This window comes from Phyllobates terribilis, unplaced genomic scaffold (assembly GCF_046119375.1).
Source record: "Phyllobates terribilis strain yellow unplaced genomic scaffold, ASM4611937v1 Scaffold_9__5_contigs__length_417890890, whole genome shotgun sequence".
Classification (NCBI taxonomy): Eukaryota; Metazoa; Chordata; class Amphibia; order Anura; family Dendrobatidae; genus Phyllobates; species Phyllobates terribilis.
Genome location: NW_027362769.1, coordinates 183289530 through 183361618, shown reverse-complemented (window position 1 = coordinate 183361618; position 72089 = coordinate 183289530). Strand labels below are relative to the sequence as shown.

The window sequence follows — 72089 nt, the reverse complement described above, 5'->3', positions numbered from 1 at the left end:
ATGTACAAGAATATAACTACTATAATACTGCTCCTATGTACAAGAATATAACTACTATAATACTGCCCCTATGTACAAGAATATAACTACTATAATACTGCTCCTATGTACAGGAATATAACTACTATAATACTGCTCCTATGTACAAGAATATAACTAATATAATGCTGCTCCTATGTACAGGAATATAACTACTATAGTACTGCTCCTATGTACAAGAATATAACTACTATAATACTGCTCCCTATGTACAAGAATATAACTACTATAATACTGCTCCTATGTACAAGAATATAACTACTATAATACTGCTCCTATGTACAAGAATATAACTACTATAATACTGCTCCCTATGTACAAGAATATAACTACTATAATACTGCTCCTATATACAAGAATATATCTACTATAATACTGCCCCTATGTACAAGAATATAACTACTATAATACTGCTCCCTATGTACAAGAATATAACTACTATAATACTGCTCCTATGTACAAGAATATAACTACTATAATACTGCTCCTATGTACAAGAATATAACTACTATAATACTGCTCCTATGTACAAGAATATAACTACTATAATACTGCTCCTATGTACAAGAATATAACTACTATAATACTGCTCCTATGTACAGGAATATAACTACTATAATACTGCCCCTATGTACAAGAATATAACTACTATAATACTGCTGCTATGTACAAGAATATAACTACTATAATACTGCTGTTATGTACAAGAATATAACTACTATAATACTGCTCCCTATGTACAAGAATATAACTACTATAATACTGCCCCCTATGTACAAGAATATAACTACTATAATACTGCCCTCTATGTACAAGAATATAACTACTATAATACTGCTCCTATGTGCAAGAATATAACTACTATAATACTGCTCCTATGTACAAGAATATAACTACTATAATACTGCCCCTATGTACAAGAATATAACTACTATAATACTGCTGCTATGTACAAGAATATAACTACTATAATACTGCTGCTATGTACAAGAATATAACTGCTATAATACTGCTGCTATGTACAAGAATATAACTACTATAATACTGCTCCTATGTACAAGAATATAACTACTATAATACTGCTGCTATGTACAAGAATATAACTACTATAATACTGCTCCTATGTACAGGAATATAACTACTATAATACTGCTCCTATGTACAAGAATATAACTACTATAATACTGCTCCTATGTACAGGAATATAACTACTATAATACTGCTCCTATGTACAAGAATATAACTTCTATAATACTGCTCCCTATGTACAAGAATATAACTACTATAATACTGCTCCTATGTACAAGAATATAACTACTATAATACTGCTCCTATGTACAAGAATATAACTACTATAATACTGCTCCCTATGTACAAGAATATAACTACTATAATACTGCCCCTATGTACAATAATATACTATAGTACTGCTCCCTATGTACAAGAATATAACTACTATAATACTGCTCCTATGTACAAGAATATAACTACGATAATACTGCTCCTATATACAAGAATATATCTACTATAATACTGCCCCTATGTACAAGAATATAACTACTATAATACTGCTCCCTATGTACAAGAATATAACTACTATAATACTGCTCCCTATGTACAAGAATATAACTACTATAATACTGCTCCTATATACAAGAATATATCTACTATAATACTGCCCCTATGTACAAGAATATAACTACTATAATACTGCTCCCTATGTACAAGAATATAACTACTATAATACTGCTCCTATGTACAAGAATATAATTACTATAATACTGCCCCCTATGTACATGAATATAACTACTATAATACTGCTCCTATGTACAAGAATATAACTACTATAATACTGCTCCTATGTACAAGAATATAACTACTATAATACTGCTCCTATGTACAGGAATATAACTACTATAATACTGCCCCTATGTACAAGAATATAACTACTATAATACTGCTGCTATGTACAAGAACATAACTACTATAATACTGCTCCTATGTACAGGAATATAACTACTATAATACTGCTCCTATGTACAAGAATATAACTACTATAATACTGCCCTATGTACAAGAAAATAACTACTATAGTACTGCTCCTATGTACAGGATTATAACTACTATAATACTGCTCCTATGTACAAGAATATAACTACTATAATACTGCCTTATGTACAAGAATATAACTACTATAATACTGCCCTATGTACAAGAATATAACTACTATAATACTGCTGCTATGTACAAGAATATAACTACTATAATACTGCTCCTATGTACAGGAATATAACTACTATAATACTGCTCCTATGTACAAGAATATAACTACTATAATACTGCCCTATGTACAAGAATATAACTACTATAATACTGCTCCTATGTACAGGAATATAACTACTATAATACTGCTCCTATGTACAAGAATATAACTACTATAATACTGCCCTATGTACAAGAATATAACTACTATAATTCTGCCCTATGTACAAGAATATAACTACTATAATACTGCTGCTATGTACAAGAATATAACTACTATAATACTGCTCCCTATGTACAAGAATATAACTACTATAATACTGCTGCTATGTACAAGAATATAACTACTATAATACTGCTCCTATGTACAGGAATATAACTACTATAATACTGCTCCTATGTACAAGAATATAACTTCTATAATACTGCTTCCTATGTACAAGAATATAACTACTATAATACTGCCCCTATGTACAAGAGTATAACTACTATAATACTGCACCTATGTACAAGAATATAACTATTATAATACTGCCCCTATGTACAAGAATATAACTACTATAATACTGTCCCTTATGTACAAGAATATAACTATTATAATACTGCCCCCTATGTACAAGAATATAACTACTATAATACTGTCCCCTATGTACAAGAATATAACGACTATAATACTGCCCCCTATGTACAAGAATATAACTACTATAATACTGCCCCTATATACAAGAATATAACTACTATAATAGTGCTCCTATGTACAAGAATATACTATAATACTGCTCCCTATGTACAAGAATGTATCTACTATAATACTGCTCCCTATGTACAAGAATATAACTACTATAATACTGCACCCTATGTACAAGAATATAACTACTATAATACTGCTTCCTATGTACAAGAATATAACTACTATAATACTGCTCCTATGTACAAGAATATAACTACTATAATACTGCCCCTATGTACAAGAATATAACTACTATAATACTGCCCCCTATGTACAAGAATATAAGTACTATAATACTGCTCCCTATGTACAAGAATAGAACTACTATAATACGGCTCCTATGTACAAGAATATAACTACTATAATACTGCCCCTATGTACAAGAATATAAGTACTATAATACTGCTCCCTATGTACAAGAATATAACTACTATAATACGGCTCCTATGTACAAGAATATAACTACTATAATACTGCCCCTATGTACAAGAATATAACTACTATAATACTGCCCCTATGTACAGGAATATAACTACTATAATACTGCTCCTATGTACAGGAATATAACTATTATAATACTGCTCCTATTTACAAGAATATAACTACTATAATACTGCTCCTATGTACAGGAATATAACTACTATAATACTGCTCCTATGTACAAGAATATAACTACTATAATACTGCCCCTATGTACAAGAATATAACTACTATAATACTGCTCCTATGTACAGGAATATAACTACTATAATACTGCCCCTATGTACAAGAATATAACTACTATAATACTGCTGCTATGTACAAGAACATAACTACTATAATACTGCTCCTATGTACAGGAATATAACTACTATAATACTGCTCCTATGTACAAGAATATAACTACTATAATGCTGCTCCTATGTACAAGAATATAACTACTATAATACTGCTCCCTATGTACAAGAATATAACTACTATAATACTGCTCCCTATGTACAAGAATATAACTACGATAATACTGCTCCTATGTACAAGAATATAACTACTATAATACTGCTCCTATGTACAAGAATATAACTACTATAATACTGCTCCCTATGTACAAGAATATAACTACTATAATACTGCTCCTATGTACAAGAATATAACTTCTATAATACTGCTCCCTATGTACAAGAATATAACTACTATAATACTGCTCCTATGTACAAGAATATAACTACTATAATACTGCTCCCTATGTACAAGAATATAACTACTATAATACTGCCCCTATGTACAAGAATATACTATAGTACTGCTCCTATGTACAAGAATATAACTCCTATAATACTGCTCCTATATACAAGAATATATCTACTAAAATACTGCCCCTATGTACAAGAATATAACTACTATAATACTGCTCCTATGTACAGGAATATAACTACTATAATACTGCCCCTATGTACAAGAATATAACTACTATAATACTGCCCCTATGTACAAGAATATAATTACTATAATACTGCTCCTATGTACAGGAATATAACTACTATAATACTGCCCCTATGTACAAGAATATAACTACTATAATACTGCTCCTATGTACAAGAATATAACTACTATAATACTACTCCTATGTACAGGAATATAACTACTATAATACTGCTCCCTATGTACAAGAATATAACTACTATAATACTGCTCCTATGTACAAGAATATAACTACTATAATACTGCTCCTATGTACAAGAATATAACTACTATAATACTGCTCCTATGTACAGGAATATATCTACTATAATACTGCCCCTATGTACAAGAATATAATTACTATAATACTGCTCCTATGTACAGGAATATAACTACTATAATACTGCCCCTATGTACAAGAATATAACTGCTATAATACTGCCCCTATGTACAAGAATATAACTACTATAATATTGCTCCCTATGTATAAGAATATAACTACTATAATACTGCTCGTATGTACAAGAATATAACTACTATAATACTGCTCCTATGTACAAGAATATAACTACTATAATACTGCTCCCTATGTACAAGAATATAACTGCTATAATACTGCCCCTATGTACAAGAATATAACAACTATAATACTGCTCCCTATGTACAAGAATATAACTACTATAATACTGCTGCTATGTACAAGAATATAACTACTATAATACTGCTCCTATGTACAAGAATATAACTACTATAATACTGCTCCCTATGTACAAGAATATAACTACTATAATACTGCCCCTATGTACAAGAATATAACTACTATAATACTGCCCCCTTTGTACAAGAATATAACTACTATAATACTGCCCCTATGTATAAGAATATAGCTCCTATAATACTGCTCCTATGTACAAGAATATAACTACTATAATACTGCCCCTATGTACAAGAATATAACTACTATAATACTGCTCCTATGTACAAGAAAATAACTACTATAATACTGCTCCTATGTACAAGAATATAACTACTATAATACTGCCCCCTATGTACAAGAATATAACTACTATAATACTGCCCCTATGTACAAGAATATAACTACTATAATACTGCCCCTATGTACAAGAATATAACTACTATAATACTGCTCCCTATGTACAAGAATATAACTACTATAATACTGCCCCTATGTACAAGAATATAACTACTATAATACTGCCCCTATGTATAAGAATATAGCTCCTATAATACTGCTCCTATGTACAAGAATATAACTACTATAATACTGCCCCTATGTACAAGAATATAACTACTATAATACTGCCCCTATGTACAAGAATATAACTACTATAATACTGCTCCTATGTACAAGAATATAACTACTATAATACTGCTCCTATGTACAAGAATATTACTACTATAATACTGCCCCTATGTACAAGAATATAACTACTATAATACTGCCCCCTATGTACAAGAATATAACTACTATAATACTGCCCCTATGTATAAGAATATAGCTCCTATAATACTGCTCCTAAGTACAAGAATATAACTACTATAATACTGCCCCCTATGTACAAGAATATAACTACTATAATACTGCCCCCTAAGTACAGGAATATAACTACTATAATACTGCTCTAATGTACAAGAATATAACTACTATAATACTGCTCCCTATGTACAAGAATGTAACTACTATAATACTGCCCCTATGTATAAGAGTATAGCTCCTATAATACTGCTCCTAAGTACAAGAATATAACTACTATAATACTGCCCCCTATGTACAAGAATATAACTACTATAATACTGCCCCCTATGTACAGGAATATAACTACTATAATACTGCTCTAATGTACAAGAATATAACTACTATAATACTGCTCCCTATGTACAAGAATGTAACTACTATAATACTGCCCCTATGTACAAGAATATAACTACTATAATACTGCCTCCTATGTACAAGAATATAACTACTATAATACTGCTCCTATGTACAACAATATAGCTACTATAATACTGCCCCTATGTATAAGAATATAGCTACTATAATACTGCCCCTATGTATAAGAATATAGCTCCTATAATACTGCTCCTATGTACAAGAATATAACTCCTATAATACTGCTCCTATATACAAGAATATATCTACTATAATACTGCCCCTATGTACAAGAATATAACTACTATAATACTGCCCCTATGTATAAGAATATAGCTCCTATAATACTGCTCCTATGTACAAGAATATAACTACTATAATACTGCCCCCTATGTACAAGAATATAACTACTATAATACTGCCCCCTATGTACAAGAATATAACTACTATAATACTGCCCCCTATGTACAGGAATATAGCTACTATAATACTGCTCTAATGTACAAGAATATAACTACTATAATACTGCTCCTATGTACAAGAATATAACTACTATAATACTGCTCCCTATGTATAAGAATATAACTACTATAATACAGCTCCTATGTACAAGAATATAACTACTATAATACTGCCCCCTATGTACAAGAATATAACTACTATAATGCTGTCCCTATGTACAAGAATATAATTACTATAATACTGCTCCCTATGTATAAGAATATAACTACTATAATACTGCTCCTATGTACAAGAATATAACTACTATAATACTGCCCCCTATGTACAAGAATATAACTACTATAATACTGCCACTATGTACAAGAATATAACTACTATAATACTGCCACTATGTACAAGAATATAACTACTATAATACTGCTCCTATGTACAAGAATATAACTACTATAATACTGCCCCTATGTACAAGAATACAACTACTATAGTACTGCTCCTATGTACAAGAATATAACTCCTATAATACTGCTCCTATATACAAGAATATATCTACTATAATACTGCCCCTATGTACAAGAATATAACTACTATAATACTGCCCCTATGTATAAGAATATAGCTCCTATAATACTGCTCCTATGTACAAGAATATAACTACTATAATACTGCCCCTATGTACAAGAATATAACTACTATAATACTGCCCCTATGTACAAGAATATAACTACTATAATACTGCCCCCTATGTACAAGAATATAACTACTATAATACTGCCCCTATGTATAAGAATATAGCTCCTATAATACTGCTCCTATGTACAAGAATATAACTACTATAATACTGCCCCCTATGTACAAGAATATAACTACTATAATACTGCCCCCTATGTACAGGAATATAACTACTATAATACTGCCTCCTATGTACAAGAATATAACTACTATAATACTGCTCCTATGTACAAGAATATAACTACTATAATACTGCTCTAATGTACAAGAATATAACTACTATAATACTGCCCCTATGTACAAGAATATAACTACTATAATACTGCTCTAATGTACAAGAATATAACTACTATAATACTGCCCCTATGTACAAGAATATAACTACTATAATACTGCTCCTATGTACATGAATATAACTACTATAATACTGCTCCCTATGTACAAGAATATAAATACTATAATACTGCTCTAATGTACAAGAATATAACTACTATAATACTGCCCCTATGTACAAGAATATAACTACTATAATACTGCTCCTATGTACAAGAATATAACTGCTATAATACTGCCCCCTATGTACAGGAATATAACTACTATAATACTGCCCCCTATGTACAAGAATATAACTACTATAATACTGCCCCCTATGTACAGGAATATAACTACTATAATACTGCCTCCTATGTACAAGAATATAACTACTATAATACTGCTCCTATGTACAAGAATATAACTACTATAATACTGCTCCCTATGTACAAGAATATAACTACTATAATACTGCTCCTATGTACAAGAATATAACTACTATAATACTGCTCTAATGTACAAGAATATAACTACTATAATACTGCTCCCTATGTACAAGAATATAACTACTATAATACTGCTCTAATGTACAAGAATATAACTACTATAATACTGCCACTAATGTACAAGAATATAACTACTATAATACTGTCCCCTGTGTACAAGAATAAAACTGCTATAATACTGCCCCCTATGTACAAGAATATAACTACTGTAGTGCCGGCGTCCCTGGCCTCTGTTAGGCAGGGACGCTGTTCCCCTCACCGCTCTGCTTCGTGCCCGTTGTCCCTCTCCCGCTCTGCTGGCAGCGCGCGCTCCTTCCCGGCCACTGTGCTTAGGGCGCGCGCGCCCTCCCTCCCTCTTAAAGGGGCGCGCGCGCCGTCCTAAGGAGTCCCCGGCCAATGGCCGGAGGACTTTACCATATATAAGGCACCTCCTCCACAATGGAGGTGCCCGAGCAATGTTGTTGCACCGTTCTACTCTGCTTCAGCCCTCAGGTCCCGTTGCCAGTTACCTGCCAGTTACCTGCCAGATTCCTGCCAGCTTGCTGTCCTAATCCTGCCTGATTTCCTGTTACCTGCCTGCCTGCCTGAGGTCCGACGGTCTGCCTTACAACTCCGGTCAGTCTGTCTAAGGACCAACTTGCCCGCTCACCTGGGAGCGCACATCAGCTACCTGCCTGCTTGCCTGAGGTCCGACGGTCTGCCTTACAACTCCGGTCAGTCTGTCTATGGACCAGCTTGCCCGCTCACCTGGGAGCGCTTCTCCGCTACCTGCCTGCTTGCCTGCCCGGGGGTTCCGCTGTCACGTGCTGGGACCACCAGCTATTCCAGAGACTCTTGCCCGCTCACCTGGGAGCGCTTCTCCGCTACCTGCCTGCTTGCCTGCCCGGGGGCTCCGCTGTCACGTGCTGGGACCACCAGCTATTCCAGAGACTCTTGCCCGCTCACCTGGGAGCGTTTCTCCGCTACCTGCCTGCTTGCCTACCTGGAGGCTCCGCCGTCACGTGCTGTGACCACCTGCTATTCCAGAGACTCTCGCTTGCTCACCTGGGAGCACACATCCTCCATCTGCCTTGCTAGCCTACCTGGAGGTTCAGCCATCACAGGTCGTACCTACCCTTTACCTAGAGACTGCCCCGGTCACTTGCCGTGACCTCCAGCCCGTTCTTCCAGAGACTGCCCCGGTCACTTGCCGTGACCTCCAGCCCGTTCTTCCAGAGACTGCCCTGATCACTTGCCGTGACCTCCTGCCCGTACACCCAGAGACTGTCCTGGTCACCTGCTGTGACTGCCTGCCTGGTCGCCACCCGCTCCCTTACAAGGACCGCTCCCTTGTATAGTAGCCCAGAGGTTCCACCTCCCAGACCCGTTACAGTTTGCTCGGGCCATGGAACCCGGTGGCACCCAAGCTCCCTCGCTCTCGGACCTGTGTCATGAACTGTCCCGTCAAAGGTCCCAACAGGAGTCCATCCTGGGTCACCTGCGGAATGTCAATACTCGCCTGGACACTCTGACTGTTCCACCAACAACCTCCGCCAGTGCCATGTCTCGCAATCCGGCAGCTCCGCTGTCCACTAACACCATGATATCCTACCCCGGACCTCGGCTTTCTGCACCTCCTCGCTTCGGAGGCGACTCAGTCCAGGCTCGGGGCTTCATAAATCAGTGCACCCTGCACTTTGAACTATTGTCCCACCAGTTTAACTCCGACCGAGCCAAAATTGCATTCATCATGTCCCATCTCACCGGGGAGGCCCTGGCCTGGCTAAATCCTCTATGGGAGAGAGGAGACCCCCTGGTGTCCAACTTGCCTGCTTTTCTCACGGCTTTCCGGAAAGTCTTCGACGAACCCGGACGGAAGACCTCATCCGCATCATCGTTGCTACGCCTCCGTCAGGAAAGTCTCACCGTGGGCCAATATGCCATACGGTTCCGTACCCTTGCCTCGGAGCTGGCCTGGGATAACGACGCTCTGGTTTCCGTCTTCTGGGAGGGTCTGTCCGGCCGTATTAAAGATGAACTTGCCGGTCGGGACATTCCTACCACTCTCGATGACTTAATAACTCTTGCCACCCGGATTGACCTACGGTTCCAGGAGCGTGCCAGAGAGGTCACCCGTGAGAGGAGGTTACCACGTCTAGCTCCTACTTTTCAGAAACCCGTCACTCCTTCTGTCTCTAACCAGGTACACCCTCCTGAGCCTATGCAGGTCGACCAGACCAAGATGGTCAAGACCCGTCAGGTCTTACGCCGTGCCGAGGGGACCTGCTTCTACTGTGGCAGTAAGGAGCACCGGATCCGTGCCTGCCCGGAGAGGTCGGGAAACGCCTGTGTCTAGGTTCGCTCAGAGAGGTCCACCTAGATAAGAATAAATCCTCTCCATCCCTGCTGTTGTCAGTTTCAATCGTCTACGGGGAGAACCGTTATTTCGAACTAGCCCAACTGGACTCTGGAGCAGCCGGGAATCTTATTTCACAGTCCCTGGTAGAGAAATACCGCATCCCCACCAAACCTCTGGCTGTACCCTTGTCTGTTGCTGCCGTGGATGGGGGGCTCTTACCACGCCCCATCCAACTCATCACCAAATCCATTACTCTGCAGGTGGGAATGCTGCATTCTGAAAGTATCTCCTTCCATGTTGTGCCTGGACTCTCTCACGCCCTCTTGCTAGGCCTACCTTGGCTCCAGAAACATGCACCCGTTCTTGACTGGCAGACCGGAGAAGTCCTTCGCTGGGGACAGGGCTGCCATAAGACCTGTCTGGTTCCCGTTCATCCCGTCCGTCCTTCTCCTACCCCAGCTAATCTACCTGGACTTCCGATTCCTTATTGGTCTTATGCTGATGTCTTTAATAAAAAGGAGGCAGAGACACTACCCCCTCATAGACCATACGACTGCCCTATCGACCTGTTACCTGGTACTTCTCCTCCCCGTGGGCGTATTTATCCATTATCCGCTGCTGAGACCTGGTCGATGTCCGAATATATTGAGGAGAATCTGGCCAGGGGATTCATCCGGAAATCTACCTCCCCGGCGGGAGCAGGCTTCTTTTTCGTCTAAAAGAAGGACGGCTCTCTCCGTCCCTGTATAGACTATAGAGGCCTTAACCAGATCACGGTGAAGAATAAGTACCCCCTTCCGCTCATTCCGGAGTTATTTGATCGTCTGAGGGGGGCTAGAATCTTCACCAAACTGGACCTCCGTGGGGCGTACAACCTGGTTCGTATCCGTCAGGGGGATGAATGGAAGACGGCATTCAACACCCGGGACGGCCACTATGAATATCTGGTAATGCCCTTTGGCCTCTGTAACGCTCCTGCCGTCTTTCAAGAGTTGGTCAATGACATCTTCCGGGACCTTCTCTACTCCTGCGTAGTGGTGTACCTGGACGACATCTTGGTCTTCTCTCCGGATCTCCAGACTCACCGGAGGGATGTTCGTCAGGTCCTGCTCAGGCTCAGACAGAACCATCTCTACGCTAAATATGAGAAGTGCCTCTTTGAGCAGACCTCGCTTCCGTTTCTGGGCTACATTATCTCTCAGACCGGCCTACAAATGGATCCTGAGAAACTGTCTGCCATCGAGAAATGGCCCCGACCAGAGGGGTTGAAGGCTATTCAACGGTTCCTGGGCTTCGCCAACTATTACCGCCTCTTCATCCCGCACTTCTCTTCCCGGACTGCCCCAATTTCCGCGCTCACCCGTAAGGGTACTAATCCCAAAGAGTGGCCGCCCGAAGCAGAGGAGGCCTTTCTTTCCCTAAAACAGGCCTTCTCTTCCGCCCCGGTGCTGCATCGCCCGGACGGCAACAAGCAGTTCTTCCTGGAAGTTGACGCCTCCTCCTCTGGAGCCGGAGCGGTACTTACTCAAAAATCATCTTCCGGGAGAATGGTAACTTGTGGCTTCTTCTCCAAACTCTTCTCCTCTTCTGAGCGCAACTATTCCATAGGAGACCGAGAGTTATTGGCCATCAAGCTGGCGTTGGAGGAGTGGCGTTACCTACTCGAGGGGGCTCTTCATCCGGTAATAATTTACACTGACCACAAGAACTTGGCTTACCTCCAGCATGCCCAGAGACTTAACCCGCGCCAAGCCCGGTGGTCCTTGTTTTTTGCTCGCTTTGATTTTGTTCTTCATTTTCGCCCGGCTGACAAAAACGTCAAAGCAGACGCCTTGTCCCGATCCTTTCTGGTGTCCGATCTCGAGGAAGAACCTAAACATATCATCGATCCCGCCAGAGTAATGCAGGTGGCTCCCGTGAGTCTAAATCGTCTCCCTCCCGGTAAGACGTTTGTTTCAGTACCTGATCGGGAGAAGATCCTACACTGGGGCCATTCGTCTAAACTAGCTGGCCACGCCGGTCAGAAAAAGACCCTCCAGCTTATTGCCCGGCACTATTGGTGGCCTACCCTGCACAAGGACATAATAGACTTTGTTTCTGCCTGTGTGTCCTGCGCCCGCAACAAAGTCCCGAGACATCTGCCAGCCGGACGCCTCCTTCCGCTTCCTGTACCTGCTGCCCCCTGGCAGCATATAGCAATGGACTTTATAACTGATCTCCCCGTCTCTGCCGGTTGTACGGTCATTTGGGTGGTCGCTGACCGCTTTTCCAAGATGGCTCACTTTATTCCCCTGCCAGGCCTTCCGTCTGCACCCGAGCTGGCTAAAGACTTTATCCGTCACATCTTCCGTCTTCATGGCCTGCCCCTCCACATCGTGTCGGATCGTGGGGTACAGTTCACCTCACGCTTCTGGAGAGCCACTTGTAAACTGCTAGACGTCACCCTGGACTTCTCTTCCGCTTACCACCCACAGTCCAATGGTCAAGTGGAGCGGATCAATCAGAACCTGACCAGTTACCTCCGGCACTTCGTTAATGCCCACCATTCTGACTGGGTGGATCTCCTGCCATGGGCCGAGTTCTCTTATAATAATCACGAGAGCGAATCCTCCTCCAAATCCCCGTTTTTTGTAGTCTTTGGTCAGCATCCTCGGATTCCTTTTCCTGTCTCCACCTCTGTGGACAACCCGGCTGCGGAATCTCTCGTTAGCAAATTTTCCTCCATTTGGGAGAGTACCCGATCCGCACTCCTTCAGTCGTCCGAACGGATGAAAAGACACGCTGACAAAAAACGCCTGGATCCTCCACAATTTCGTCCAGGGGATAAGGTCTGGCTCTCATCTAAATATGTTCGACTCAAGATACCTTCTTACAAGTTAGGGCCTCGGTTCATCGGTCCTCTGGAGGTCATCAGTCAGATCAACCCGGTGGCCTATAAATTGAAACTCCCGGCCAACTTACGGATCCCTAACTCCTTCCATGTATCTCTCCTCAAACCCGTGGTGCTTAACTCTTTTTCCAAGTCTACAGGTACGCCTCCTGCTCCGGTTTCTGCTGAGGACGAGTTTGAGGTAGAGAACATTCTTGCCACCAAAAGGGTAAGAGGAAAAACCTTTTTTCTGGTAGATTGGAAGGGGTTTGGTCCTGAGGAGAGAACGTGGGAGCCCCGGTAGAACATCCATGCCCCTCTCATCCTAGCTAAATTTCTATCTGGCCTAAAAAAGGGGGGGCCTAAAGGGGGGGGTACTGTAGCGCCGGCGTCCCTGCCCTCTGCTAGGCAGGGACGCTGTTCCCCTCACCGCTCTGCTCCGTGCCCGGCGTCCCTCTCCCGCTCTGCTGGCAGCGCGCGCTCCTTCCCGGCCACTGTGCTTAGGGCGCGCGCCCTCCCTCCCTCTTAAAGGGGCCGCGCGCGCCGTCCTAAGGAGTCCCCGGCCAATGGCCGGAGGACTTTACCATATATAAGGCACCTCCTCCAAAATGGAGGTGCCCGAGCAATGTTGTTGCACCGTTCTACTCTGCTTCAGCCCTCAGGTCCCGTTGCCAGTTACCTGCCAGATTCCTGCCAGCTTGCTGTCCTAATCCTGCCTGATTTCCTGTTACCTGCCTGCCTGCCTGAGGTCCGACGGTCTGCCTTACAACTCCGGTCAGTCTGTCTAAGGACCAACTTGCCCGCTCACCTGGGAGCGCACATCAGCTACCTGCCTGCTTGCCTGAGGTCCGACGGTCTGCCTTACAACTCCGGTCAGTCTGTCTATGGACCAGCTTGCCCGCTCACCTGGGAGCGCTTCTCCGCTACCTGCCTGCTTGCCTGCCCGGAGGCTCCGCTGTCACGTGTTGTGACCACCAGCTATTCCAGACTCTTGCCCGCTCACCTGGGAGCGCTTCTCCGCTACCTGCCTGCTTGCCTGCCCGGGGGTTCCACTGTCACGTGCTGGGACCACCAGCTATTCCAGAGACTCTTGCCCGCTCACCTGGGAGCGCTTCTCCGCTACCTGCCTGCTTGCCTACCTGGAGGCTCCGCCGTCACGTGCTGTGACCACCTGCTATTCCAGAGACTCTCGCTTGCTCACCTGGGAGCACACATCCTCCATCTGCCTTGCTAGCCTACCTGGAGGTTCAGCCATCACAGGTCGTACCTACCCTTTACCTAGAGACTGCCCCGGTCACTTGCCGTGACCTCCAGCCCGTTCTTCCAGAGACTGCCCCGGTCACTTGCCGTGACCTCCAGCCCGTTCTTCCAGAGACTGCCCTGATCACTTGCCGTGACCTCCTGCCCGTACACCCAGAGACTGTCCCGGTCACCTGCTGTGACTGCCTGCCTGGTCGCCACCCGCTCCCTTACAAGGACCGCTCCCTTGTATAGTAGCCCAGAGGTTCCGCCTCCCAGACCCGTTACAACTACTATAATACTGCCTCTATGTACAAGAATATAACTACTATAATACTGCCCCCTATGTACAAGAATATAACTACTATAATACTGCTCTAATGTACAAGAATATAACTACTATAATACTGCCCCCTATGTACAAGAATATAACTACTATAATACTGCTCTAATGTACAAGAATATAACTACTATAATACTGCTCCTATGTACAAGAATATAACTACTATAATACTGCCCCTATGTACAAGAATATAACTACTATAATACTGCTCCTATGTACAAGAATATAACTACTATAATACTGCCCCCTATGTACAAGAATATAACTACTATAATACTGCCCCTATGTACAAGAATATAACTACTATAATACTGCCCCCTATGTACAAGAATATAACTACTATAATACTGCTCCTATGTAGATCAGTTGCTCGCTCTGTCTCTGTCACTTCGGTGCCTTGAAGTTGTTCTGTTTTCTTCCTTTGCTCCAGATTCTTTCTGTCCCTTGTGGATTTTGTATCAGATTCTTGCTATAAATATAAGATCCCTTTAACCTCTTGGATTTGGAATAAGCAGCGACACTTCCCCCGGTGCAGACGCTTTTACGGTTTTATTCCTTAGAAATAAGTTAATACATTCACATGGAGAAAAAAAAAAAGAGTAAAACACAAGTCAGTGGAATTACATCTGCGTCCATTTTTCCCACCGTCTCGTAACTCCCATCGGATTTCGTGTCTCACTAAAATGCTACTTGACAAGTCCTCACACAAATTAAAAATACGCAAGGAAGAAAAGGGCCTTTTTTCATTCCTTCTGGCCTCACTTTGGCCCGGTTCCAGGGTTTGACACATTGTCTGGGGTTCCCCGCCAACTGGAATGTGTTCTCCCTCCCAAAATTCTTATTCATTTCAGATGGGCTGGTTAACCCTGTAAGCACTGGCCTATGGCTTGCAGAACATTTTGTAAGCACCAGAGAGACAGAGTCATAGGATAAGCAGTTTCTATATATATATATAAAAAAAAAAGTGCTTTATGGCTGATTCATTTAAAAAATGAAGGAAAATGCAGATAAAAAAAAAGATACAAAAACAAATCCTCCAGTGGTCCAGGTCCCTAGAAAAGAAAAGTTTGTAATCGCGGCTGAGATCATATAACGTAGCACCGGGATGGGCGGCTCTGTAGGATTTCTGGCGGGCGCAGATGTCCTGCTTCTCCTGGGGGGTTGTGGGTCTGCGGTGGTCATTGTCCGGGGTCTGTATCTTCCAGCGCTGTTGCCTCTACCTGATAATATTGAAGTGTGTATGATCCTTTGTGTCTTTTATGCACCGCATCCAAATACTTATTGTTACATTTTTCCCTTGGCGGATGGGCATTCATGATGAGAAGTACCAAATACAAAAGTGCAACTTTTTTTTTTTTGTGTGTGTGTGTGTGTGTGTGTGTGTGTGTGTGTGTGTGTGTGTTGTGGCACTTTAAGATCAGCACCGATGTGCTCCCTGGCAATGCAGTGGTTAATGCCGGGATCTCAGACCTTCTCCCCATTCCGCAGACAAATTGCTTAACGCCCCAAGGGTCTAACCCCTTCCTTCTTCCAATGTTAAAAAAAAAAAAAAAAAAAAGTTCATTCCTGCCGAAGTTTAAGAAATGTACCACATTATACAGGAATAAATACATCCACACTCCAACAAGGGGGGAGGGGTGGGGTCTCCGTCTGTCCCATCTCATTGGGGGTATTGCCCACCATCTCTGGTCGTGAGCGGTGACCTGCCCAGACATCATGGGTTCAGCCCTAGCGTCAAGTATTGGATCTGGCAGCCCCCAGGTCGCTGCGAGTACAGGACAGGCAGTGCTCATGCTCGGCAGTTCTGTCAATGCCCATGTGTCACAAGATCACGCAGAACGGCCGGTGTATGCCCGTCCCCCGGTCACCGCGCCACTTGGTGTTCCTCTTCAGCTTGTGATTCTTCTCTGGAAGCTGCTGCCTGTGAAACATTGTAACAAAAGGAACGTTTAACATTCTACAACATAGAAACTAGTGATACAATAAAGTATCAATCAATGTGATAATGTGAATAGTGTGGTTTGGCTGCTGCAGTAGTGATGGCACATTGTAGCGATCATACACTATGGTATATCTACACTTTGTATAATCCTGCAATATGAAGCATGGAGGAAGCAGAAACCATAAAATATTTCATGGGAAGAAGTAGCAGACTGGGGAATGTGGCACCGAGAAAAGGGCTGAAGCCATCATGTATGTGATGAGCGCCTCTTACCTAATCACCCTGACGAGGTCGTGGAAGGCTTTGTCCACGTTCTGAGGTGGATCCTTGGCACTAGTTTCAATATAAGGAATCTGGAATCCAAACAGAAGAAGATTCTAAGCAGGAGACATTGACTTCTACTTTCAGAAAAATAGAAAGCAAGCAACTTTGCAAATTGTTTACTTCTAAAAAAAAATCTTTTCTGGTTTTGGGTATACAGCTCCTTTGCAGTGCTATGCATCCCTCCGGTAGATCCTGTATCTATCTATGCTGTATTTCTTGCTTGTAACGTACCTTCTACTCCCCGCAGTTTAGGATCTCTGCTTGTCCTCATACAATGGAAAGAGATTGTCAAAGCTCTCTTGAAAAGTGAACAGGAGACTGCCTGATCATTTTGGACCTATAGCTGGTCTGCAGCCCCTTCCCCTTTTAGGTGGCAGAGTTTGGAGGGGGCTGGGTTTACAGGGCGGGGAGCTTGTGCTGCAGCCAGTACTCTCACAGCCAGACACAGGATTGTGGAGTGGACTGCCCCTGTATTTGCACAGCACTTGTTTCGCCCCTGCACTTACGTTGTGTTTTACTGCCATCTCTTTTCCTTGTTCACTTGATATTTTTCTTAAGTGCATCAGATCAACTTTGTTTGCAACTAAAATCATCGGGAAAGATTCTCTGAAACAAGAAAAGACAAAATAACATTCAAATCCTGACTGACAGTCTATATTTAAAGGGATACCATACTTTTTAAATTACGTCTATATAACTCCTCTAAGTCGGAGAGGCGTCAGATGAATTTTTTAGAATCCCCGTCTCACCACAAATGATAATAATTCACATATCTGGTTTATTGTAATGTGTGTTGCCAGATAAAGGGATTTCTCGGGATGTAACAAGTCTCCCTGCCACCCGACAGTCGCTCTCAGTTCTTACCTGTCTTTGACCCTGAGGATGAGTTGATGAAAACGATCCACGTGTTCGAAGCTCGCCTTGTCCGTGACCGAGAACACGATGAGGAAACCATCGCCGGTTCTCATGTACTGCTCCCGCATGGCGCTGAACTCCTCCTGCCCGGCCGTGTCCAGCACTGGAGCAAGGAAAGGAAAAGCCGCTATTACATCCATTCTAAAGATTTATTATTTGTTCTTATTTTTCCACATTTTGTGATTTATTTGTTATTCTTCATTTTCAGAAACTGCAGCGTCCAATAAGATTCTCACAATGAGTTTCGCAGCATCAGGACTTTTAGATTATCACCTCCCCAGGACCGGACACAACCGCCACGTACACCGCCACTAACCACCAACGCTCCACCGCTGCGATGTGCAGACAAATACTATGGAGCTTCAGCAATTCCATGAAAGGGTCTGCTACATGGTCTACGGGAAGTCTGGAAGCCACATCCTGTGTCACTGGGGCTTAGGATGAAAACCTGTCCTTCTCCCATGCTTTATACTGCAGCTTCACACCATTTAAGCAGAGTTATTACTAGTGACTCCAGCTTCTCTCCATTGACTAATGGAGTCTGAAGTAGCCATAATTCTACATATTGTCTCAGAGGCCCAGATTGCTACTTTATCTCCTCCCCATGCTTTACACTGCAGCTTTACTCAATTAGGGCACAGCTATTATCTTAGCTGCATTGTCTAATAGACACTGAAGTAGCCTTAATTCTAAATACGGTCTCATCTGTGGCCCAGATTTCTGCTCTATCCTCCCATGCTTTACACTGCAGCTCTGCTTGTTCAGATTGGCTATTGTGTATAAACAGAAGATCACGGGATGTCAGTGCACGAAGAGGTCAAATGAGAGCAAAGGCAAAGATCATAGACCCCAAGAAATATGCTGAAAAATGAGGGGTGGGACCACAATAAGCATGCTGGGGGGTTCAGGAAGGTCGGAGCATTGGTGCAGCCTGAGCGCCATGATTCAGAGCAGAGGGGGTTTATGATCTGGGGTTTTTTTTGGGGCCCATTATACTGTATGGAGGACTATGTGGGGCCAATTTACTGTATGGAGGACTATGTGGGGCCATTATTCTGTATGGAGGACTATGTGGGGCCCATTATACTGTATGGAGGACTATGTGGGGCCAATATACTGTATGGAGGACTATGTGGAACCATTATACTGTATGGAGGACTATGTGGGGCCATTATTCTGTATGGAGGACTATGTGGGGCCATTATACTGTATGGAGGACTATGTGGGGCCCATTATACTGTATGGAGGACTATGTGGGGCCCATTATACTGTATGGAGGACTATGTGGGGCCAATATACTGTATGGAGGACTATGTGGGGCCCATTATACTGTATGGAGGACTATGTGGGGCCCATTATACTGTATGGAGGACTATGTGGGGCCCATTATACTGTATGGAGGACTATGTGGGGCCAATATACTGTATGGAGGACTATGTGGGGCCCATTATACTGTATGGAGGACTATGTGGGGCCCATTATACTGTATGGAGGACTATGTGGGGCCCATTATACTGTATGGAGGACTATGTGGGGGCCAATATACTGTATGGAGGACTATGTGGGGGCCAATATACTGTATGGAGGACTATGTGGGGCCATTATACTGTATGGAGGACTATGTGGGGCCCATTATACTGTATGGAGGACTATGTGGGGCCAATATACTGTATGGAGGACTATGTGGGGCCATTATTCTGTATGGAGGACTATGTGGGGCCCATTATACTGTATGGAGGACTATGTGGGGCCAATATACTGTATGGAGGACTATGTGGGGCCATTATTCTGTATGGAGGACTATGTGGGGCCCATTATTCTGTATGGAGAACTATGTGGGGCCCATTATTCTGTATGGAGAACTATGTGGGGCCATTATACTGTATGGAGGACTATGTGGGGCCATTATGCTGTATGGAGGACTATGTGGGGCCATTATACTGTATGGAGGACTATGTGGGGCCCATTATTCTGTATGGAGAACTATGTGGGGCCCATTATTCTGTATGGAGAACTATGTGGGGCCATTATTCTGTATGGAGGACTATGTGGGGCCCATTATACTGTATGGAGGACTATGTGGGGCCCATTATACTGTATGGAGGACTATGTGGGGCCATTATTCTGTATGGAGGACTATGTGGGGCCCATTATACTGTATGGAGGACTATGTGGGGCCCATTATACTGTATGGAGGACTATGTGGGACCATTATCCTGTATGGAGGACTATGTGGGGCCATTACACTGTATGGAGGACTATGTGGGGCCATTATTCTGTATGGAGGACTATGTGGGGCCCATTATTCTGTATGGAGGGCTATGTGGAGCCATCATACTGTATGGAGGACTATGTGGGGCCATTATTCTGTATGGAGGACTATGTGGGGCCCATTATTCTGTATGGAGGACTATGTGGGGCCCATTATACTGTATGGAGGACTATGTGGGGCCCATTATACTGTATGGAGGACTATGTGGGGCCAATATACTGTATGGAGGACTATGTGGGGCCCATTATACTGTATGGAGGACTATGTGGGGCCCATTATACTGTATGGAGGACTATGTGGGGCCAATATACTGTATGGAGGACTATGTGGGGCCCATTATACTGTATGGAGGACTATGTGGGGCCCATTATACTGTATGGAGGACTATGTGGGGTCAATATACTGTATGGAGGACTATATGGGGCCATTATTCTGTATGGAGGACTATGTGGGGCCCATTATTCTGTATGGAGGGCTATGTGGGGCCATTATACTGTATGGAGGACTATGTGGGGCCAATATACTGTATGGAGGACTATGTGGGGCCCATTATACTGTATGGAGGACTATGTGGGGCCCATTATACTGTATGGAGGACTATGTGGGGTCAATATACTGTATGGAGGACTATATGGGGCCATTATTCTGTATGGAGGACTATGTGGGGCCCATTATTCTGTATGGAGGGCTATGTGGGGCCATTATACTGTATGGAGGACTATGTGGGGCCATTATTCTGTATGGAGGACTATGTGGGGCCCATTATTCTGTATGGAGGACTATGTGGGGCCCATTATACTGTATGGAGGACTATGTGGGGCCAATATACTGTATGGAGGACTATGTGAGGCCCATTATTCTGTATGGAGGACTATGTGGGGCCAATATACTGTATGGAGGACTGTGGGGCCATTATTCTGTATGGAGGACTATGTGGGGCCATTATATTGTATGGAGGACTATGTGGGGCCCACTATACTGTATGGAGGACTATGTGGGGCCATTATTCTGTATGGAGAACTATGTGGGGCCATTATTCTGTATGGAGGACTATGTGGGGCCCATTATACTGTATGGAGGACTATGTGGGGCCAATATACTGTATGGAGGACTATGTGGGGCCATTATTCTGTATGGAGGACTATGTGGGGCCCATTATTCTGTATGGAGAACTATGTGGGGCCATTATACTGTATGGAGGACTATGTGGGGCCATTATGCTGTATGGAGGACTATGTGGGGCCATTATACTGTATGGAGGACTATGTGGGGCCCATTATGCTGTATGGAGGACTATGTGGGGCCATTATACTGTATGGAGGACTATGTGGGGCCCATTATTCTGTATGGAGAACTATGTGGGGCCATTATTCTGTATGGAGGACTATGTGGGGCCCATTATACTGTATGGAGGACTATGTGGGGCCCATTATACTGTATGGAGGAGTATGTGGGGCCATTATTCTGTATGGAGGACTATGTGGGGCCCATTATACTGTATGGAGGACTATGTGGGGCCCATTATACTGTATGGAGGACTATGTGGGACCATTATTCTGTATGGAGGACTATGTGGGGCCATTACACTGTATGGAGGACTATGTGGGGCCATTATTCTGTATGGAGGACTATGTGGGGCCCATTATTCTGTATGGAGGGCTATGTGGAGCCATCATACTGTATGGAGGACTATGTGGGGCCATTATTCTGTATGGAGGACTATGTGGGGCCCATTATTCTGTATGGAGGACTATGTGGGGCCCATTATACTGTATGGAGGACTATGTGGGGCCCATTATACTGTATGGAGGACTATGTGGGGCCCATTATACTGTATGGAGGACTATGTGGGGCCAATATACTGTATGGAGGACTATGTGGGGCCCATTATACTGTATGGAGGACTATGTGGGGCCCATTATACTGTATGGAGGACTATGTGGGGCCCATTATACTGTATGGAGGACTATGTGGGGCCAATATACTGTATGGAGGACTATGTGGGGCCCATTATACTGTATGGAGGACTATGTGGGGCCCATTATACTGTATGGAGGACTATGTGGGGCCAATATACTGTATGGAGGACTATATGGGGCCATTATTCTGTATGGAGGACTATGTGGGGCCCATTATTCTGTATGGAGGGCTATGTGGGGCCATTATACTGTATGGAGGACTATGTGGGGCCATTATTCTGTATGGAGGACTATGTGGGGCCCATTATTCTGTATGGAGGACTATGTGGGGCCCATTATACTGTATGGAGGACTATGTGGGGCCAATATACTGTATGGAGGACTATGTGAGGCCCATTATTCTGTATGGAGGACTATGTGGGGCCAATATACTGTATGGAGGACTGTGGGGCCATTATTCTGTATGGAGGACTATGTGGGGCCATTACACTGTATGGAGGACTATGTGGGGCCATTATTCTGTATGGAGGACTATGTGGGGCCCATTATTCTGTATGGAGGGCTATGTGGAGCCATCATACTGTATGGAGGACTATGTGGGGCCATTATTCTGTATGGAGGACTATGTGGGGCCCATTATTCTGTATGGAGGACTATGTGGGGCCCATTATACTGTATGGAGGACTATGTGGGGCCCATTATACTGTATGGAGGACTATGTGGGGCCCATTATACTGTATGGAGGACTATGTGGGGCCAATATACTGTATGGAGGACTATGTGGGGCCCATTATACTGTATGGAGGACTATGTGGGGCCCATTATACTGTATGGAGGACTATGTGGGGCCCATTATACTGTATGGAGGACTATGTGGGGCCAATATACTGTATGGAGGACTATGTGGGGCCCATTATACTGTATGGAGGACTATGTGGGGCCCATTATACTGTATGGAGGACTATGTGGGGCCAATATACTGTATGGAGGACTATATGGGGCCATTATTCTGTATGGAGGACTATGTGGGGCCCATTATTCTGTATGGAGGGCTATGTGGGGCCATTATACTGTATGGAGGACTATGTGGGGCCATTATTCTGTATGGAGGACTATGTGGGGCCCATTATTCTGTATGGAGGACTATGTGGGGCCCATTATACTGTATGGAGGACTATGTGGGGCCAATATACTGTATGGAGGACTATGTGAGGCCCATTATTCTGTATGGAGGACTATGTGGGGCCAATATACTGTATGGAGGACTGTGGGGCCATTATTCTGTATGGAGGACTATGTGGGGTCATTATACTGTATGGAGGACTATGTGGGGCCCATTATACTGTATGGAGGACTATGTGGGGCCCATTATACTGTATGGAGGACTATGTGGGGCCATTATTCTGTATGGAGGACTATGTGGGGCCATTATTCTGTATGGAGGACTATGTGAGGCCCATTATTCTGTATGGAGAACTATGTGGGGCCATTATTCTGTATGGAGGACTATGTGGGACCATTATACTGTATGGAGGACTATGTGGGGGCCATTATACTGTATGGACGGCTATGTGGGGGCCATTATACTGTATGGACGGCTATGTGGGGGCCATTATACTGTATAGACGGCTATGTGGGGGCCATTATACTGTATGGACGGCTATGTGGGGGCCATTATACTGTATGGAGGGCTACGTGGGGGGCCATTATACTGTATGGTGGGCTATGCGGGGGTGGCATTATACTGTATGGAGGACTATGTGGGGCCATTATACTGTATGGAGGACTATGTGGGGCCATTATACTGTATGGAGGACTATGTGGGGGCTGTTATACTGTATGGAGGACTATGTGGGGGGCCATTATACTGTATGGAGGGTTATGCGGGGTGGAGGGGGGGGGCATTATACTGTATGGATGACTATCTGGGGATTACAGTTGGAGAATCATGCTGTGATGGTGGTGGGGGGGGGGGTTCACCATTCTTTGTCATGGGGATTGAGGGGAGGGGGGGTTACAGTAGGGTCATCATACCATATGTGTGGAAGAATTCACTGTGGGGGTATCATACGGTGTTTGGGGGGCACTTTTGTTTGCATCATATACTTTATTATCCAAGTTTTTTATCCTTTGTTATTACATATTTAAATTAGGCCACATGCTTTTTACTGCTCTTACATAACATATTATTCCAATATTTTATTCTAAGATCTATTAATTAAAATGTACATTGGTTGTGGGACAGCCCCTTTAAGTTCCCATATGAAAAAGTTAATTGTTATATTTGATGATAAGGAAAAACTTCAATAGTAGACCCTTTTTTTGTAATAAATATCCAGGTTGGCTGCGACATTGTCCTCCAAGGTCTTCATTTTGCCCCTCTGTTTCTTTACATGCCTGCTGTAGATGGATCAGATCCTTCCGATCGTCTCTGGCTATTACACAATCGGCAGCACTGGCAGCTCTTTACTTGCCAGCACAGGTCACCGCTGCCGGGTGGGTGCGGCCGGACTTGTGATGACGTATTAAGGAGCGGTTGTGATAAAAAGGAGAACTTACAAATGTGAAGCTGACGGCATCTTGGCACGGGCACCTTATAATGAACAGCAGGCTTAACCCTCTAAACGCTGAACTGGCCTCCCCATCAATGATGGAAATCCTGCGGCGGGCATCGTCACACTGCAGCTCAATGCCTTAAACAGTAGATGGCAACGATCCCAAAGCCAAACTGACACTGTAGTCAGGATTGAAGTTTTTCACATAAATTGCAGTGAAAAACTGAGAAAGTTTAACTCTGTAGGAGGTGTGTTGATCGTGGTCAAGTTATAAGACGCACCTCATTTAATTGTTACAATCAGAAGCCAAAATTTTGCATTCCTCCAAGACAATGATGGAATAACAGACATGTATCAGAGGACAATCAGTTAAAGAGTTGCCTCATCTTGTAAAGACAGATATTTTTAATAAAAGTTGGTTTTCTGTTCTCAAGAATGGATGGATGGATATTTAATTCTATAGTTTACTTCTCGTTGCCTACGTTACCAGCCTCCTCTGTAGAGGTAGCCAGTTTCCGGGCATGGAGTGCAGCGCTTACAAGCTCTATGCCCTGAAGCTGGCGCTAGCAAGTGATCAGTGTCCCTGTGCTTCCCCGGTGCTGCGGAGGCACAGCTACCTCTGCTAGCAGCATAGGAGACCAGCAGCTCCACCGTACCGACTGCCCGTCCTGCCACTCGTCAGGCTCGTCCTGCCCCCTGGCAGGCAGGAAGGAGGGGAGTGGTGCGGTTCTGAAGAAAGACGTCTATACAACCACTATCTCTGCTAGCTGTCAGTGAATGGAGCTTTCCTGCTTCTACTGTGAGGTTTAGCTACAATGTATCCAGTGCAGAACAGAATATTCTCTCTTGTCCTGATGGTTTGTTATAATGTATCATGTTAGGTAAGATGTATCAGGCTGGGGGTCCGAGGTGTGTAACTCACAGAAGACTGCATGGACTCAATACAATTACAGCACACCTTTCTATGAGGGTCTTTTCCTCCTGTATATAAGTAACATTGTTTCCGTCCATTCTAAGCAGTGTTCTCTAAAACGGTGAAATGGGAACACAACGTTTACTTGGGATTCAAAGATAATGCTGCTGGCAAATCAGAAAACCCATCTGCCCAGGTTACAAGCTCATCTAGATGTTTCCATAATGTATAGATAAAATCATTTGCCATCTACAGCTGAAGATCTGGTACCATAGTATCCGGAGTAGAGCGGCCTGGATATCAGACTGATACATTGTAACAGACTTTCAGGACAGAAGAAAGATTTAATTATGCTGATGTGTTTACCACCCCAGATGTAACAAAAAGAAATGCTCCCCCTTATTGCCAACAAGCAGAGATCTTGAAAATGAGAAATTAAAGTCATTTATTAGTTATTTGCAGAGTTACTACTGCATATAAGACTTTATTGTATGACTGGTAAGTATCATAGAGGGGAATAAAAACACAAATATTAGATTTGTATCAGCGTCACCCCCATGTCTTAACCGTCAGGGGCTCGGATCTCGCAGGTAGTCAGCGGCTACATGGAAGCGATTAGCGGTGGTTGTCAGATCAGATTTACGGGCAAGATGTTAAGTGGGAAAAGCGAGTAGTTGTCAGCTGCATTATGGGCTGGTGATGAGAGGCAGACTGGCGGGGGAGGCAGCGCAGCGGCGGAAAGTGACAGCCTCACTGACAGCTTGTCAATCACCACCCTGCCACGGTGCTCTCACTACACTACTAACAACTCTCTGCAGGATCTCTATATGTACAGAAATGCAGAGGAGATCTACTCCAGTCCCTCCCAAAGCTGTCACGGACCTGGCTGTGGAACCATAGCAATCCTCGCTGGTTCATGGTCAGGACTCACTTCTGTGGCCGCGTAGATTTCCACATCGGCCTCCAGTCTCCCAGGAAGCATCATTTTTTGTATAGTGCTGATGGATTCAAGGTCACTGCCAGCAGAACTAAGAATACAGCTTTGGGTGCGACTAGAGTACAAAACATGATGCAACTCGAAATCCGCACAAAACTTGTAAAGAGCAAGTGAAACTTCATGCTGCTGACAGCTTCACACCCCATGTAGCATGTTCTTCTCTGCACACACACAAATCTGCAAATGGTACAAGGACACGTTGGGGTTGAAGCTTTGTACGCTGCAAATATCGGCCCTTGTGCTGATCACGTAATGGATCCGATCTTGGTGGAAAAACCCTATGACAACTCCTCCAGACCCATCTGTAAATTTGCCACCAAATCCCCCCGAATTATCAGTTAGTGACTGGGCAGTTACCCTTTAGGAGGACCCCCGTGCGCCAGCCTCTTTATTGGGGACAGTCACATTGTTTGCTCACCGTCTAGAATGGCCCACTGTCCGTCGATCTCCGTGTGCTTCAGGTAGGAGTCCTCTATGGTGGGGTCATAATCCGGCACAAATATCTTCTGGAAGAACTGGATGGTGAGTGCACTCTTCCCAACGCCCCCGTCGCCCACCACCACCAGCTTGTAGGTGGGCAGGTTATCGCTCAGGACAGCGCTGGTAGCCATCTTGCCCCCAGTACGGTTCCTGCAGAGACCGAGACGATTAGTCACAGTGCAACCAGCCGGATGCAGATGGCGGAAAGGGTTAAAGGAAAATTACACAACTCGACTATGAGAAACCAGCGAGAGGGAACGGTGCAACGAGACTCCGGATGAGATCCGCGGTGAACGCCGTGACCCCGGATCTTTGCAATGGCCGATTAAAAGGGACATTACTGCGATGTGATGAGCGCTCAGGTCACAGGTAAGGGCGTATTCTCACAGCGCAGTAATGTTGCAGTTTTTTGACATGTTCACTAACATCACAGCAAAAATCGCAATCTGACCGCGCCGTGTGAATACGTCCTATTTCTACTGTGATTGGGATCGCTACAGATAGAAATCCTGCAAATGGTAAAATTCATGGGGACAACAAAGGGATCGATGGAGGTTCACACAACAGCGAGAGCGGCAGATCTCTAAAAACTGATAGAAAAAAAAATAAAACAAAAAGCAAAGTCATTGGATATTACCGCAATACTGCAATATTCTAGAGACAGGAGAATGGAGGGTCCTCGCCACAATCACGATCTGGAGAGACTCGTCGCCAATCAGCGGATCACAAAGTGTACGACAGTGATCGACGGGAACTGCTTGGGAAACCTGGAGTAAGTTCTGTTTCCCTGCAGTGCCCCCACAGGGATAATGAGGCATTACATCATTCTCACTCATATCAATGGCTTGTCTGGGCAAGCAGGAAAGGAAAAGTCCTCCAGATGAACGGCACTATAATTCTCCACTCTTCCCAAGAGAAAATCCTCAATACGAGACCCATCCATTAACTCCTGATACATGAGGGTGCGACCACCAGAAACTCCCAGAAATCCCAAGAACAAGGCTCTGCAGAGCGGAGGTACGCATGCTCGAGCTCTGCTTCCTTCACGGTCTATAAGAGTTCTGGAGAAAGCCGAGTACAGCGCCCCATGGTGGAGAACGCACACCTCCGCTACATTTATTGTCTATGGGACTAATGGAGACAGCAGAGAGCGGCACTTGGCTTTCTCCAGACGTCCCATAGACATCAAATGGAGAGGAGGTGGAGGATGTGCAGCTCTGCTCCATTCTACACCAGGCTGCAGAGCTCAGTCTCCCCCCTTTCTTGATATTGCTGGGGGTCCTGACGAACCCAGAGATCAGCAAGAAATCTCCAATCCTATAACTTGAAATTCCTGGACTCTTTATTATGGTGAATGTCGTGCATGGCGGCCCGGCCAGTCCGCGCATGGCGGCCCGGCCCGTCCTCGCATGGCAGCCCGTCCTCGCATGGCAGCCCGTCCTCGCATGGCAGCCCGTCCTCGCATGGCAGCCCGTCCTCGCATGGCAGCCCGTCCTCGCATGGCAGCCCGTAGCTTTAGAGAACACGACCACAGGATTAGTGATTGCTGCTTCATCGGTTTCCAGAAGCAACAATTGTATCACAAGTGCACAAACCTCTGATAACAGAGGATGAGAGGAATGGGACACCATCGCCCTACAGCCTGGCATGGACGCCCAGCCCCAGGTGCACACGGGTTAATGCCGCGCCGAATTCCACACAGACCATCAGAAATTCTTCAGCTGTACATTCCCAGAGGAGAAACTCTTGTATCTGTGGCAACGTGTGATGTCTAAATTGCTTAATCCCATTACACCGCCTCCTCTACAAAAGGGAATTGCAGCTGCAGAATCTCTGATATCGGAACATCTCTCCCCAGAAAGATGAAATGTTCTGATATAAGATCGGCGAGACCCCCGAGGTGAACAAACACCACTTCCCCCGTGTGTCATATTAGAATCACTCACAGAATTCACAAATTCTGCCCTCGATAATGTAAAAAATCAAAGACCAATTAGGAAAACACCTGATCGACAAGACGGAGGATGACGAATCCCAGAGAAAGGTGAAGCTGCAGGACAAGACGTAACGTCACAATACAGATAACGAGCCGATACTAAGCAAGAGCGAAACGTCTCAGCAGTATTATAGTAGTTATATTCTTGTACATAGGAGCAGTATTATAGTAGTTATATTCTTGTACATAGGAGCAGTATTATTGTAGTTATATTCTTGTACATAGGAGCAGTATTATAGTAGCTATATTCTTGTAGATAGAGGGCAGTATTATGGTAGTTATATTCTTGTACATAGCAGTATTATAGTAGTTATATTCTTGTACATAGGAGCAGTATTATAGTAGTTATATGCTTGTACATATGAGCAGTATTATAGTAGTTATATTCTTGTACATAGGGGGCAGTATTATAGTAGTTATATTCTTGCACATAGGAGCAGTATTATAGTAGTTATATTCTTGTACATAGCAATATTATAGTAGTTATAGTAGTTATATTCTTGTACATAGGAGCAGTATTATAGTAGTTATATTCTTGTATATAGGGGCAGTATTATAGTAGTTATATTCTTGTACATAGAGGCAGTATTATAGTAGTTATATTCTTGTACATAGGGAGCAGTATTATAGTAGTTATATTCTTGTACATAGGAGGCAGTATTATAGTAGTTATATTCTTGTACATAGGAGCAGTATTATAGTAGTTATATTCTTGTACATAGGGGCAGTATTATAGTAGTTATATTCTTGTATATAGGGGCAGTATTATAGTAGTTATATTCTTGTACATAGGAACAGTATTATAGTAGTTATATTCTTGTACATAGAGGCAGTATTATAGTAGTAATATTCTTGTACATAGGGGGCAGTATTATAGTAGTTATATTCTTGTACATAGGAGCAGTATTATAGTAGTTATATTCTTGTACATAGGGGGCAGTATTACAGTAGTTATATTCTTGTACATAGGAGCAGTATTATAGTAGTTATATTCTTGTACATAGGGGCAGTATTACAGTAGTTATATTCTTGTACATAGGAGCAGTATTATAGTAGTTATATTCTTGTACATAGCAGTATTATAGTAGTTATATTCTTGTACATAGGAGCAGTATTATAGTAGTTATATTCTTGTACATAGGAGCAGTATTATAGTAGTTATATTCTTGTACATAGGAGCAGTATTATAGTAGTTATATTCTTGTATATAGGGGCAGTATTATAGTAGTTATATTCTTGTACATAGGGGCAGTATTATAGTAGTTATATTCTTGTACATAGGAGCAGTATTATAGTAGTTATATTGTTGTACATAGGAGCAGTATTATAGTAGTTATATTCTTGTACATAGGAGCAGTATTATAGTAGTTATATTCTTGTACATAGGGGCAGTATTATAGTAGTAATATTCTTGTACATAGGGGGCAGTATTATAGTAGTTATATTCTTGTACATAGGAGCAGTATTATAGTAGTTATATTCTTGTACATAGGGGGCAGTATTATAGTAGTTATATTCTTGTACATAGGGGGCAGTATTATAGTAGATATATTTTTGTACATAGGAGCAGTATTACAGTAGTTATATTCTTGTACATAGGGGGCAGTATTACAGTAGTTATATTCTTGTACATAGGAGCAGTATTACAGTAGTTATATTCTTGTACATAGGAGCAGTATTATAGTAGTTATATTTTTGTACATAGGGGCAGTATTATAGTAGTTATATTCTTGTATATACGGGGCAGTATTATAGTAGTTATATTCCTGTACATAGGGGCAGTATTATAGTAGTTATATTCTTGTACATAGGGAGCAGTATTATAGTAGTTAGATTCTTGTACATAGGGGGCAGTATTATAGTAGTTATATTCCTGTACATAGGGGGCAGTATTATAGTAGTTATATTCTTGTATATAGGGGGCAGTATTATAGTAGTTATATTCTTGTACATAGGAGCAGTATTATAGTAGTTATATTCTTGTACATAGGGGGCAGTATTATAGTAGTTATATTCTTGTACATAGGGGCAGTATTATAGTAGTTATATTCTTGTACATAGGAGCAGTATTATAGTAGTTATATTCTTGCACATAGGGAGCAGTATTATAGTAGTTATATTCTTGTACATAGGGGGCAGTATTATAGTAGTTATATTCTTGTACATAGGAGCAGTATTATAGTAGTTATATTCTTGTACATAGGAGCAGTATTATAGTAGTTATATTCTTATACATGGGGAGCAGTATTATAGTAGTTATATTCTTGTACATAGGAGCAGTATTATAGTAGTTATATTCTTATACATGGGGAGCAGTATTATAGTAGTTATATTCTTGTACATAGGAGCAGTATTATAGTAGTTATATTCTTATACATGGGGAGCAGTATTATAGTAGTTATATTCTTGTACATAGGGAGCAGTATTATAGTAGTTATATTCTTGCACATAGGGAGCAGTATTATAGTAGTTATATTCTTGTATATAGGAGCAGTATTATAGTAGTTATATTCTTGTACATAAGGGGCAGTATTATAGTAGTTATATTCTTGTACATAGGAGCAGTATTATAGTAGTTATATTCTTGTACATAGGAGCAGTATTATAGTAGTTATATTCTTGTACATAGGGGCAGTATTATAGTAGTTATATTCTTGTACATAGGAGCAGTATTATAGTAGTTATATTCTTGTACATAGGGGCAGTATTATAGTAGTTATATTCTTGTACATAGGGAGCAGTATTATAGTAGTTATATTCTTGTACATAGGGAGCAGTATTATAATAGTTATATTCTTGTACATAGGAGCAGTATTATAGTAGTTATATTCTTATACATGGGGAGCAGTATTATAGTAGTTATATTCTTGTACATAGGGGGCAGTATTATAGTAGTTATACTCTTGTACATAGGGGCAGTATTATAGTAGTTATATTCTTGCACATAGGGAGCAGTATTATAGTAGTTATATTCTTGTACATAGGGGGCAGTATTATAGTAGTTATATTCTTGTACATAGGAGCAGTATTATAGTAGTTATATTCTTATACATGGGGAGCAGTATTATAGTAGTTATATTCTTGTACATGGGAGCAGTATTATAGTAGTTATATTCTTATACATGGGAGCAGTATTATAGTAGTTATATTCTTGTACATCGGAGCAGTATTATAGTAGTTATATTATTGTACATAGGAGCAGTATTATAGTAGTTATATTCTTGCACATAGGGAGCAGTATTATAGTAGTTATATTCTTGCACATAGGGAGCAGTATTATAGTAGTTATATTCTTGTACATAGGGGGCAGTATTATAGTAGTTATATTCTTGTACATAGGGGCAGTATTATAGTAGTTATATTCTTGCACATAGGGAGCAGTATTATAGTAGTTATATTCTTGTACATAGGGGGCAGTATTATAGTAGTTATATTCTTGTACATAGGAGCAGTATTATAGTAGTTATATTCTTGTACATAGGAGCAGTATTATAGTAGTTATATTCTTATACATGGGGAGCAGTATTATAGTAGTTATATTCTTGTACATAGGAGCAGTATTATAGTAGTTATATTCTTGTACATAGGAGCAGTATTATAGTAGTTATATTCTTGTACATCGGAGCAGTATTATAGTAGTTATATTATTGTACATAGGAGCAGTATTATAGTAGTTATATTCTTGTACATAGGGGCAGTATTATAGTAGTTATATTCTTGTACATAGGAGCTGTATTATAGTAGTTATATTCTTGTACATAGGGGCAGTATTATAGTAGTTATATTCTTGTACATAGGGGGCAGTATTATAGTAGTTATATTCTTGTACATAGGGGCAGTATTATAGTAGTTATATTCTTATACATGGGGAGCAGTATTATAGTAGTTATATTCTTGTACATAGGAGCAGTATTATAGTAGTTATATTCTTGTACATAGGAGCAGTATTATAGTAGTTATATTCTTGTACATCGGAGCAGTATTATAGTAGTTATATTATTGTACATAGGAGCAGTATTATAGTAGTTATATTCTTGTACATAGGGGCAGTATTATAGTAGTTATATTCTTGTACATAGGAGCTGTATTATAGTAGTTATATTCTTGTACATAGGGGCAGTATTATAGTAGTTATATTCTTGTACATAGGGGGCAGTATTATAGTAGTTATATTCTTGTACATAGGGGGCAGTATTATAGTAGTTATATTCTTATACATGGGGAGCAGTATTATAGTAGTTATATTCTTGTACATAGAGGCAGTAGTATAGTATTAAAGTGCCCTTTTTGAAAGCTTTATGGAGAATGTGCTGTAGTTATCAGAGGGTCCATGCTATGATGTTTCGCACCCCAGGCTGTTCGTATCCAGGAATTGTTCACAGTTTTCCTAATATACGGATCGGCGTCTCCTTTCCGTTACTTTCTGTGGTTCCAGGCTCCGTTCTCTGCATTATAGTGCGGCTTTATGCAGCTCAGCAGCTGTCAGCGTGAAATGGCCTAATTCACTTCCGATTCATGATCTAAGAATGAAATAGCGAAAAAGCCGAACGTGTGAGTGAAAGACGCTGAAGGATCAGCCAGGGAAGGAGGAAGAAAACTAAAACCTATGAATTGTTGATGAACCGTCTACACCACCACCTCCTCTGTCCATTAACCACTGACACTGCCGATATGAATTATTGGAGTGAAATCCTAGCAATGTTACAGGAGATTGACCACAACCGGGTGTACTCTATTTTATATGCTACATAACATACATTGGAATACTGAAGTTGCTGTGAAAGGTGGGGTCCAATCTGGGATGGGAAAAGGTTTAGCCAGAAAAGAAAAAAAATCATTTGATCTGAAAAATATGATCCGGTTAATAAGTCCCAAAATAATATAATAGGAATGTCAAGGGGTTCTTATAATCATTTAAAATTAAACAAAAGATCAAAAAGATTTTTGAGAAAAACTGCGGGATCAGTTTAATAATGCATATAATAAATTTTATTAAAGATATATTCTCATATAAGTGGAAAAAAAACATATAAAGTGAGACAGAACTGGGATGGGAAAAGGGTCTGTAATAAACACTGCTGTGCAGCCATGACATCCTGTATTATACTCCAGAGCTGCACTCACTATTCTGCTGGTGGAGTCACTGTGTACATACATTACATTACTGATCCTGAGTTACATCCTGTATTATACTCCAGAGCTGCACTCACTATTCTGCTGGTGCAGTCACTGTCTACATACATTACATTACTGATCCTGAGTTACCTCCTGTATTATACCCCAGAGCTGCACTCACTATTCTGCTGGTGCAGTCACTGTGTACATACATTACATTACTGATCCTGAGTTACCTCCTGTATTATACTCCAGAGCTGCACTCACTATTCTGCTTGTGCAGTCACTGTGTACATACATTACTGATCCTAAGTTACATCATGTATTATACTCCAGAGCTGCACTCACTATTCTGCTGGTGCAGTCACTGTGTACATACATTACATTACTAATCCTGAGTTATATCCTGTATTATACTCCAGAGCTGCACTCACTATTCTGCTGGTGCAGTCACTGTGTACATACATTACATTACTGATCCTGAGTTACATCCTGTATTATACTCCAGAGCTGCACTCACTATTCTGCTGGTGCAGTCACTGTGTACATACATTACATTACTGATCCTGAGTTACATCCTGTATTATACTCCAGAGCTGCACTCACTATTCTACTGGTGCAGTCACTGTGTACATATATTACATTACTGATCCTGAGTTATATCCTGTATTATACTCCAGAGCTGCACTCACTATTCTGCTGGTGCAGTCACTGTGTACATACATTACATTACTGATCCTGAGTTACATCCTGTATTATACTCCAGAGCTGCACTCACTATTCTGCTGGTGCAGTCACTGTGTACATATATTACATTACTGATCCGGAGTTACATCCTGTATTATACTCCAGAGCCGCACTCACTATTCTGCTGGTGCAGTCACTGTCTACATACATTACATTACTGATCCTGAGTTACATCCTATATTATACTCCAGAGCTGCACTCACTATTCTGCTGGTGCAGTCACTGTGTACATACATTACATTACTGATCCTGAGCTACATCCTGTATTATACTCCAGAGCTGCACTCACTATTCTGCTGGTGCAGTCACTGTGCACATACATTACATTACTGATCCTGAGTTATATCCTGTATTATACTCCAGAGCTGCACTCACTATTCTGCTGGTGCAGTCACTGTGTACATACATTACATTACTGATCCTGAGTTACATCCTATATTATACTCCAGAGCTGCACTTACTATTCTGCTGGTGCAGTCACTGTGTACATACATTACATTACTGATCCTGAGTTACATCCTATATTATACTCCAGAGCTGCACTTACTATTCTGCTGGTGCAGTCACTGTGTACATACATTACATTACTGATCCTGAGTTACATCCTATATTATACTCCAGAGCTGCACTCACTATTCTGCTGGTGCAGTCACTGTGTACATACATTACATTACTGATCCTGAGTTACCTCCTGTATTATACTCCAGAGCTGCACTCACTATTCTGCTGGTGCAGTCACTGTGTACATACATTACATTACTGATCCTGAGTTACATCCTGTATTATACTCCGGAGCTGCACTCACTATTCTGCTGGTGCAGTCACTGTGTACATACATTACTGATCCTGAGTTACATCCTGTATTATACTCCAGAGCTGCACTCACTATTCTGCTGGTGCAGTCACTGTGTACATACATTACATTACTGATCCTGAGTTACATCCTGTATTATACTCCAGAGCTGCACTCACTATTCTGCTGGTGCAGTCACGGTGTACATACATTACATTACTGATCCTGAGTTACATCCTGTATTATACCCCAGAGCTGCACTCACTATTCTGCTGGTACAGTCACTGTGTACATACATTACATTACTGATCCTGAGTTACATCCTGTATTATACTCCAGAGCTGCACTCACTATTCTGCTGGTACAGTCACGGTGTACATACATTACATTACTGATACTGAGTTACATCCTGTATTATACCCCAGAGCTGCACTCACTAGTCTGCTGGTGCAGTCACTGTGTACTTACATTACATTACTGATCCTGAGTTACATCCTGTATTATACCCCAGAGCTGCACTCACTATTCTGCTGGTGCAGTCACTGTGTACATACATTACATTACTGATCCTGAGTTACATCCTGTATTATACTCCAGAGCTGCACTCACTATTCTGCTGGTACAGTCACTGTGTACATACATTACATTACTGATCCTGAGTTACATCCTGTATTATACTCCAGAGCTGCACTCACTATTCTGCTGGTGCAGTCACTGTGTACATACATTACATTACTGATCCTGAGTTACATCCTGCATTATCCTCCAGAGCTGCACTCACTATTCTGCTGGTGCAGTCACTGTGTACATACATTACATTACTGATCCTGAGTTACATCCTGTATTATACTCCAGAGCTGCACTCACTATTCTGCTGGTGCAGTCACTGTGTACTTACATTACATTACTGATCCTGAGTTACGTCCTGTATTATACCCCAGAGCTGCACTCACTATTTTTAGGTCACCATTATACTATTTTTGGAGAACTCCTTTAAGTTATTAATGATATATCTGTCCTCAAACTTGATTATTGTTTCAAATTACCAGCAGAATGGCGAGTGAAGCTCTGGAGTACAAAGCAGGGTCAGTAAATAATAAAGTAATGTATTTTAACAAAACTCATCCACTTAATGTTGAGGAAAAAAATGATGGTGAAATATAAAGGGGCAGATTTTAAAGATTCTGCCATGGCATTTACAGTGCTTGTGAACGTGCACTGGGTGTGTTTTTTTTGGGAAGGAGATCCTATTATTTTGACTCTTTTGCACTTCTCCCACATTATATCCCCGTCTCACCCACCTCTTATACGAGCCCTCGATTCTCTCTGAATCCAGATATTCTGCTGCACAGCGACGTGGCAGAGATCTGAACGCTTCTTTCCAGCCGCCTAAGATCCTTTCAACAATCAACTGGCAGAAATGATAATTAGATCTCGGAGAGCGGGATGTTCTGATGGATCGTGGCGGAGAATGGCGCTAATTGCTGTCTGTTAGCCCAGATGCGGAACGTTAACCCTCTCCTGGCAGCACCGCCGCCTCGTAACCAGCTGGCGACACATTCCGCCACCGCAAATGTACACAGAATTCTTCATGTGATACAATGTAGCACGCTGCAGCGATCACATGAGCGCACGCTGCAGCGGAGCGCAGGTCGTTACATGGTCAAATAATCTTCAGAAATGGCTCATAATTTGTGTAATTCTTCTTACATTGAATCACGTTTGCTCCAGTCACATCCAGAGCTGCATCACAATTTACTTTTTTTCCCCCTGACTTTATATGTAAGTTGCAGATGCTGCTTGTTCACTGGACGGAGGATGCTCAGCGGTGGGACATGTCATTTCTCCAACATCAGCTGAGAGTCTCATGTCCAGCAGAATTGTGACTGCAGCTCTAGAAGGGACTAGAGGATGTGACTTATACTCCGTCCACATGATGTCACATACATACCTTCAATCATTATTAATGGAGCATTTAAAAGGGAATCTGTCACACAGTCTTTGCTGTTATGAGCAGCATGATGTAGGGGCAGAGACCATGATTTCAGCAATGTGTCACTTACTGGGCTGCTTGCTGCAGTTTTGAGAAATCCCTGTTTTTCCCCCTCGCTGCAGATCTAGCAATTCTCTGAATGCTGAGCCCTGTATAACCCTGTCCCTACCTCTGATTGACAGCTCTTGTACACAGTGCGTAGGCAGAAAGCAGTCAACCAGCGGTGGGCGAGGGGGTTACACACAGCTCATAAATACGGCAGCAGGTGTACTAGTCCTCTAGTAATAATCTCCTGGTGATAAAACTACAGCAAGCAGACCAGTAAGTGATACATCACTGGAATAAGGGTCTCTGTCTCTATATCATGCTGCTCTCAGATGGGTGAGCAAACACCTGGTGACAGATTCACTTTAAATCCCAGTGCAATCCACACAGGAACCACACAACCTTGGGGCACATTCGGATAAGTGGCTCTTGGTCCGTTTCGTGGACGGTTGTGCGGTTTGCAGATGCTTTGGACTCTTGACACTGGACCTGTTGTCAGATTATTAATTATTCTGGATTATCAGACAGGAGAGATTCCAGATTACCTGTGTCTTACAAATCTGCAGATATTAACCTGTAAAATGCTTAGGAAAAGCGCCCTATGGTTCCACATTACCTGTATATATCTAAGCAAAGAAGCGTGAAGAACTGGAGAGCCGATATCTCAGAATTGTGCCACCACACATCTATATATAAGCTATAATTGGCACATGCCAGCGCGGCGCTTTGTCAGGGTAACGAGCAGCGCTATTCACCAGCGCAGCTAATAATTAACAAGATCTGCTGTGCGAAGGCGCCGAGTGTCGTCGTGTCTCCGGTAATGAATCACAAGAGCCGAGATGAGAACTTGCTCAGTATGAGACACGTCCGGAGCCATCTGCTCCGCGCCCGATCATCCTGCGGATTTACTGCCCCAACCATGCTACATCTGCACTGATCAGGCAGACGCCACAGCTGGCGAGGGGGCAGCGGTTGTGTGACGCTGCCCGGTGGTCGTGCCTGGAAGTCCTGCAGGATTAATGGATCTTTATACAGGAGATTTCATAAGTGGACCCAGAAGTTCATTGCGGAGCGTGAAGGGTTAATATAGGAGTGTAAAGGGTTATTACCGAGTTGGCAACTTATTCCCTATCCACAGGGTAGATAACCTGCAGATTTCTGGAGGAGAGACCGCCGGGACCCCCCACTGATCGCGGGAACAGATATCTGAAATGCACTGCTAGTATGGAGCGGTGGTCGCACAAATGCACCAAATCGATGGGGCTGGGGGTCATGTGGGGGTCCCAATAATCAGACTTTCAGGGTTCCACAGAGACGACAACCGGGAAGATCACGCAATATCTCACTCTGTCAATTATTCACAGGATTGAGCAGGGATTAGGGAGCACACGATCCCGACTACTCACTACTTAGCTATCGGCAAGCGAGCAGAAAGCGTATGGCGCACACCTCCGGATTCCAGCGCCTGGTATATGTGTAGACGCCCCGTACGGTTACGGCCGGCTTCACGATTGCCCAATTATTATTATTCTCAGCCACCAGCGGCAGAGTTTGAACTATAATACAGGCCTGGCTGGACGCCTGCTTTCTGGTAGCGTATATGGCTTCGGGGGAGGGAACGATTAGAGAGCAAAAGAAACAGAACTATTTACATGTAATCCAAAAGGGAGGCAGTGTTTAGGAAAAATATACAAAGACTTTACAAATGGACATTTACAGTACAGAATAGACAGGTACATAAAATAAACAGGATTACAGAAGAAACTTACTATAGATTTCGCAGAGACGAATCAGTATAGCTGGAGGAGGGGCTCCCTGATTTGATTTTAGCGTTATCGAATGTGATCCATCGCTTATAGTATCTATTTCCCCCTGGCAATGAATGCTCATCTATCCTCCGTGGACTCTTTTATACCTAAGGGGAGATCTGACCACACACCCTTTGTGCTGACATCACGGGGCTGGACTGTAGCCAACACCTTTTATTTAAGATATCTGGTTTTTAGGATAACTTATTGCCGGTTGATCCCAGAAGCCCAAAAGTGATACCATATTTTCTATTATGATTTTACCTTAATTTAGAGCCCACACATGGCGTAGCTGCGATACGTTATTCTGGTGCTCTTGCGCTACAGCTACCAAGAGGGACTTACGGCTATGAAAAAATAAGCATCTTGTTCTTTGGCTGACCCTGCCACTAAAAATATAGGTCCCCTTATTATCAGAATTATGGAACTTGAGCTATTCCATATTTCGTATTGGTGCCGGGAGTCCTGGGACCCTCTATTAAATTCCCTTTTTTGTCCTGGGAAGCAAGCTTCAACAGCTACATGTAAATTTATCGCAAGCCGGTGTCTAATCATCCCCTGCTGCGCTGCCAGGGAGAAAGACCCTCGCATTTTAATTAGGTTATAGTTTTACAAGTCACTTCTGCTGTAGGTGATAATTTGCAGAGAGCCAGATGCTGGTCAGCTCTCTTCTTGTGACAAATGGGAGATAAGGGAGGGGTGAAGAGGGGATTGGGAGAAATGGTTCAAAATTTCCTAATATCTCCCTGACACAGACCGGCGGCAATCAGCAATTTATTGCCTATTCGGTGGACATGTGCTCATTCGCCCCTTGGCAATAACTCATTTAGGATGAATTCTGCCAAGCAGATTGTCTATTCTAGCGGTCTCCAACTTGTGGCCTTGTAGCTGTTGAGAAACTACAACCCCCAGCATGCTCTGACATTTTGAATGGCTGGGTTATCCAATAAAAGATTTTGGGTGACAACCAAAAAAAATGCTGCTGAAAGTCATAAAATCACCCAACTGAAAGTTACAATCTTCCTGTGCGTCAGTCTTTACTGTTGTATAAGAATTCTATTCGGGAACCAGAAGGCTCAGGATGAGCAGAATCCACCCTTATAGGACAGTTCTGCAGAGCTTAGGCTTAAGTTCATAGAAACAGTATTAAGAAAACATCGCAATAACAGAGAGATTGCTACGTAAGGAATGGTGAGAATGTGCCGGGCAGCGCCAACTGTCAGGTCCGCGCCCAGCACTTGTCTCTGGACTAAAAGGGACTAATTATAGCAGCTCCTTAATAAAAAGATGGAAGGTATTCACTAAAAATAATGGCATCTGCTGAACGCAGGACAGAGCGGGTGATAAATACTGCAAGCGCTATAATCAGCCATCCGCAGATCATGGCGGCCAGCGACAGCTCCATCTCCTTATACAGGGAGGCGGCGGGGGTTAATATAAAAACCGGCAACCCAACAAGAGACAAAGAAACATACAGTATGACCACAAAGCAAAAATATACACAATATAACATTACACCATATGTGACTGATATCAGCCTCTCTTATAACGCTCCAGTACTGATATAACCTCCAGACATTACATCATATGTGACTGATATCAGCCCCTCTTATAACGCTCCAGTACTGATATAACCTCCAGACATTACATCATATGTGACTGATATCAGCCTCTTATAACGCTCCAGTACTGATATAACCTCCAGACATTACACCATATGTGACTGATATCAGCCTCTTATAACGCTCCATTACTGATATAACCTCCAGACATTACACCATATGTGACTGATATCAGCCTCTCTTATAACGCTCCAGTACTGATAAAACCTCCAGACATTACATCATATGTGACTGATATCAGCCCCTCTTATAACGCTCCAGTACTGATATAACCCCCAGACATTACACCATATGTGACTGATATCAGCCTCTTATAACGCTCCATTACTGATATAACCTCCAGACATTACACCATATGTGACTGATATCAGCCTCTCTTATAACGCTCCAGTACTGATATAACCTCCAGACATTACATCATATGTGAATGATATCAGCCCCTCTTATAACGCTCCAGTACTGATATAACCTCCAGACATTACACCATATGTGACTGATATCAGCCCCTCTTATAACGCTCCAGTACTGATATAACCTCCAGACATTACACCATATGTGACTGATATCAGCTCCTCTTATAACGCTCCAGTACTGATATAACCTCCAGACATTACACCATATGTGACTGATATCAGCCCCTCTTATAACGCTCCAGTACTGCTATAACCTCCAGACATTACATCATATGTGACTGATATCAGCCCCTCTTATAACGCTCCAGTACTGATATAACCTCCAGACATTGTGTAGCGCCGGCGTCCCTGCCCTCTGCTAGGCAGGGACGCTGTTCCCCTCACCTCCCTGCTCCGTGCCCGGCGTCCTCCTCCCGCTCTGCTGGCAGCGCGCGCTCCTTCCCGGCCACTGTGCTTAGGGCGCGCGCGCTCTCCCTCCCTCTTAAAGGGGCCGCGCGCGCCGTCCTAAGGAGTCCCCGGCCAATGGCCGGAGGACTTCACCATATATAAGGCACCTCCTCCAAAATGGAGGTGCCCGAGCAATGTTGTTGCACTGTTCTACTCTGCTTCAGCCCTCAGGTCCCGTTGCCAGTTACCTGCCTGATTCCTGCCAGAGTCCTGCCAGTTTGCTGTCTGTTTCCTGCCTGTTATTCCTGCTACCTGCCTGCTTGCCTGAGGTCCGACGGTCTGCCTTACAACTCCTGTCAGTCTGTCTAAGGACCAGCTTGCCCGCTCACCTGGGAGCGCTCCTCCGCTACCTGCCTGCTTGCCTACCTGGAGGCTCCGCCGTCACGTGCTGTGACCACCAGCTATTCCAGAGACTCTTGCCCGCTCACCTGGGAGCGCTTCTCCGCTACCTGCCTGCTTGCCTACCTGGAGGCTTCGCCGTCACGTGCTGTGACCACCAGCTATTCCAGAGACTCTTGCCCGCTCACCTGGGAGCGCTTCTCCGCTACCTGCCTGCTTGCCTACCTGGAGGCTTCGCCGTCACGTGCTGTGACCACCTGCTATTCTAGAGACTCTCGCTTGCTCACCTGGGAGCACACATCCTCCATCTGCCTTGCTAGCCTACCTGGAGGTTCAACCATCACAGGTCGTACCTACCCTTTACCTGGAGACTGCCCGGGTCACTTGCCGTGACCTCCAGCCCGTTCACCCAGAGACTGCCCCGGTCACTTGCCGTGACCTCCAGCCCGTTCACCCAGAGACTGCCTCGGTCACTCGTGACCTCCAGCCCGTTCACCCAGAGACTGTCCCAGTCACTTGCCGTGACCTCCTGCCCGTACACCCAGAGACTGTCCCGGTCACCTGCTGTGACTGCCTGCCTGGTCGCCACCCGCTCCCTTACAAGGACCGCCCCCTTGTATAGTAGCTCAGAGGTTCCGCCTCCCAGACCCGTTACAGTTTGCTCGGGCCATGGAACCCGGTGGCACCCAAGCTCCCTCGCTCTCGGACCTCTGTCATGAACTGTCCCGTCAGAGGTCCCAACAGGAGTCCATCCTGGGTCACCTGCGGAATATCAATTCTCACCTGGATACTCTGACTGCTCCACCAGCAACCACCGCCAGTGCCATGACTCGCAACCCGGCAGCTCCGCTGCCCACCAATACCATGGTATCCTACCCCGGACCCCGGCTTTCTGCACCTCCTCGCTTCGGAGGCGACTCCGCCCAGGCTCGGGGCTTCATAAATCAGTGCACCCTGCACTTTGAACTATTGTCCCACCAGTTTAACTCCGACCGGGCCAAAATTGCCTTCATCATGTCCCATCTCACCGGGGAGGCCCTGGCCTGGCTAAATCCTCTATGGGAGAGAGGAGACCCCCTGGTGTCCGACTTGCCTGCCTTCCTCACGGCTTTCCGGAAAGTCTTCGACGAACCCGGACGGAAGACCTCATCCGCATCATCTCTGCTACGCCTCCGTCAGGGAAGTCTCACCGTGGGCCAATATGCCATACGGTTCCGTACCCTTGCCTCGGAGCTGGCCTGGGATAACGACGCTCTGGTATCCGTCTTCTGGGAGGGTCTGTCCGGCCGTATTAAAGATGAACTTGCCGGTCGGGACATTCCTACCACTCTCGATGACCTAATAACTCTTGCCACCCGGATTGACCTACGGTTCCAGGAGCGTGCCAAAGAGGTCACCCGTGAGAGGAGGTTTCCACGTCTAGCTCCTACCTTTCAGAAACCCGTCACTCCCTCCGTCTCTCCCCAGGTACACTCTCCTGAGTCTATGCAGGTCGACCAGACCAAGATGGTCAAAACCCGTCAGGACTTACGCCGTGCCGAGGGGAGCTGCTTCTACTGTGGCAGTAAGGAGCACCGGATCCGTGCCTGCCCAGAGAGGTCGGGAAACGCCTGTGTCTAGGTTCGCTCAGAGAGGTCGACCTAGACAAGAATAAATCCTCTCTATCTCTGCTGCTGTCAGTTTCAATCGTCTGCGGGGAGAACCGTTATTTCGAACTAGCCCAACTGGACTCTGGAGCAGCCGGGAATCTTATTTCACAGTCCCTGGTAGAGAAATACCGCATCCCCACCAAACCTCTGGCTGTACCCTTGTCTGTTGCTGCCGTGGATGGGGGTCTCTTACCACGCCCCATCCAACTCATCACCGAATCCATTACTCTACAGGTGGGAATGCTGCATTCTGAGAGTATCTCCTTTCATGTTCTGCCTGGACTCTCTCACGCCCTCTTGCTAGGTCTACCTTGGCTCCAGAGACATGCACCCGTGCTTGACTGGCAGACCGGAGAAGTCCTTCGCTGGGGACAGGACTGCCATAAGACCTGTCTGGTTCCCGTCCATCCCGTCCGTCCTTCTCCTACCCCAGCTAATCTACCTGGACTTCCGATTCCTTATTGGTCTTATGCTGATGTCTTTAATAAAAAGGAAGCAGAGACACTACCCCCTCATAGACCATACGACTGCCCTATCGACCTGTTACCCGGTACTACTCCTCCCCGTGGGCGTATTTATCCATTATCCGCTGCTGAGACCCGGTCGATGTCCGAATATATTGAGGAGAATCTGGCCAGGGGATTCATCCGGAAATCTACCTCCCCGGCGGGAGCAGGCTTCTTCTTCGTAAAAAAGAAGGACGGCTCTCTCCGTCCCTGTATAGACTATAGAGGCCTTAACCAAATCACGGTGAAGAATAAGTACCCCCTTCCGCTCATTCCGGAGTTATTTGATCGTCTGAGAGGGGCTAGAATCTTCACCAAACTGGACCTCCGTGGGGCGTACAACCTGGTTCGTATCCGTCAGGGGGATGAATGGAAGACGGCATTCAACACCCGGGACGGCCACTATGAATATCTGGTAATGCCCTTTGGTCTCTGTAACGCTCCTGCCGTCTTTCAAGAGTTGGTCAATGACATCTTCCGGGACCTTCTCTACTCCTGCGTAGTGGTGTATCTGGACGACATCTTGGTCTTCTCTCCGGATCTCCAGACTCACCGGAGGGACGTTCGTCAGGTCCTGCTCAGGCTCAGGCAGAATCACCTCTTCGCTAAATACGAGAAGTGCCTCTTTGAGCAGACCTCGCTTCCGTTTTTGGGCTACATTATTTCTCAGACCGGCCTACGAATGGATCCAGAGAAACTGTCTGCCATCGAGAAATGGCCTCGACCGGAGGGGTTGAAGGCCATTCAGCGGTTCCTGGGCTTCGCCAACTACTACCGCCTCTTCATACCACACTTCTCTTCCCGGACTGCCCCAATTTCCGCGCTCACCCGTAAGGGTACTAATCCCAAAGAGTGGCCGCCCGAAGCAGAGGAGGCCTTTCTTTCCTTAAAACAGGCCTTCTCTTCCGCCCCGGTGCTGCATCGCCCGGACGGCAACAAGCAGTTCTTCCTGGAAGTTGACGCCTCCTCCTCTGGAGCCGGAGCAGTACTTACTCAAAAATCATCTTCCGGGAGGATGGTAACTTGCGGCTTCTTCTCTAAACTCTTCTCCTCCTCAGAGCGCAATTATTCCATAGGAGACCGAGAGTTATTGGCCATCAAACTGGCATTGGAGGAGTGGCGTTACCTGCTCGAGGGGGCTCTTCACCCGGTAATAATTTACACTGACCACAAGAACTTGGCTTATCTCCAGCATGCCCAGAGACTTAACCCGCGCCAAGCCCGGTGGTCCTTGTTTTTTGCTCGCTTTGATTTTGTTCTTCATTTTCGCCCGGCTGACAAAAACGTCAAGGCGGACGCCTTGTCTCGATCCTTTCTGGTATCTGATCTCGAGGAAGATCCGAAACACATCATCGATCCCGCCAGAGTAATGCAGGTGGCTCCCGTGAGTCTAAATCGTCTCCCTCCCGGAAAGACGTTCGTATCAGTACCTGATCGGGAGAAGATCCTTCACTGGGGTCACTCGTCTAAACTGGCTGGCCACGCTGGTCAGAAGAAGACCCTCCAGCTTATTACCCGGCACTACTGGTGGCCTACCCTGCACAAGGACGTAATAGACTTTGTTTCTGCCTGTGTGTCCTGCGCCCGCAACAAGGTTCCGAGACATCTGCCAGCCGGTCGCCTCCTTCCGCTTTCTGTACCTGCTGCCCCCTGGCAGCATATAGCAATGGACTTTATAACAGACCTCCCAGTCTCTGCCGGTTGTACGGTCATTTGGGTGGTCGCTGACCGCTTCTCCAAGATGGCTCATTTCGTTCCCCTGCCAGGCCTCCCGTCTGCACCCGAGCTAGCTAAAGACTTTATTCGTCACATCTTCCGTCTTCATGGCCTGCCCCTCCACATCGTGTCGGATCGTGGGGTACAGTTCACCTCACGCTTCTGGAGAGCCACTTGTAAACTACTAGACGTCACCCTGGACTTCTCTTCCGCTTACCACCCACAGTCCAATGGTCAAGTGAAGCGGATCAATCAGAACCTGACCAGTTACCTCCGGCACTTCGTTAATGCCCATCATTCAGACTGGGTGGATCTCCTACCATGGGCCGAGTTCTCTTATAACAATCACGAGAGCGAATCCTCCTCCAAATCCCCGTTTTTTGTAGTCTTTGGTCAGCATCCTCGGATTCCTTTTCCTGTCTCCACCTCTGTGGACAACCCGGCTGCGGAATCTCTCGTTGGCAAATTTTCCTCCATTTGGGAGAGTACCCGATCCGCACTCCTTCAGTCGTCCGAACGGATGAAAAGACACGCTGACAAAAAACGCCTGGATCCTCCACAATTTCGTCCCGGAGATAAAGTCTGGCTCTCATCTAAATATGTTCGACTCAAGATACCTTCTTACAAGTTAGGGCCTCGGTTCATCGGTCCTCTGGAGGTCATCAGTCAGATCAACCCGGTGGCCTATAAATTGAAACTCCCGGCCAACTTACGGATCCCTAACTCCTTCCATGTATCTCTCCTCAAACCCGTGGTGCTTAACTCTTTTTCCAAGTCTACAGGTACGCCTCCTGCTCCGGTTTCTGCTGAGGACGAGTTTGAGGTAGAGAACATTCTGGCCACCAAAAGAGTAAGAGGAAAGACCTTTTTTCTAGTAGATTGGAAGGGGTTTGGTCCTGAGGAGAGAACGTGGGAGCCCCGGGAGAACATCCATGCCCCTCTCATCCTAGCTAAATTTCTGTCTGGCCTAAAAAGGGGGGGCCTAAAGGGGGGGGTACTGTAGCGCCGGCGTCCCTGCCCTCTGCTAGGCAGGGACGCTGTTCCCCTCACCTCTCTGCTCCGTGCCCGGCGTCCTCCTCCCGCTCTGCTGGCAGCGCGCGCTCCTTCCCGGCCACTGTGCTTAGGGCGCGCGCTCTCCCTTCCTCTTAAAGGGGCCGCGCGCGCCGTCCTAAGGAGTCCCCGGCCAATGGCCGGAGGACTTCACCATATATAAGGCACCTCCTCCAAAATGGAGGTGCCCGAGCAATGTTGTTGCACTGTTCACTACTCTGCTTCAGCCCTCAGGTCCCGTTGCCAGTTACCTGCCAGATTCCTGCCAGAGTCCTGCCAGTTTGCTGTCTGTTTCCTGCCTGTTATTCCTGCTACCTGCCTGCTAGCCTGAGGTCCGACGGTCTGCCTTTCTACTCCTGTCAGTCTGTCTATGGACCAGCTTGCCCGCTCACCTGGGAGCGCTCCTCCGCTACCTGCCTGCTAGCCTTCCTGGAGGCTCCGCCGTCACGTGCTGTGACCACCAGCTATTCCAGAGACTCTTGCCCGCTCACCTGGGAGCGCTTCTCCGCTACCTGCCTGCTTGCCTACCTGGAGGCTTCGCCGTCACGTGCTGTGACCACCAGCTATTCCAGAGACTCTCGCTTGCTCACCTGGGAGCACACATCCTCCATCTGCCTTGCTAGCCTACCTGGAGGTTCAGCCATCACAGGTCGTACCTACCCTTTACCTGGAGACTGCCCCGGTCACTTGCCGTGACCTCCAGCCCGTTCACCCAGAGACTGCCCCGGTCACTTGCCGTGACCTCCAGCCCGTTCATCCAGAGACTGTCCCGGTCACTTGCCGTGACCTCCTGCCCGTACACCCAGAGACTGTCCCGGTCACCTGCTGTGACTGCCTGCCTGGTCGCCACCCGCTCCCTTACAAGGACCGCCCCCTTGTATAGTAGCTCAGAGGTTCCGCCTCCCCGACCCGTTACACATTGCATCATATGTGACTGATATCAGCCTCTTATAACGCTCCAGTACTGATATAACCTCCAGACATTACACCATATGTGACTGATATCAGCCCCTCTTATAAAGCTCCAGTACTGATATAACCTCCAGACATTACACCATATGTGACTGATATCGGCCCCTCTGATAACGCTCCAGTACTGATATAACCTCCAGACATTACACCATATGTGACTGATATTAGCCTCTTATAACGTTCCAGTACTGATATAACCTCCAGACATTACACCATATGTGACTGATATCAGCACCTCTTATAATGCTCCAGTACTGATATAACCCCCAGACATTACATCATATATGACTGATATCAGCTCCTCTTATAACGCTCCAGTACTGATATAACCTCCAGACATTACACCATATGTGACTGATATCAGCTCCTCTTATAACGCTCCAGTACTGATATAACCTCCAGACATTACACCATATGTGACTGATATCAGCCCCTCTTATAACGCTCCAGTACTGATAGAACCTCCAGACATTACACCATATGTGACTGATATCAGCCTCTTATAACGCTCCAGTACTGATATAACCTCCAGACATTACATCATATGTGACTGATATCAGCTCCTCTTTTAACGCTCCAGTACTGATATAACCCCCAGACATTACACCATATGTGACTGATATCAGCCCCTCTTATAACGCTCCAGTACAGATATAACTTCGAGACATTACACCATATGTTACTGATATCAGCCCCTCTTATAACGCTCCAGTACTGATATAACCTCCAGACATTACACCATATGTGACTGATATTAGCCTCTTACAACGTTCCAGTACTGATATAACCTCCAGACATTACACCATATGTGACTGATATCAGCACCTCTTATAATGCTCCAGTACTGATATAACCCCCAGACATTACATCATATATGACTGATATCAGCTCCTCTTATAATGCTCCAGTACTGATATAACCTCCAGACATTACATCATATGTGACTGATATCAGCCCCTCTTATAATGGTCCAGTACTGATATAACCTCCAGACATTACATCATATGTGACTGATATCAGCTCCTCTTATAACGCTCCAGTACTGATATAACCTCCAGACATTACACCATATGTGACTGATATCAGCCCCTCTTATAAAGCTCCAGTACTGATATAACCTCCAGACATTACACCATATGTGACTGATATCAGCCTCTTATAACACTCCAATACTGATATAACCTCCAGACATTACATCATATGTGACTGATATCAGCCCCTCTTATAACGCTCCAGTACTGATATAACCTCCAGACATTACATCATATGTGACTGATATCAGCTCCTCTTATAACGCTCCAGTACTGATATAACCTCCAGACATTACATCATATGTGACTGATATCAGCCTCTTATAACGCTCCAGCACTGATATAACCTCCAGACATTACATCATATGTGACTGATATCAGCCTCTTATAACGCTCCAGTACTGATATAACCTCCAGACATTACATCATATGTGACTGATATCAGCCTCTTATAACGCTCCAGTACTGATGTAACCTCCAGACATTACATCATATGTGACTGATATCAGCCTCTTATAACGCTACAGTAGTGATGTAACCTCCAGACATTACATCATATGTGACTGATATCAGCCTCTTATAACGCTCCAGTACTGATATAACCCCCAGACACTACACCATATGTGACTGATATCAGCCTCTTATAACGCTCCAGTACTGATATAACCCCCAGACATTACACCATATGTGACTGATATCAGCCCCTCTTATAACGCTCCAGTACAGATATAACTTCGAGACATTACACCATATGTGACTGATATCAGCCCCTCTTATAACGCTCCAGTACAGATATAACTTCGAGACATTACACCATATGTTACTGATATCAGCCCCTCTTATAACGCTCCAGTACTGATATAACCTCCAGACATTACACCATATGTGACTGATATCAGCACCTCTTATAATGCTCCAGTACTGATATAACCCCCAGACATTACATCATATATGACTGATATCAGCTCCTCTTATAACGCTCCAGTACTGATATAACCTCCAGACATTACATCATATGTGACTGATATCAGCTCCTCTTTTAACGCTCCAGTACTGATATAACCTCCAGACATTACATCATTATGTGACTGATATCAGCCTCTTATAACGCTCCAGTACTGATATAACCTCCAGACATTACATCATATGTGACTGATATCAGCCTCTTATAACGCTCCAGTACTGATATAACCTCCAGACATTACATCATATGTGACTGATATCAGCCTCTTATAACGCTCCAGTACTGATATAACCTCCAGACATTACATCATATGTGACTGATATCAGCCCCTCTTATAACGCTCCAGTACTGATATAACCTCCAGCCATTACATCATATGTGACAGATATCAGCCTCTTATAACGCTCCAGTACTGATATAACCTCCAGACATTACATCATATGTGACTGATATCAGCCCCTCTTATAACGCTCCAGTACTGATATAACCTCCAGACATTACATCATATGTGACTCATATCAGCCCCTCTTATAATGGTCCAGTACTGATATATGATGTAATGTCTGGAGGTTATATCAGTACTGGACCATTATAAGAGGGGCTGATATCAGTCACATATGATGTAATGTCTGGAGGTTATGTGACTGATATCAGCCCCTCTTATAACGCTCCAGTACTGATATAACCTCCAGACATTACACCATATGTGACTGATATCAGCCCCTCTTATAACGCTCCAGTACTGATATAACCTCCAGACATTACACCATATGTGACTGATATCAGCTCCTCTTATAACGCTCCAGTACTGATAGAACCTCCAGACATTACACCATATGTGACTGATATCAGCCTCTTATAACGCTCCAGTACTGATATAACCTCCAGACATTACATCATATGTGACTGATATCAGCCCCTCTTATAACGCTTCAGCACTGATATAACCTCCAGACATTACATCATATGTGACTGATATCAGCCCCTCTTATAACGCTCCAGTACTGATATAACCTCCAGACATTACACCATATGTGACTGATATCAGCCCCTCTTATAACGCTCCAGCACGGATATAACCTCCAGACATTACACCATATGTGACTGATATCAGCCCCTCTTATAACGCTCCAGTACTGATATAACCTCCAGACATTACATCATATGTGACTGATATCAGCCTCTTATAACTCTCCAGTACTGATATAACCTCCAGACATTACACCATATGTGACTGATATCAGCCCCTCTTATAACGCTCCAGCACTGATATAACCTCCAGACATTACATCATATGTGACTGATATCAGCCTCTTATAACTCTCCAGTACTGATATAACCTCCAGACATTACACCATATGTGACTGATATCAGCCCCTCTTATAACGCTCCAGTACTGATATAACCTCCAGACATTACATCATATGTGACTGATATCAGCCTCTTATAACTCTCCAGTACTGATATAACCTCCAGACATTACACCATATGTGACTGATATCAGCCCCTCTTATAACGCTCCAGTACTGATATAACCTCCAGACATTACATCATATGTGACTGATATCAGCCTCTTATAACTCTCCAGTACTGATATAACCTCCAGACATTACACCATATGTGACTGATATCAGCCCCTCTTATAACGCTCCAGCACTGATATAACCTCCAGACATTACACCATATGTGACTGATATCAGCCCCTCTTATAACGCTCCAGTACTGATATAACCTCCAGACATTACATCATATGTGACTGATATCAGCCTCTTATAACTCTCCAGTACTGATATAACCTCCAGACATTACACCATATGTGACTGATATCAGCCCCTCTTATAACGCTCCAGCACTGATATAACCTCCAGACATTACACCATATGTGACTGATATCAGCCCCTCTTATAACGCTCCAGTACTGATATAACCTCCAGACATTACACCATATGTGACTGATAACAGCCCCTCTTATAACGCTCCAGTACTGATATAACCTCCAGACATTACACCATATGTGACTGATAACAGCCCCTCTTATAACGCTTCTTCTATATTGCGGAGCTGAGTGTTTCTCCTGATGTTACACAATATATTGAATATTTGGGGGATATCTGCCCTTGGTGTTGGCCAGGCAGGGCCGGCTCCAGGTTTTTGTGGGTCCTGGGTGAAAGAGTCTCAGTTGGTCCCTTTAACACATACACGATTCATGATGCACAGATACGGCGGAGAAATAGATTATATTATATATATATATATATATATATATATATATATATATATATAGTACACAGGGCCCAGCCTGCCCCCTCATCCTTCACATATGCAGACACGTGCACGCACACACGGTACGCAGACATGCGCACGCACACACGGTACACAGACACGCGCACGCACACACGGTACGCAGACATGGTACACAGACATGCGCACGCACACACGGTACACAGATATGTACACATACACACATTTTTACACAAATTATTAAAAACATATATAAAACAGACAAATATATATACACAGTCATACACACTGACATTCACATACATGCACTCACACAGACCCATTACTAATATTTTTAATATGGGGATTGGGGAAGCCTCACTCACCTGTCCCCGGTCCAGTGTCCTGTCCAGCAGCTCCTCAGGTATGGGGCAGTGCAGGGCCCCCGGCGTGTCACAGACATCATGGCCCTGGAACCTCAGAGGGGCCCACTTGCGGTCGGGTCCGGGCTGCTCCCCCCCATCTGTGCAGGTCCTCCGACGGTGCTTGATTGCCGGCACTCCCGCCAGACATGGCCGCGCGCTGTGCGGCTGTGTCTGCTAGTAATGACGCGGCAGGGGCGACACAAGCACAATTAAAGGTGCAGTGCCGTCGACCCTGCCGTGTCATTACTAGCAGACACAGCACACTGTGCGCGGCCATGTCTGGGGGAGTGCCGGCAATCAAGCAGCACCTGCGTCACTGAACAGGTGCCGAGGAAGCGGCCAGGGCCCCGACAGTGAGTGGGCGGTGGGCCCCGACAGTGAGTGGGCGGTGGGCCCCGACAGTGAGTGGGCGGTGGGCCCCTCTGATTTTCCAGGGCCCCGGCACTTGCCCGGGTACGCCGGGTGCTGACGCCGGCCCTGTGGCCAGGCTTCACAATTCTATCCTGTCTGAGGAAGAAGAAGACCAGGAATCCCCCCTTGTGTGCTAATGATGGTATCACCATGGAGACCCCGATCACCGCTCCCGGATCTCACTGAGCATTACTGGGAAAACAGAAAAAAAACGAAATGGTGAAGAGCAGAAGAGGAGGCTGGGGGTGTCGGTGGATGATGCTCCTCTCCCTCCATCCCCCACTGTGTAAAGTAATGGATATATAGTAACCATTGAGCAGGGGGCACAGTCCACAACCAGACAGACCCTTATGGATGCTGACTTTAATGGGGTCCACAGGGATCTGGTATATTTCATGAGGAATAAAACTGATACATTGTAGCAAAGTATCAGGACAGGTGGAGGTTTGTGCATTCCTTGGTTTGTTACGTCCGATTTTCCGGACTGATGGTTTCTAAAGAACCATCAGCTGTGAGATAAGGTCAACTATGAACCTTCTCATTCACTGACAAGCAGAGATTGATGGCGAACTCAAATGTGAAGTGCAAGTGTTTCTCACTAAATTAGAATATCACCAAAAAGTTAATTTATTTCCGTTCTTCAATACAAAAAGTGAAACTCCTATATTATATAGAGTCATTACACGCAGAGGGATCTATTACATAGTCATTACACGCAGAGGGATCTATTATATAGAGTCATTACACGCAGAGGGATCTATTATATAGAGTCATTACACGCAGAGGGATCTATTACATAGTCATTACACGCAGAGGGATCTATTATATAGAGTCATTACACGCAGAGGGATCTATTATATAGAGTCATTACACACAGAGGGATCTATTATATAGAGTCATTACACGCAGAGGGATCTATTACATAGTCATTCCACGCAGAGGGATCTATTATATAGAGTCATTCCACGCAGAGGGATCTATTATATAGAGTCATTCCACGCAGAGGGATCTATTATATAGAGTCATTCCACGCAGAGGGATCTATTATATAGAGTCATTCCACACAGAGGGATCTATTATATAGAGTCATTCCACACAGAGGGATCTATTATATAGAGTCATTCCACACAGAGGGATCTATTATATAGAGTCATTCCACACAGAGGGATCTATTATATAGTCATTACACACAGAGGGATCTATTATACAGAGTCATTACACGCAGAGGGATCTATTATATAGAGTCATTATACACAGAGGGATCTATTATATAGAGTCATTACACACATAGAGATCTATTATATAGAGTCATTACACACAGAGGGATCTATTATATAGAGTCATTACACACAGAGGGATCTATTATATAGAGTCATTACACACAGAGGGATCTATTATATAGAGTCATTACACACAGAGGGATCTATTATATAGAGTCATTACACACAGAGGGATCTATTATATAGAGTCATTACACACAGAGGGATCTATTATATAGAGTCATTACACACAGAGGGATCTATTATATAGAGTCATTACACACAGAGGGATCTATTATATAGTCATTACACACAGAGGGATCTATTATATAGAGTCATTACACGCAGAGGGATCTATTATATAGAGTCATTACACACAGAGGGATCTATTATATGACTCTATATAATAGATCCCTCTGTGTGTAATGACTATATAATAGATCCCTCTGTGTGCAATGACTCTATATAATAGATCCCTCTGTGTGCAATGACTCTATATAATAGATCCCTCTGTGTGTAATGACTCTATATAATAGATCCCTCTGTGTGTAATGACTCTATATAATAGATCGCTCTGTGTGTAATGACTATATAATAGATCGCTCTGTGTGTAATGACTCTATATAATAGATCCCTCTGTGTGTAGTTACTCTATATAATAGATCCCTCTGTGTGTAGTTACTCTATATAATAGATCCCTCTGTGTGTAATGACTCTATATAATAGATCCCTGTGTGTAATGACTCTATATAATAGATCCCTCTGTGTGTAATGACTCTATATAATAGATCCCTCTGCGTGTAATGACTATATAATAGATCCCTCTGCGTGTGATGACTCTATATAATAGATCCCTCTGCGTGTGATGACTCTATATAATAGATCCCTCTGCGTGTAATGACTATATATAATAGATCGCTCTGTGTGTAATGACTCTATATAATAGATCCCTCTGTGTGTAATGACTCTATATAATAGATCCCTCTGTGTGTAATGACTCTATATAATAGATCCCTCTGTGTGTAATGACTCTATATAATAGATCCCTCTGTGTGGAATGACTCTATATAATAGATCCCTCTGTGTGTAATGACTCTATATAATAGATCCCTCTGTGTGTAATGACTCTATATAATAGATCCCTCTGTGTGTAATGACTCTATATAATATAGGAGTTTCACTTTTTGTATTGAAGAACTGAAATAAATTGTCTTTTTGATGATATTCTAGTTTAGTGAGAAGCGACATGTAGGTAAAGCATTAGGTCAGTTTCACAAAGGCAACATGCATGGTCCCAGTACCTAGAATACCGTGCGGGAGCAGCTGCAGCCTCCTGGCCAGAACTCACACCAATATATGTCTAAGAAACCGCTGAGCTCGGGTCTAGAGATCTGGGGACGCTCCGGACATCGCAGTCTAAATTCTTGGACCATGAGTGTTACATTTGTGAAATCTGTTTATATGGAACGTGTCACCTCCCCAAATGCTATTTATCTGCAGGTCATTAGTGTCACAAGACTGTCCAGCCGCTGTACTGAAAGTGCGGCTACAGGGAGGAAATGCACTTTATTCCTCCCAGGAGTCGCCTGCTGTCAGTCATAGAGGTGCGCACGGAGCGGCTACAGTCAGTGCTCAGTATACAGTGCGCAGCGACTGTCAGCACGTACAGGCACTTTGATTAACAGATCGCTCTGCAACACATCTGTGCACACCGAACTGTTAAAGTGACAGCCGCGCTCACAATGCGGTGAGCATTGAATAAGCTCCTCGCTACGTCCCCATGGCTGAAAGCAGGTGGCTCCCGGGAGGAAAATAAAAATCATTTTCTCCCAGCAGCCGCACTTTCAGCATTGGCTGGGACTACTTTGTAACGCTGCTAACATGCAGATTAATCCTATATCTGCAGGTTAGAAATATTTAGGGAGATGACAAGTTCCTTTTAAGACCCTGTTCACACACAATGCATTTGTGATACTTTTTTTTTGCTGAGATTTTCCAAATATGATAAAAATGAAGCAATTTTACATACTTGTCAGAAAATGTGACAAAAAAAAAAAACAAGAAAAAAACAAACAAAACAAAAACACATTGTGTCAACTCGGCTTTAGTCTATTTATACCTGCAATGTATCACTGCCATACATCGTGTGGGGAATCAGCCGATGCTGCATGTAGTGCAATTACTTAATAAAATTATTATTGCGCTCAATGGAACTTCCTCTCAGAAGTAAAATAACAGAACAGAGGAGCTAACAGGAATCTGACCTGTATTAGACTAGAGGATTTTTTTACGGCAGCATGTACCCCATACCCATACATATGTACATACAGTACAGACCTAAAGTTTGGACACACCTTCTCATTTAAAGATTTTTCTGTATTTTCATAACTATGAAAATTGTACATTCACACTGAAGGCATCAAAACTATGAATTACCACATGTGGAATTATATACTTAACAAAAAAGTGTGAAACAACTGAAAATATGTCTTATATTCTAGGGTCTTCACAGTAGCCACCTTTTGCTTTGATGACTGCTTTGCACACTCTTGGCATTCTCTTGATGAGCTTCAAGAGGTAGTCACCGGAAATGGTTTTCACTTCACAGGTGTGCCCTGTCAGGTTTAATAAGTGGGATTTCTTGTCTTATAAATGGGGTTGGGACCATCAGTTGTGTTGTGCAGAAGTCAGGTGGATACACAGCTGATAGTCCTACTGAATAGACTGTTAGAATTTGTATTATGGCAAGAAAAAAGCAGCTAAGTAAAGAAAAACGAGTGGCCATCATTACTTTAAGAAATGAAGGTCAGTCAGTCCTAAAATTGGGCAAACTTTGAATGTGTCCCCAAGTGCAGTTGCAAAAACCATCAAGCGCTACAAAGAAACTGGCTGACATGAGGACCGCCCCAGGAAAGGAAGACCAAGAGTCGCCTCTGCTTCTGAGGATAAGTTTATCTGAGTCACCAGCCTCAGAAATCGCAGGTTAACAGCAGCTCAAATTAGAGACCAGGTCAATGCCACACAGAGTTCTAGCAGCAGACATATCTCTACAACAACTGTTAAGAGGAGACTTTGTGCAGCAGGCCTTCATGGTAAAATAGCTGCTAGGAAACCACTGCTAAGGACAGGCAACAAGCAGAAGAGACTTGTTTGGGCTAAAGAACACAAGGAATGGACATTAGACCAGTGGAAATCTGTGCTTTGGTCTGATGAGTCCAAATTTGAGATCTTTGGTTCCAACCACCGTGTCTTTGTGCGACGCAGAAAAGGTGAACGGATGGACTCTACATGCCTGGTTCCCACCGTGAAGCATGGAGGAGGAGGTGTGATGGTGTGGGGGTGCTTTGCTGGTGACACTGTTGGGGATTTATTCAAAATTGAAGGCATACTGAACCAGCATGGCTACCACAGCATCTTGCAGCGGCATGCTATTCCATCCGGTTTGCGTTTAGTTGGACCATCATTTATTTTTCAACAGGACAATGACCCCAAACACCTCCAGGCTGTGTTAGGGCTATTTGACCAAGAGGGAGAGTGATGGGGTGCTACACCAGATGACCTGGCCTCCACAGTCACCAGACCTGAACCCAATCGAGATGGTTTGGGGTGAGCTGGACCGCAGAGTGAAGGCAAAAGGGCCAACAAGTGCTAAGCATCTCTGGGAACTCCTTCAAGATTGTTGGAAGACCATTTCCGGTGACTACCTCTTGAAGCTCATCAAGAGAATGCCAAGAGTATGCAAAGCAGTCATCAAAGCAAAAGGGGGCTACTTTGAAGAACCTAGAATATAAGACATATTTTCAGTTGTTTCACACTTTTTTGTTAAGTATATAATTCCACATGTGTTAATTCATAGTTTTGATGCCTTCAGTGTGAATGTACAATTTTCATAGTCATGAAAATACAGAAAAATCTTTAAATGAGAAGGTGTGTCCAAACTTTAGGTCTGTACTGTACATATATACATACTTGGCATTATGTTTTCAGTGTAACAGGAAAATGCCATGAAGCAATTCCCTAAGATGCAAGTAAAGGTTCACCGGAGGAAAAGCTCCCCTAACCTGTAATACCACATACAACCTGTCGATAGGTGTGGCACTGTTTTTGTAAGAAAGCAGCCGTGAACAGTCCATTTGCTACAGTGGGATTTACAATTTAGACTCCAGTGTTGAGACTCATTATGTCACATTGGGATTGTGCATTACTAGCAATTCCCTAATATCTCCTGAAATCAATCCTTCTTGGAGTGGAAACAATTCACGTACGGGAGCCAGAGTTATGAATATTTCTCAAATTTCACGGCGTGCCATCTCCGTCATACGACGCCTGCAGCATATGGTGAAGCCGTGTCCCTTCATCTAGTGACATACGAGCTGCTGGAATAAATGGGCCCATTCTGCAGTGATACAAAAATGTGTGAATGTATCAGTTTTCTTCCCATACAAATTAACAGAATCTTAAATCAATTATTTTACCTTTTTTTTTTACAGAATACGTATCAAAAACAAGAAAACTTCAGGTGTGATTGTCGCCTTAAACCCCAAAATAAAATTTGAAGCTTAGCATAAACAGATAACAATGACCCCCATCTTCCTCTGTATTAGGATTATAAGATGGAAGGCAAAGTATTGGAAAGTAACGCTAGCAACAACGTAATGGTATGTTCACATACAGCTTTTTTGATGCAGTTTTTTTTTTTTATTGTCTGTAAAATGCAGCGTAAATTAAAATAATAGTTGATGCCATTTTGATCTCATTGGGGAAAAAACAAGTACAAATTCGGAAAGAATTGACTGACTGCGTTTTATTTTTTTAACAACCCACTACAGGTGGATTTTAGAAATCCCATTTACTTTTGTTTGCTTTTGGGTTTTTTTTCTGCATGCTTTACAATAAGAGCAACAAAAACGTTATGGGTGAAAAAGCCCTTGCAGTTCCAGCAGAATTATTGGGAGTCTTAATCCATAGACACTAACAGATTACATTGTCTAGAGAGAGAACTACAGGTTACAGTAAATGGGAATCTCCATGGCAAGCTCTGTGCAGGCACTGAACCAGCAGGGGGCGCTCAGAGGTTCAAACCTCTTCTGCATATATAGGTATTTTATAATAAAATATAGATGTAATTGTTATGGAACTTTGATGTTATTGTGGGGGAGCACTAAAGACCAGACCTCCCTGCTGGAGCAGCCACTTATAGGACAGAAGGGTCAGGATCCCCTTCCTTCAGCCCTCTACCCCTACATTTAGGACCCTTCAAGGTCACATGATCAATCTTTTTTTTTTGTGTGTTTGGTAATCCAAAGCCCTCGGTTACATAATTTCTGTTTATACAGCACTTAGCATAAGTGAATTTCTAGATTCTGGAACAGATTTTTATGAAGATTGCTGCCTTAGGTTAGAGCAACAACAAGTGTTGCGTCACAATGAGATGCCGATACGGTGCGTCATTGCAACGTTACATGTAGCGACCTCCTCTGTCGTTGCATTGCGACCTCACAAATGTTTCAAAATGTGTAAGACTTTCTATTGCTGGTTGCAAGTCACACACAGACTTCAATGCAAGTCGCATGCGGCTGCAAAGTTGTCTGTAATTTCTCTGTTTTATTTACAGCAAACTCAGAGCTGTAAAATAGCGTCACGAAAGCAAATCGCAGACACGTTGCACAGATGATTTTTGGTAGTGCGACTTGTCTAAAAATGGTTTTAAAGTATAGCTGCTTTCCCACAGCTGTCGGGGATTGTGTCTGCTTTTGCATCTTCATTCCACTGAAGTGAATGGGGCTGAGCTGCAATACAACAAACTACCAGTGGACAGGTGTGGCGCTGTTTTGGGAAGAAAGCAGATGAGTTTTCCTAACTCTGCTCATTAGAACACATTGCGTAACTTGATTTTCTAGATTCGACATTCAGGACTGGGCAGACTCCGGATCATTTGGTGCCCTGTATTGCAATTTTTACATTATAGTGCACATTTATTACACAGGACTTGGCCCTGGAGGTCAAAGAGAAAGTGAAGGAAGAACCGTCCATTCCCTCCACCCACAATAACAGTTTCTGCAGATTCCTCTCACCACAAACACTTTTTCCTTATTCGACAAAAGTTCATTATGGCAAAGTTGGGATTTTTTTTTTATTATTTTTTTTTACATTTGGGGGAGTGGAGGGTGGGGGCAGCTGTCAAAACCAAACAGAAACCTGACACGACTAACAGAAAACAGTCACGTCATGCTATAACCGGCAGAGTGAGTGAGCACATTATAGCTCTGGACCAGGAGCGGGCCCCTGGGCTACAACATCACTGCCCGGACCAGGCGCGGGCCCCTGGGCTACAACATCACTGCCTGGACCAGGCGCGGGTCCCAGGGCTACAACATCACTGCCCGGACCTGGCGCGGGCCCCAGGGCTACAACATCACTGCCCGGACCTGGCGCGGGCCCCAGGGCTACAACATCACTGCCCGGACCAGGCGCGGGCCCCTGGGCTACAACATCACTGCCCGGACCAGGCGCGGGCCCCTGGGCTACAACATCACTGCCCGGACCAGGCGCGGGCCCCTGGGCTACAACATCACTGCCCGGACCAGGCGCGGGCCCCTGGGCTACAACATCACTGCCCGGACCTGGCGCGGGCCCCAGGGCTACAACATCACTGCCCGGACCAGGCGCGGGCCCCTGGGCTACAACATCACTGCCCGGACCAGGCGCGGGCCCCTGGGCTACAACATCACTGCCCGGACCAGGCGCGGGCCCCTGGGCTACAACATCACTGCCCGGACCAGGCGCGGGTCCCAGGGCTACAACATTACTGACCGGACCAGGCGCGGGTCCCTGGGCTACAACACCACTGCCCGGACCTGGCGCGGGTCCCTGGGCTACAACATCACTGCCCGGACCAGGCGCGGGTCCCAGGGCTGCAACATCACTGCCCGGACCAGGCGCAGGTCCCAGGGCTGCAACATCACTGCCCGGACCTGGCGCGGGTCGCTGGGCTGCAACATCACTGCCCGGACCTGGCGCGGGTCCCAGGGCTACAACATCACTGACCGGACCTGGCGCGGGTCCCTGAGCTACAACATCACTGCCCAGACCAGGCGCGGGTCCCTGACCTACAACATCACTGCCCGGACCTGGCGCGGGTCCCAGGGCTACAACATCACTGCCCGGACCTGGCGCGGGTCCCAGGGCTACAACATCACTGCCCGGACCAGGCGCGGGTCCCAGGGCTACAACATCACTGCCCGGACCAGGCGCGGGTCCCAGGGCTACAACATCACTGCCCGGACCAGGTGCGGGTCCCAGGGCTGCAACATCACTGCCCGGACCTGGCGCGGGTCCCAGGGCTGCAACATCACTGCCCGGACCTGGCGCGGGTCCCAGGGCTACAACATCACTGCCCGGACCTGGCGCGGGTCCCAGGGCTGCAACATCACTGCCCGGACCTGGCGCGGGTCCCAGGGCTACAACATCACTGCCCGGACCAGGCGCGGGTCCCAGGGCTACAACATCACTGCCCGGACCAGGTGCGGGTCCCAGGGCTGCAACATCACTGCCCGGACCAGGTGCGGGTCCCAGGGCTGCAACATCACTGCCCGGACCAGGTGCGGGTCCCAGGGCTGCAACATCACTGCCCGGACCAGGCGCGGGTCCCAGGGCTACAACATCACTGCCCGGACCAGGCGCGGGTCCCAGGGCTACAACATCACTGCCCGGACCAGGCGCGGGTCCCAGGGCTACAACATCACTGCCCGGACCAGGCGCGGGTCCCAGGGCTGCAACATCACTGCCCGGACCAGGCGCGGTTCCCAGGGCTGCAACATCACTGCCCGGACCAGGTGCGGGTCCCAGGGCTACAACATCACTGCCCGGACCAGGCGCGGGTCCCAGGGCTACAACATCACTGCCCGGGCCAGGCGCGGGTCCCAGGGCTACAACATCACTGCCCGGACCAGGTGCGGGTCCCAGGGCTACAACATCACTGCCCGGACCAGGCGCGGGTCCCAGGGCTGCAACATCACTGCCCGGACCTGGCGCGGGTCCCAGGGCGACAACATCACTGCCCGGACCTGGCGCGGGTCCCAGGGCTACAACATCACTGCCCGGACCAGGCGCGGGTCCCAGGGCTGCAACATCACTGCCCGGACCTGGCGCGGGTCCCAGGGCGACATCACTGCCCGGACCTGGCGCGGGTCCCAGGGCTACAACATCACTGCCCGGACCAGGCGCGGGTCCCAGGGCTACAACATCACTGCCCGGACCAGGCGCGGGTCCCAGGGCTACAACATCACTGCCCGGACCAGGCGCGGGTCCCAGGGCTACAACATCACTGCCCGGACCTGGCGCGGGTCCCAGGGCTGCAACATCACTGACCGGACCAGGCGCGGGTCCCAGGGCTACAACATCACTGCCCGGACCAGGCGCGGGTCCCAGGGCTACAACATCACTGCCCGGACCTGGCGCGGGTCCCAGGGCTGCAACATCACTGACCGGACCTGGCGCGGGTCCCAGGGCTACAACATCACTGCCCGGACCAGTCGCGGGTCGAAGAAACGTCGCTCGCAGCAGCTCAGACGAGTCATGAGAATAGAAAAGCGATTTCCAGTCTTGATGGGAAGTTTTTACATTTATATTAAGCAGAAAAAGAAAACAAAGAATTAAAATAAACAAACAAAAAAAATAATAATCAAACAACTAAACATTAACCCTTTCATAGTCAGGTCACTCCATGGTCTACAGAGGATTTGTCTTTGGGGGGGGGGGGGGGGAGGGATCTAGTGAGGGTCTGAAGCGGTTAACCCCTGCATGCCTGGGCAGAAGCATTACAAAGCTCCCAGTGAAGTACTTACTTTTTAGTAATAGACACTTCACTTCTCTGCAGACTCTGGGCCTGGTGGTCTCAGACCCCCCCCCCCCCTCCACCCCAGAAATAGGGAGGATAATATCTGCCAGTGACAGGGTTAAATGCTGATAAAGATGAGATCACTGCAGATTCTTTTCTCCCATCCCATTGTATCTGTGCCCTGTTACATGGGGCTGCTGCCCTGCACTCACCAGACGTGGCCCCTGGCTGGCTGCTCTCACTTCATGCTGGGCCAGTGCTGCCAGCCCCAGGGTGAGGGACTCTGTGCCACCCCAGCCCCTCCTGCTGTTGCCGCTGCCGCCCCTGCTGCCGCTGCTGCTGCTGCTGCTGCTGTGGAGCCTCTGCAATCCAATGCTCACAGCTCTGCTCACCATTCTTTATATTGCAACAGCTGATGCTAAAAATAGCAGCTGCCGGGGGAGGCGCTGACACCTCTGCTTCCTCGCCACAGATCTATTCATTAGTTTATTCATTTTCTGCTATAATATAATACAGAGTTTACTTTTTTTTCCCTATTACAATTTGTAGCCACTGATACAGTAGAACCATACAGTGAAATATTATCATGCAGAATGCTCACCCCCCCCTCTAGGTCACAATGGACTCTTCCACAAGCCGAGTCCTCAGAACGTTGCTCTTAAGGAGGACTGGTACTGGGACTGACTAGAAGCCTCTGTGAGAGCAGGGGGGCAGATTCTGGGGTACTGGTGCCATTATTAATTGAGGGTTTGAAAGAAACGTGTGGGATTTGGGGATCTAGTTACTGGGTTGTAAGAATAGGAGACTTTGTACTTGGACTTCCTTAAGAAAACCACTCCTTGCATGGGACTGGCTAGCTGTCATTCTCTGCTGCTTCCAGTCCCTGCTGGGTGCACACAATAAAAATGGCTCCTGGTCATAGTGTGACTCAGATCCTCATATGATCACCTGGAGCATGCATGACATGGCAGGAAACAGTGTGACAATGTCCAGGTCACCCCCCCAGAAGGGACAGCAAATAAAGCAACATATGGAAACCAGACTTGAACCCCATCATTATGAACATTCATAGCTTCATCTCACCTGCACTGAGCAGCATTCACTGCAGAGGTTTACCATCATTAATAATTTGATTTTTAGGCACCGCTATGGACACGTTATGTGGCCCTTCCGAATTTTCAGTAATTGTAACATTATAGCCAATATTATCCTAAAGGGGTTGACAAAAACTCCTTTAAGGCAGCAGTCCATCTGTGAATTAAAAGTTCTATAAAGAAAAAATCTATGTCTACTTGGAGAGGTGCAGCAATAAGGGGTGCGGAGATAGCAGTGGCATCCAGACCTTGGTGTTTGAGAGTGCATAAGTGCCCGGTTGTTACAAAAGTAGATACTAGTATCAGAATGAAGAAGCATTGTTCGCCCAATAGCCATGTAATGTGTGTGGGTGATTAAGTTAGGCAAGTAAACATGAATGTCTCCATTCACTGACATCAAGCAGTGAACTTGAAAATGGCGAGGGTTCAAAACACAAAGATCGCGATTAATTAAGTCTGGCGTTTTGTGCTTGGTGCATTAATTCATGAAGAGGCACCTGAGTACATTCATGGCAAAATTTATGCCTCTAAAGTGATGTGCATTTTGAGGAATTAGACGGGTGGTCTTCACCATGGCCCATCCCGACCCAGCCCTGGCCAGGACTAGCGTGAAAATCCAAAAGTCACAAAATGTTAAAACTAGAGGAAACGTCTTGACGAATTTGGCCTGTATTCTATATAATGGTACAGCCATTGTGCTAAGGCTTAAAAGATTTCTCCATTTACAACACATTGACTGATGCACCATGAGATGTCGGCCCAGGGACAGGAGCGGCGCTGTTTTTGGAGGAGAGACGCCATGTTTTCCTCCACAATGAGGACTTTCCGCATTGTGCTTCATTTACTGCTTTGACCGCACAGACACAACACTATGTGGAGGGAACATGTATGTAGAGGGTCATCACTATTTGTATCCAGTGTGATTGTTATCTTGTTGCCGTTGGTGACACTAGATTCACAATAACAAAATAGTTACACTGATGTAGTGGAGGAACTGTGACGTGTTCTCACTATGTGACACCTGACGGCAGCGACACATGATCACGCGACACCGTGGAACACATTGTACCTGTAACAAGGGCCCCGGGCATCATCAGGGCGCAGAACAGGAGACAGTCAGACTTATTTGGAACGTTTATTTATGAACAAGCATGTCACCTAGTGAAAGTGTAATGAAGAAAGTGTCAACATAATACTGCTATACACTGCATATATACTAGTACCACACAGTGTTCACATAATACTGCTATACACTGCATATATACTAGTACCATACATTGTCCACATAATACTGCTATACACTGCATATATACTAGTACCATACAGTGTTCACATAATACTGCTATACACTGCATATATACTAGTACCACACAGTGGTCACATAATACTGCTATACACTGCATATATACTAGTACCATACAGTGTCCACATAATACTGCTATACACTGCATATATACTAGTACCATACAGTGGTCACATAATACTGCTATACACTGCATATATACTAGTACCATACAGTGGTCACATAATACTGCTATACACTGCATATATACTAGTACCATACAGTGTCCACATAATACTGCTATACACTGCATATATACCAGTACCATACAGTGTCCACATAATTTTGCTATATAGTGCATATATACTAGTACCATACAATGGTTACATAATACTGCTATATAGTGCATATATACTAGTACCATACAGTGGTCACATAATACTGCTATATAGTGCATATATGCTAGTACCATACGGTGGTCACATAATACTGCTATACGCTGCATACATGCTAGTACCATACAGTGGTCACATAATACTGCTATACACTGCATAGATGCTAGTACCATACAGTGTTCACATAATACTGCTATACACTGCATATATACTAGTACCACACAGTGGTCACATAATACTGCTATACACTGCATATATACTAGTACCATACAGTGTCCACATAATACTGCTATACACTGCATATATACTAGTACCACACAGTGGTCACATAATACTGCTATACACTGCATATATACTAGTACCACACAGTGGTCACATAATACTGCTATACACTGCATATATACTAGTACCATACAGTGTCCACATAATACTGCTATACACTGCATATATACTAGTACCATACAGTGTCCACATAATACTGCTATACACTGCATATATACTAGTACCATACAGTGGTCACATAATACTGCTATACACTGCATATATACTAGTACCATACAGTGGTCACATAATACTGCTATACACTGCATATATACTAGTACCATACAGTGGTCACATAATACTGCTATACACTGCATATATACTAGTACCATACAGTGTCCACATAATACTGCTATACACTGCATATATACCAGTACCATACAGTGTCCACATAATTTTGCTATATAGTGCATATATACTAGTACCATACAATGGTTACATAATACTGCTATATAGTGCATATATACTAGTACCATACAGTGGTCACATAATACTGTTATATAGTGCATATATGCTAGTACCATACGGTGGTCACATAATACTGCTATACGCTGCATACATGCTAGTACCATACAGTGGTCACATAATACTGCTATACACTGCATAGATGCTAGTACCATACAGTGGTCACATAATACTGCTATACAGTGCATATATACTAGTACCATACAATGTCCACATAATACTGCTATACACTGCATATATACTACTACCATACAATGGTTACATAATGCTGCTATATAGTGCATATATGCTAGTACCATACGGTGGTCACATAATACTGCTATACGCTGCATACATGCTAGTACCATACAGTGGTCACATAATACTGCTATACACTGCATAGATGCTAGTACCATACAGTGGTCACATAATACTGCTATACAGTGCATATATACTAGTACCATACAGTGTCCACATAATACTGCTATACACTGCATATATACTACTACCATACAATGGTTACATAATACTGCTATATAGTGCATATATGCTAGTACCATACGGTGGTCACATAATACTGCTATACGCTCCATGCATGCTAGTACCATACAGTGGTCACATAATACTGCTATACACTGCTAGATGCTAGAACCATATGGTGGACACATAATACTGCTATACAGTGTATATATACTCCTACCATACAGTGTCCACATAATACTGCTATATAGTGCATAAATACTAGTACCATACAATGGTCACATAATGCTGCTATACACTGCATATATACTAGTACCATACAGTGTGTAACGGGTCCGGGAGGCGGAACCTCTGAGCTACTATACAAGGGGGCGGCCCTTGTAAGGGAGCGGGTGGCAGTCTCTGGGTGAACGGACAGGGAGTTACGGCAAGTGATCAGGGCAGTCTCTGGGTAAGGGGTAGGTACGACCTGTGATGGCAGAGCCTCCGGGTAGGCTAGCAGGCAGATGGTAGATGTGTGCTCCCAGGTGAGCAAGCGAGAGTCTCTGGAATAGCAGGTGGTCACGGCACGTGACGGCGGAACCTCCGGGCTGGCAGGCAGGTAGGTAACGGAGAAGCGCTCCCAGGTGAGCGGGCAAGAGTCTCTGGAATAGCTGGTGGTCACCGCACGTGACAACGGGACCTCCGGGCTGGCAAGCAGGCAGGTAACGGAGATGCGCTCCCAGGTGAGCGGGCAAGAGTCTCTGAGATAGCTGGTGGTCACAGCACGTGACAACGGAGCCTCCGGGCTGGCAAGCAGGCAGGTAGCGGAGAAGCGCTCCCAGGTGAGCGGGCAAGCTGGTCCATAGACAGACTGACCGGAGTTGTAAGGCAGACCGTCGGACCTCAGGCAAGCAGGCAGGTAGCTGATGTGCGCTCCCAGGTGAGCGGACAAGTTGGTCCTTAGACAGACTGACCGGAGTTGTAAGGCAGACCGTCGGACCTCAGGCAGGCAGGCAGGTAACAAGTATTCAGGCAGGAATCAGGCAGGTAACTAGCAGGAAACTGGCAGGAAACTGGCAGGAAACTGGCAGGTAACTGGCAGGTAACTGGCAACGGGACCTGAGGGCTGAAGCACAGGTGAGACACAGGTGCAAACAACATTGCTCGGGCACCTCCATTTTGGAGGAGGTGCCTTTTATATGATGAAGTCCTCCGGCCATTGGCCGGGGACTCTTTAGGGCGGCGCGCGCGGCCCCTTTAAGAGGAGGGGAGCGCGCGCGCGCGCGCCCTAAGCACAGGGGCCGGGAAGGAGCGCGCGCCGAGAGCAGAGCAGGAGGAGGACGCCGGGACGGAGCGCGCGCTGACAGCAGAGCGGGGAGAGGACGCCGGGCACGGAGCAGAGCGGTGAGGGGAGCAGCGTCCCTGCCTAGCAGAGGGCAGGGACGCCAGCGCTACAGTACCCCCCCCTTTAGGCCCCCCCTTTTTTAGGCCAGACAGAAATTTAGCTAGGATGAGAGGGGCATGGATGTTCTCCCGGGGCTCCCACGTTCTCTCCTCAGGACCAAACCCCCTCCAATCTACCAGAAAAAAGGTCTTTCCTCTTATCCTTTTGCTGGCAAGAATGTTCTCTACCTCAAACTTGTCCTCAGCAGAAACCAGAGCAGGAGGCGTACCTGTAGACTTAGAAAAAGAGTTAAGTACCACAGGTTTGAGGAGAGATACATGGAAGGAGTTAGGGATCCGTAAGTTGGCCGGGAGTTTCAATTTATAGGTTACCGGGTTGATCTGACCGATGACCACCAGTGGGCCGATGAACCGAGACCCTAACTTATAGGAAGGGATCTTGAGTCAGACATATTTGGACGAGAGCCAGACTTTATCCCCAGGACGGAATTGAGGAGGGTCCATCGCTAAATGCTGCCAGGGGGCAGCAGGTACTGGCAGAGGAAGAAGGCGGCCGGCCGACAGGTGTCTCGGAACTTTGTTGCGGGCGCAGGACACACAGGCAGAAACAAAGTCCATAACATCCTTGTGCAGGTTAGGCCACCAGTAGTGTCGGGTAATAAGCTGGAGGGTCTTTTTCCGACCGGCGTGGTCAGCTAGTTTAGACGAATGACCCCAGTGTAGGATTCTCTCCCGATCAGGTACCGATACGAACGTCTTACCAGGAGGGAGACAATTTAGACTCACGGGAGCCACCTGCATTACTCTGGCGGGATCGATGGGGCAGTCACATGGTCTATGAGGTGGTGATGTCTCTGCCTCCTCCTTAACAAAGACATCAGCACTAGACCAATAAGGAATCGGAAGTCCAGGTAGATTAGCTGGGATAGGAGAGGGACGGACGGAATGGACGGGAACCAGGCAGGTTTTATGACAGGCCTGTCCCCAGTGAAGGACTTCTCCGGTTTGCCAGTCAAGCACGGGTGCATGTCTCTGGAGCCAAGGCAGACCTAGCAAGAGGGCGTGAGGGAGACCAGGCAGAACGTGAAAGGAGATACTCTCTGAATGCAGCATTCCCACCTGCAGAGTAATGGATTCGGTGATGAATTGGATGGGGCGAGGTAAGAGGCCCCCATCCACGGCAACAACAGACAAGGGTACAGCCAGAGGTTTGGTGGGGATGCGGAATTTCTCCACCAGGGACTGTGAAATAAGATTTCCGGCTGCTCCAGAGTCAAGTTGGGCTAGTTCGGAATAACGATTCTCCCCGCAGATGATTGAGACTGACAACAGCAGGGATGGAGAGGATTTATTTTTGTCTAGATCGACCCCTCTGAGTGAACCTAGATACAGGCGTTCTCCCGACCTCTCCGGGCAGGCACGGATCAGATGCTCCTTACTGCCACAGTAGAAGCAGCTCCCCTCGGCACGGCGGAAATCCTGACGGGATTTGACCATCTTGGTCTGGTCGACCTGCATAGGCTCAGGAGAGTGTACCTGTGGAGAAACGGAAGGAATGACGGGTTCCTGGAAAGTAGGAGCTAGACGTGGAATCCTTCTCTCACGGGTGACCTCTTTGGCACGCTCCTGGAACCGTAGGTCAATCCGGGTGGCAAGGGTTATTAGATCATCGAGAGTGGTAGGAATGTCCCGACCAGCAAGTTCATCTTTAATACGGCCGGACAGACCCTCCCAGAAGACGGATACCAGGGCTTCGTTATCCCAGGCCAGCTCCGAGGCAAGGGTACGGAACCGTATGGCATATTGGCCCACGGTGAGGCTTCCCTGACGGAGGCGAAGCAGAGAAGATGCGGATGAGGTCCTCCGTCCGGGTTCGTCGAAGGCTTTCCGGAAAGCCATGAGAAAGGCAGGCAAGTCGGACACCAGGGGATCTCCTCTCTCCCATAGAGGATTTAGCCAGGCCAGGGCCTCCCCGGTGAGATGGGACATGATAAAGGCAATTTTGGCTCGGTCGGAGTTAAACTGGTGGGATAATAGTTCAAAATGCAGGGTGCACTGATTTATGAAGCCCCGAGCCAGGACGGAGTCGCCTCCGAAGCGAGGAGGTGCAGAGAGCCGGGGTCCGGAAAAGGATACCATGGTACTGGCGGAGGTTGTTGGTGGATCAGACAGAGTGTTCAGGCGAGTATTAACATTCCGCAGGTGACCCAGGATGGTCTCCTGTTGGGACCTCTGACGGGACAGTTCAAGACAGAGGTCCGAGAGCGAGGGAGCTTGGGTGCCACCGGGTTCCATGGCCCGAGCAAACTGTAACGGGTCCGGGAGGCGGAACCTCTGAGCTACTATACAAGGGGGCGGCCCTTGTAAGGGAGCGGGTGGCAGTCTCTGGGTGAACGGACAGGGAGTTACGGCAAGTGATCAGGGCAGTCTCTGGGTAAGGGGTAGGTACGACCTGTGATGGCAGAGCCTCCGGGTAGGCTAGCAGGCAGATGGTAGATGTGTGCTCCCAGGTGAGCAAGCGAGAGTCTCTGGAATAGCAGGTGGTCACGGCACGTGACGGCGGAACCTCCGGGCTGGCAGGCAGGTAGGTAACGGAGAAGCGCTCCCAGGTGAGCGGGCAAGAGTCTCTGGAATAGCTGGTGGTCACCGCACGTGACAACGGGACCTCCGGGCTGGCAAGCAGGCAGGTAACGGAGATGCGCTCCCAGGTGAGCGGGCAAGAGTCTCTGAGATAGCTGGTGGTCACAGCACGTGACAACGGAGCCTCCGGGCTGGCAAGCAGGCAGGTAGCGGAGAAGCGCTCCCAGGTGAGCGGGCAAGCTGGTCCATAGACAGACTGACCGGAGTTGTAAG

The 72089-nt window shown here is 45.3% G+C and overlaps 1 protein-coding gene across 3 annotated transcripts; it reads right to left on the bottom strand.

Moving 5' to 3' along the window:
• Positions 1–15682: 15682 nt before the first annotated feature.
• MRAS (muscle RAS oncogene homolog) lies at positions 15683–64245 on the bottom strand. 3 transcript variants are annotated; one of them, XM_073647491.1, is made up of 7 exons: positions 64047–64245; positions 59261–59391; positions 27413–27624; positions 18288–18441; positions 17930–18029; positions 17373–17452; positions 15683–17078 (listed from the first exon to the last, which is right to left on the bottom strand). In XM_073647491.1, exons 3-7 carry the CDS (start codon positions 27603–27605, stop codon positions 16979–16981), a joined length of 627 nt encoding a protein of 208 aa, XP_073503592.1. In that variant the 5' UTR covers positions 27606–27624; positions 59261–59391; positions 64047–64245; the 3' UTR covers positions 15683–16978. The 3 variants fall into 3 exon arrangements, with proteins under 3 accessions (XP_073503592.1, XP_073503591.1, XP_073503593.1); XM_073647490.1 differs by lacking the exon at positions 59261–59391 and having other exon boundaries at positions 64047–64244; XM_073647492.1 differs by lacking the exons at positions 59261–59391; positions 64047–64245 and adding an exon at positions 42391–42455.
• Positions 64246–72089: the final 7844 nt, after the last annotated feature.

Bases quoted from the DNA above. Each gene is read 5' to 3' on its own strand.
- MRAS (XM_073647491.1), bottom strand. From the start codon at position 27,605: ATGGCTACCAGCGCTGTCCTGAGCGATAACCTGCCCACCTACAAGCTG. The intron at 17,453-17,929 runs GTAAGTGCAGGG...TTTGGATTCCAG, and splicing joins AGATGGCAGTAAAACACAAC to ATTCCTTATATTGAAACTAG. The intron at 17,079-17,372 runs GTAAGAGGCGCT...AATGTTTCACAG, and splicing joins GACCTCGTCAGGGTGATTAG to GCAGCAGCTTCCAGAGAAGA.